Source organism: Psammomys obesus, unplaced genomic scaffold (assembly GCF_907164565.1).
Source record: "Psammomys obesus unplaced genomic scaffold, mPsaObe1.curated_primary_1811, whole genome shotgun sequence".
Taxonomy (NCBI): Eukaryota; Metazoa; Chordata; class Mammalia; order Rodentia; family Muridae; genus Psammomys; species Psammomys obesus.
Genome location: NW_026591598.1, coordinates 3734962 through 3804299, shown reverse-complemented (window position 1 = coordinate 3804299; position 69338 = coordinate 3734962). Strand labels below are relative to the sequence as shown.

At 46.8% G+C, this 69338-nt stretch overlaps 3 protein-coding genes and 1 non-coding gene across 6 annotated transcripts; 2 read left to right on the top strand and 2 right to left on the bottom strand.

Moving 5' to 3' along the window:
• Positions 1 to 4345: 4345 nt before the first annotated feature.
• On the bottom strand, positions 4346 to 24530 carry Sf3a3 (splicing factor 3a subunit 3). The gene is made up of 17 exons (XM_055611485.1): positions 24360 to 24530; positions 24045 to 24092; positions 23665 to 23717; positions 23454 to 23559; positions 22446 to 22518; positions 20781 to 20872; positions 18460 to 18542; positions 17239 to 17377; positions 15573 to 15641; positions 14713 to 14780; positions 14343 to 14450; positions 13172 to 13241; positions 11330 to 11494; positions 11132 to 11242; positions 9975 to 10065; positions 5384 to 5439; positions 4346 to 4613 (listed from the first exon to the last, which is right to left on the bottom strand). Exons 1-17 carry the CDS (start codon positions 24453 to 24455, stop codon positions 4536 to 4538), a joined length of 1506 nt encoding a protein of 501 aa, XP_055467460.1. The 5' UTR covers positions 24456 to 24530; the 3' UTR covers positions 4346 to 4535.
• A 5508-nt stretch (positions 24531 to 30038) lies between these two features.
• On the bottom strand, positions 30039 to 42169 carry Fhl3 (four and a half LIM domains 3). Of its 2 annotated transcripts, none has more exons than XM_055610741.1 (6): positions 42111 to 42169; positions 32559 to 32735; positions 32284 to 32458; positions 31198 to 31367; positions 30902 to 31112; positions 30039 to 30825 (listed from the first exon to the last, which is right to left on the bottom strand). In XM_055610741.1, the coding sequence occupies exons 2-6, from the start codon at positions 32712 to 32714 to the stop codon at positions 30671 to 30673; spliced, it is 867 nt and encodes a 288-aa protein (XP_055466716.1). In that variant the 5' UTR covers positions 32715 to 32735; positions 42111 to 42169; the 3' UTR covers positions 30039 to 30670. The 2 variants fall into 2 exon arrangements, with proteins under 2 accessions (XP_055466716.1, XP_055466715.1); XM_055610740.1 differs by lacking the exon at positions 42111 to 42169 and adding an exon at positions 37023 to 37157.
• On the top strand, positions 40752 to 40855 carry LOC129680011 (U6 spliceosomal RNA). Its single transcript, XR_008720610.1, has one exon. It is a non-coding gene; the product is annotated as a U6 spliceosomal RNA (small nuclear RNA).
• A 2397-nt stretch (positions 42170 to 44566) lies between the features above and the next one.
• Positions 44567 to 59607, top strand: Utp11 (UTP11 small subunit processome component). Of its 2 annotated transcripts, none has more exons than XM_055611522.1 (8): positions 44567 to 44720; positions 51658 to 51719; positions 54212 to 54314; positions 54816 to 54929; positions 55731 to 55824; positions 55924 to 56054; positions 58166 to 58276; positions 58985 to 59607. In XM_055611522.1, exons 1-8 carry the CDS (start codon positions 44658 to 44660, stop codon positions 59066 to 59068), a joined length of 762 nt encoding a protein of 253 aa, XP_055467497.1. In that variant the 5' UTR covers positions 44567 to 44657; the 3' UTR covers positions 59069 to 59607. The 2 variants fall into 2 exon arrangements, with proteins under 2 accessions (XP_055467497.1, XP_055467498.1); XM_055611523.1 differs by lacking the exon at positions 44567 to 44720 and adding an exon at positions 50223 to 50278.
• The last annotated feature ends 9731 nt before the right edge of the window (positions 59608 to 69338 follow it).

Genomic DNA, 69338 nt, shown 5'->3' with positions numbered 1-69338 from the left:
GAATTCCAAATGTCACACAATCGCAGAAATTATCTGCAGCTGGAAAAATCACCAGACAAATTACGGTCAGCTGCTGCAAGCAGTTCGCAGCAGCTCCACATCCCTGCACCTGGCAGTAAAAGGAAAGCACATTCTTATAATATTTCTGTGTTTTTGTTTTAAATTTATATTTTATTTTTATTTTTTAATTTATTATGTATACAATGTTCTATCTGCATGTACACCTGCACACCAGAAGAGGGCACCATGGTTGTGAGCCACCATGTGGTTGCTGGGAATTGAACTCAGGACCTCTGGAAGAGGAACTGTGCTCTTAACCTCTGAGCCATCTCTCCAGATCGTGTGTGTGTGTGTGTGTGTGTGTGTGTGTGTGTGTGTGTGTGTGTCTGTGTGTGCGTGTTTTAAAAACACAATTCCAGAATTATCACTACAGTCTGATGCTTCTGATCTGGTCTCATTTGCCTCCAACATCCAAAGTTGTGGGGAGGATGGTAAAGTGGAGGAATGGTGCCCAGGCCAGGGAAAGTCTAGCTCACAGAGGGACTCAGAAGACCCCGAGATTCAAGGGTTTTCAGGATGGAGACTCTTCCCATCACTAAGGTAGATCTGACTGAGCCAAGGACAGAGCTATCTCTGCTCCTGTGTTCAGGGGCCCAGCCTCTGTGGGACCTGACCTGGAAGGATCTGTGAAACCTGGGCTTGGGATTTTCCGTGCTGGGTAGAAAACTGCAGAAGATGGGCATAAGAAATTATTTCCATTATTATATGTTTGTGAAATGGAGCGTAGCCTAGTCCCCACCACTCCCAGGACCATCAAGGTTTTTGTTCCTCTGTTAAATACTCAGATCTGGCTGTTGGGGACATCTTCCAGGGTGATGGGTTACAGCAGGCACTAGGATCCTCTGTTTCCTGCATGGATGAAGCCATGCTCCGGATTTAAGAAGTGCTAAGATGCAGCCTGGCTAATGGAGCTCCTCTCTTGACCTTCGCCCCTCATGACCAGACCCTCAGCCTCACCACTGTTCTATTTCCTCAATTTAACAAATAGTTCTTAATTGAGTGCAGTAGCACACATTTGTAATTTCATCACTTTGGAAGTAGAGGACTCCTGGCTGCTTCTGCCTGGCCTTGGCTAACCTGTGTGTCCCTTAGGGCCGGATGAATGGAATCAGCCATATGGTTTTCCCACCTCCCTGTGGAGATTGCATCTGAGCTTCCTTGCCTGGGGCTTCTGCTTCAACCATTTCACTGCCATGTAATTCAAGCTCTGCAAACCTGGTAGTGCCTGGTGCACAGATGGTACTCATTTTCAAAAGGATCTTTTTGGTGGTGGTGGCACACACCTTCAGTCCCAGCACCTGGGGAGGCAGAAACAGGTGGATCTCTGTGACTTCAAGTCCAGCCTGGTCTACAGAGTGAGTTCCAGGACAGCCAAGGCTACACAGAGAAGCCCTGTCTCGAAAAACCAAAAAATTAAAAAAAAAAAAAATTCATTGTGATCTTTTCATACATATACACTTCATACTTCATTTTTTTTTCAAGACAGGGTTTCTCTGTGTAGCCTTGACTGTCCTGGAACTCTGTAGACCAGGTGGGTTTCGAATTCAGATCCACCTGTTTCTGTCTCCTGAGTTCTGGGATTAAAGGCATGTGACACTATGCCTGGATCACTTTATTCTTAAAATCAATCAATAAATAAATAAAGACTTATTTTATGAATGTTTAGCCTACATGCATGTATGTGCAGGGCTCAGAAAGCTTTGGATGTGCTAGAACTGGAGTTATGGATGGTTGTGAGCAACCATGTAGGTGCTGGGAATTGAATCCAGGTCCGCTGCAAGAGCAGCAAGCACTCTAATGCAGGGCTCATACTTCCTTTATCCTTCTCCACTAGCCTTCTCTACTCCCTCCCTTCTTCCCCTTCAAAAATCCCTATATATCATATATATCCTGTGAAAAGACGAGCCCAGAAGATAGTCCCAGAAAGACCCAGGGCAGGTGGTGGTGGTACATGCTTTTAATCCCAGCACTCGAGAGGCAGAGGCAGGTGGCTCTCCGTGAGTTTGAGACCAGCCTGGTCTATGGAGTGAGTTCCAGCACAGCCAGGGCTACACAGAGAAACCTTGTCTCAACAAAAACAACCCCCCCTCATTCATTCACTCCCCCTACTTTTGTTATATATGTATATACATATAACATATATGTGCATATAGATATTTAAATCTACATTCTGTCCGGGAACTCATTATGTGGCCTAAACTGCCCTCAAACTCAGATTTATCTGCCTCTGCCTCCTGGAAAGTGTTGGTTTTAAAGACTTGCACCACCATGCTGAGCTCATGTTTGTTTGTTTTTTTTTAAAAATAATTTATTTAACTTTATTTTATGTGCATTAGTGTGAAGGTGTCAGATCTCTTGGAATGGGCATTACAGACAGATGTGAGCTGCCATGTGGGTGCTGAGAATTGAACCCCGGTCCTTTAGGAAGAGCAGACAGCGCTCTTAACCACTGAGCCATCTCTCCAGCCCCCTCATGTTTGTTTTTACGTACTGAGCCATCCCTTTGGCCCTTGAATGTCACTTTGTTCTTTTACAACTGAGTAAAACTTCACTGTGCATTTGGAATACTTTGTCTCTTACCACACATCCAGACTGATTCCCTATCTTGGCAATTTTGATTCTCTGTCTTAGCAATAAATACAGATGTGCAAATAATGTTTGTATTTTGCTGACTTTAGTTCTCTGGGTGTGTACCCAGGAGTGTACATCCAGGTCATATGATAGTTAACAGTTTAGTCCAAAAAAATTGAACTTGTGAACTATAAGGCAAAAGCAGCCTCTGCTGCAACAGGTGAGCTCAGATTCACTGCAAGGCATTTTGGCATATTTCATAGGACTCAGGCTCTGATCTCACCTCCCCTCCATGCTGTAATAGGGCACCTCATTAACCCTGGAGTTCAGGCACCTGCTCCTAGGGCTGTGACAGCAACAAAGCAGTGGGGCATTCCTTGATGGCCCAGTATGGCTACTGTTGCAGCCAGAGGGCTTCCTCCATTTTCCATTTCAAAGCTTTGCTTAAGCTCTCTCCTGACATGGCAAATGTCTCCTTTCACCTTGGCCTAGTTTTCAGTAACCAGTTTCTTTTTTTTTTTTTTTTTTTAAGATTTTAAAATTATTTATAGAGCATTCTGCCTGCACACCAGAAGAGGGCACCAGATTTTACTATCGATGGTTGTGAGCCACCATGTGTATTTTCTGGCAATTGAACTCAAGACCTTTAGAAGAACTGTCAGTACTCTCAATCTCTGAGCCATCTCTCTAGCCCCCAGTAATCAGTTTCTAACTGACTCAATTAGACCCAATTATGGGCTCCTTGCTGCACAAGCCCAGGGGAGGCTGCTCATCTGGCCCTTGGACTGGCACAGCCAATGTACAAGGTGCCATCCAAGGAACCTGTTGGCCAGAGTAATGTAATGCAGTAGGGTTGATGAGACTTTTGCTGTCATGTAGGAAGATTGCCAGCCAGAGTTGGGGTTTTTCAAGGCAACGCCTGAAAAACAAAACAGCTTAGGGTTGCCAGGCTGAGGGCTCTGGGGAATTCTATTCAGCCTCAGTGACTGTCCTCATAGGTAGGACAGGACTTCTTAGTTCTGACATCTGGAATACCAGATTCAGAAACCAGAGCAGCACCTTCTTGCAACCACCCTCTTGCCTGAGCTGCCTAGAAGCTTTGAACACAGGTCTGACTGTGCTACTATGTCTGGCTCCAGCTAATTTTTATTTATTTTGTAAGGCAGTGTCTCACATGTCACCCTGGCTGGCTTTGGACTCAGATGCCTGCCTCTGTCTTCAGGTGCTGGGATTATAGGCTAGTGCCACTAAGCCCAACTACAGCTAATTTCTTTATGCAAACAAAACAGGAAAACCTTGAGGCCACTTTTAGCCCTCAGAATTGGCTCGCGGTCCTGTTTTCTCCAGCATGTAACTCAACCGAGGGCTGAGTTCAACCTGCCATGATGCTCATTTGGGAAGTGGCAGTGAAGGGACAGATGACAAGGAGAACAGTTAGGTCTCAATTACTGGACACATGCCTGGTGTGGCAGCACAGACCTGTAATCTCAGCACGAGGCTGAAGCAGGATTGGTGAGAATTCAAGGCTAGTCTGGGCTACGGAGTGAGACATGTACTCAGAATCAACTGACATGACTTAGGCAGTAGTAACTATTTCCTAAATCTGAGCTGCTATGAAGTTGGTGAGAACAAGGCAGAGAGGGATTAAGAACAAAAGGTTATGTTACTTTATAAACCTGAGCTTCAGAAACAACACACCCAGAACAGGGGCTGGTTTAATTTTCCCACAGATCTTTTTAATATAAAACAAAGATAAAACACATCTCAATTCTGCAACCTGCCAGCATGTCTTGTTTCTGCAAGGTGCACGCTGGGCTGAAGACTACATAGCAAAAGTCTTTATTTAAGAGCACAGGGAAAACTAGAAAACGCAGAGCTCAGGGAAGCCTAGGCACAGCCGACCACTAGAGCAGTCCTTGTCTTTTCAGATCCTCGTATGTCTTCTTGTTCACGACATTTCCACTGGAGTCTTCATATTCTTCCTGAAAAGGAAGGGCTCTCTGTTAGCTACAAGAGGAGCTCCATAGCAAACCCTGGTACCTGGAAATCAGCATTCTTCACCTAACACAGCTTTCTCAGCCAGAGCTGCAAAAGGGAACCCATGCTCTTTCTAGAGCTCTAGAGTGGCACCAGTTGTGGCCCACCCTTATCCTGACACATCCTTTAAAGTGCTGCCTGCGTTTGAAATGGGGAAGCCTGTGGGAAAGCCTGACAAAAACTGCAGTGTGACATGATTCCCAAGAAACCTGGGTTCCCGCCCTCGGGCCACTGCAGGGGTTGGCAGGGAGGCCAAACAGGCTTAGTGCTTCAGGTCTACATTACAGCTGGAAAGGCTCTTGATGGTACAAAGCCAAAACTGAAAAACTGACACAGGAGACTGCTACCAGTCTCTACAGGAGCCTGTTACCACCACCCCTTCAATGCATGGCACTCATCTAAGACCTGTCAAAACCAATGAGGACACATCCCCATTCCAAAGAGAGGACTCCCTCTGACTCAATGCTTTCTTCAGAGACCTACGAGGTGACACACTTCTTCAGAAATCCCCAGGTAGCACAAGAGACTGGGTGCCCTTGTTCACATCGGCCTCAGTGGGAGAACGCAACTGCGTGATGACAACGACTTAAAAGCAGGACAACAGGCTCATCTGCAGTCACCTGTAGCCTGTCCCATTCTACTTGCTGGTAGAGTAGACTGTGCGTGTGAGAGCTGTCACCCGACACCACTCCTAACCCTGTGCGTTAGCACCCACCTCAGTGTCAGGCTGCCATCGTTCTGAAGCCTTCTGCAGTTTCAGCTTGGCCCACACTGCAGGATGAGAGATACACAGCTATTAGGATCCAGTCTATTGGGAGCAGGGTTACATCATTCCTGCTGTGCTGCTCCCAACACACTCCCCCAAATGACTCTGCCTGCCCCAAATGGAATTTTGATTTAGAACCACCTGTAGATAAAACTTCCTTTATTGCAAAATTTACCAAGATTTCACTTTGCTGTATGTAAAAGAAAACTTTTACAGGATTTCTTAGAACAAAGACCTAAACACCAGGATGAAGGCACATACCTGTAACCCCAGCATTTGGGAGGCAGAAGGAGGATCAGGCAGTTTAAGGCTAGCCTTGACTACACAGTGAGACTGAGGCCAGTGTGCTCAATGAGCAACCCTGCCTCAAAAACAAAACAAAGAATTGTAACAGTAAAAAGAAAATACTTTCTTTGTAGACCAGGCTGGCCTCAAACTCACAGAGATCTGCCTGCCTCTGCTTCCGAGTGCTGGGATTAAAGGCCTGTGTCACACCCAGGTGAAAATACTTTCTTTTTTCTTTTTTAAAGATTTATTTATTAAGTATACAATGTTCTGCCTACATGTGAGCCTGCATGACAGACGAGGACACCAGATCTCGTTACAGACGGTTGTGAGCTACCATGTTGGTGCTGGGAACTGAACTCAGGACCTCTGCAAGAACAGATAGTGCTCTTAACCGTGGAGACTCTTTATCTCATGAAAATACTTTATAAAAAAGAATTGGGAACAGTCGATGGGAATTATGGGATAAAATAACAACAGCTCATAGCTGAGAAGGCTTAATACTTGTCCTGGTTACCCCCATATAGTTCCGGCTGTCCTTGAGCTCACTATGTAGACCAGGCTGGCTTGGAACTCAGAACCTGCCTCTGGCACCTGAGAGCTGGGATTAAAGGAGTTCGTCTCCATGCTTGGCCTTTGTCCTGGTTAGTTTTTGTCAACTTGATACAGTTAGAGTTACCTGGGAAGAAGGAACTTCAAGCAGGAAAATGACCCCATCATGGTGATGGCATGTGACCCCTTTAATTTTTTTTTTTATTTATTAAATTAAAAAAAAAAGTGTTCTGCCTGCACATAATTCTACACACCAGAAGAGGGCACCAGATCTCATTATAGATGGTTGGGAACCATCGAGTGGTTCCTGGGAATTGAACTCAGGACCTTTGGAAGAACAGCCAGTGAGTGCTCTTAGCCTCTGAGCCATCTCTCCAGCACATGTAGTACACTCTCTTATTAGTGACAGACATGGGATGGCTCAGCTCACTTTGGGTCCTGTCAACCCTGGGCAGGGGTCCTGTAAGTGTTAAGAAAGCAGGCTGAGCAAACCATGGAGAGCAAGCCTGTAACCCATATTTCTGAGGCCTCTGTTCCAGTTCTTTGAATTCCTACCCTAACTTCCCTCATGATGAACTGTGATCTGAAAGTGCAAGCCAAATAAACCCTTTCCTTCCCAAGTTGTTTTTATTTTTTAAAGATTTATTTAATTATATATACAATGCTCTGCCTACATGTACACCTAAATGCCAGAAGAGGGCACCAAATCTCATTATAGATGGTTGTGAGCCACCATGTGGTTGCTGGGAATTGAACTCAGGACCTCTGGAAGAGCAGTCAGTGCTCTTAACCTCTGAGCCATCTCTCCAGGGCCCCCAAGTTGTTTTTTAGTCACGTTTATCATAGCAATAGAAAGCAAATTAAACTCCAATGCTGTAATGAAAGTTTGGTTTCTTTAAAAACTCAGTTATGTTACGTAAATATGTTTCTTTGTTCTAAGCCCAAATGTGGGATTTTATTTGGGCTATAGTTTGTCCACAGCTGTTAATTGTGGGGTATGGATTTTGCTAACTGGTAATATGTGGCACAGAGAGGGGTGTGGTCTAAGACTCTGGGGATATAAATGACAGCCCAGAGAGAGCAGAGTGGGGCATGTGGGTTAGTTAGTGTATAGTGAGTAACAGTTTGGAGAGATCACAGACGGACAGTGTGGCAGTTAGACAGCCAGACAGAGAGAAGAGCTTCTCTGGGGTGCAACTGCATTTGCTGTTGATGGAGATTGGTATAGCCCTAAAAGAACCTACTGAAGAAGTAAAGGGGTTCTCTCTCTCTCCACTAACCAACTCTCTTCTTTGTAGAGTTGGAAGATTAAAAGGGAAGCAGAGGCCCGAACACCCCAAAGTAGAGTTTTAAAAAATGAGTGCTACATAACTCACACCACTATCCACAATAATAGCCTTAAACAGTCAACATCTGCTGCCACCTTGATTCTGTCTGTGTATACGCTGTGCATCTTGGAATATGCCCACTTGTGATGACCTGAGTTTGATCCCTAGAACACATGGTAGAAGGAGATCCACACATGCAGTGCCATGCATACATGTGAGCACATACAAACAGCCACACATGGTAAATATATCTTAGAAAAAAATGTTTTTTTGCTTTGTTTTTTGAGACAGGGTTTCTCTGGGTAACCCTGGCTATCCTGTAACTTGCTCTGTAGACCAGGCTGGCCTTGAACTCAGAGATCCACCTGCTTCTGCCTTTCAAGTGCTTGGGATTAAAGGTGTGCACCACTACTGCCTGGGTCAGAATTTTTTTTTCAGCATTTGAAATATAGAATTATAATTCATTCTATTAACTATGCCTTAATTTCCTATGAGCAAAGCAAAAGAGCAAAAATTAAACAGAAAGTCGGTGGCTCATGCCTTCAATCCCAGCACCTAGGAGGTTGAGGCAGGAGGATCCCTACCAGTTCAAAGTGAGTTTCAGAGCAGTCTGGAGTAGAGTCAGACCACCCCACCCCCAAAACAAAAACAAAGGCCAGGGAAATGGCTGAGAAGGGAGAGCCTACCTTGTAAGCATGAAGACCTGAGCTTAGATCTCTAGCACCCCTGAAAGGGCCAGGTGTGAGGCACACTGTCCATCACCCTAATGCTGTACGGAAGGGCAGATCTTTTGAGCTTACTGGCTAGCCAGCCTAGCTCCATTGATGAGCTCCAAGTTTGAGAATAGGGCTTATCTCAAAAAATTAAATGGCTAGAAAGCCAGAGAGACAGTTCAGTCAGTGGTTAAGAGCATTAGCTACTCTTCCTGAGGTCCTGGGTTCAATTCCCAGCACCCACATGGCAGCTCACAATTGTCTGTTAACTCCAGTTCCAGGGATGTGATGCCCTCTTTTGCTCCACAGACTTCTGCACATGCATGAGACACATACACTCACATAAGCACACACCACACACACATTCTTTTATTTTTTAAACTTAAAAAATAAAAAATAAGCCGGGGTGGTGATGCACACCTTTGATCCCAGTACTTGGGAAGCAGAGGCAAGTGGATTTCTGAGTTGGAGGCCAGCCTGGTCTACAAAGCAAGTTCAGGACAGCCAGGGCTTGATAGAGAAACCCTGTCTCAAAAAAGGACAAAATAAATAAGTAAGTAAGTAAGTAAGTAAGTAAGTAAGTAAGTAAAAATAAAATAAAATGTTGGGCGTGGTAGTGCACATCTTTAATCCCAACACTCAGAAGGCAAGCTGATTTCTGTGAGTTCAAGGCCAGTCTGGTCTATAAAGTGAGTTCCAGGCCAGGGCTATCACACAGAGAAACCCTGTCTGGAAAAAAAAAAAAAGAGGAGAGCCAGGTGGTACACACTTTAAATCCTGACACTGGAGAGGCAGAGATGGGCAGATTTCTGTGAGTTTAAAGCCAGCCTGATCTACAGAGCTAGTTCCAGGACAGCCAGGTCTACACACCCTGTCTCAAACAACAACAAAAGGCTGAGAATGATCAAGGAATCTATGACCTTCACATACAAATGCATGTACCCACATACACAAAATATAACCTCATGAAGCTGGGCACGTGATGCATGCCATTACTCAGAGCACTCAGGAAGCCGAGGCAGACAGATATCTGAGTTTCAGGCCATCCTAGTCTACAGAGTGAATTCCAGAATAATCAGGGTACATTGCGAGAGCCTGTCTAAAACGAAACAAAAACCCAACAATAAGTAAAACCAACTGTCTAGCCAACATAAAGCGAAACACAGCAGGGAAAGATGAATGAGGAAGAACAGGGAACAGCCTGTAAGGTGTCAGCAGCAGAGACTGCCAGGCAAGGCGAAGCACCTGCCACTTGACTCTGCCTCCAATAAGACTTTGCTGCCACCGTTCTGTTATTTGCAGCTGCCTCAGAAATAAGCTTACTGAGGCCTTTCTGTTTTCTTCTTCTGGATCAGTGCTCAACAGTTAAAATCAGTTCAGAAGAGTAAACATATAACCTACACTCAGAACCTTCCACGGAGGAAAGTTCATAGACTCGGGCTAAAAGCCCTGCTCTAACCTCAGCATAGGATTCTTTTCAGGGGAGATATAATCAGTAGTGTTGACTAGCTCACTCCCTTAAAAAAATGCAGTAATTATATGTGTGCCTTAGCTTTCTATAGCCACAACCTCTGCCATTGGGCCTGGAGATAGCAGGATAGTGGGGCAGCTGCAGGAGTGGCCACTTGGTCTGGCTAGGGAACACTCAGCAAGCTTACTTACAGGAGACAGCATCTTCAATCTGCGTCACATTTGCAAAATGGGCAGTGTTTGGGATGCCCAAGCACCTCATGCCATGAGCATGACGCCATTCCTGGAGGAGAAGGAAAGGGACAGTGTGAAACAGGGATAGCTGTGACAGCACTCACTTCATTCTACCACAGTCCCTACCCCAGCAAAAGGCAGCCTTCCTTCTGAAGTGTGTGTCTACACATACTGGCTGGGACTGACAGCACCAAGTAGCACTGCACTGCCTCAGGCTTACAGTCTCCAGGTTCTTGAGTCAGTGGTGTCAGAGAAGTACAACTCAGACTTGTTACTCCTTGCTTTGGAGAAGCTGGTGTGACCCAGAAGCCCCTCCCCCATCTGCATGGCTGTGAAGGCAAGCTGGTATTTCTGGAGGTTCATAAGCAAATGCTGAGCAGGTATCAGAAGGGATGAGAGAACACAAGAGAGCATGAGGATATCACAAGTCTGGCTCTCAGACAGAAAGCCACCACAGGCTCCATCCGGGACACCAACCCCAATCATGTGAGGTGGTACTAAGAAAACCTTAGCGCCCACTCAAGGACACAGTGGAAAGGACCTAGAAGCAGCTAGTAACGTGTCTGCGAGGGAGTTCACATAACCCACCATGCTTATCTAGTATAGTAAAAGTCCTTTCCATTATATAAAATGCCCTCCAGAGTCGAAGGGCAGAACGCAGTAGGGGTGGGCCCACGCAATGAGGGAGAACTCAGACACCGCTTGTGTTAAGAACAGCTTGGTAAATATTAGCACCTTAGTTTTGTTTTTTTTTTTTTTTTTTTTTCTGCAAAGAGGCAAAGGCCCATTTAAAACCTAATAAACCCAAAACCTGCCCAGCCCGTTTTAATAGCAATGTAGAGAAATGACCAAGAAGCCAGAAGTGATCCAAAATGCCGCAGAAAAACAAGAGAGAAAAGTACAGGAACTAGCATGGGAAAGCCAAATCGACGAAACTTCACAGCAGATAGGAGTAGGACTCTAGACCAGCCCAGGTTTCAGGCCTACCACGACCCACGACCCCAGACATGAGCCTCTCTCATTGCTTTCAGCTCTGGTCCCCAAAGGCTATCATCTACTTCTCTAGAGTGCTGTTTCTACTCAATTTCCATGAGAAATGGCTCTGAACGTCTTACAGCAAAGTGCCGTTGGAAGGCTTTCGGCCCTCGGTAGGTGTAGTTTCCACAGATCTCACAGTTGTAGTTGATATTCAGGCCATGAAGCTTATACAGCCAATAGGGGATGGGCTAAAAGAAATAAAGCAAGAGCATTAGTTTACCAAGCTCTGTGTGCTGCCACAATGGGAGGGGACAAGGGGGTCCCACGAGGCTTACTTTGCCATCCCAGCCCAGAGGCAGATTTTTGGGGTTGTAAATGATCTCGTTCTCTTCATCTTCACTTTCACTCTCACTAATCTGCTCTTCTTCCTCCTCCTCTCGCTCTTCTCCTGTCCTGGCTTGTTTGCGCTGTACATTTTCATGAGTGAGTTGTCGCTGTTCCTAAGGTGGGTTATAAAGAAAAGCACAGTCAGAGCACATGAGTACAGGACATGCTGGCCCCTCACTTACAAGGTGGTTTTGGTTGTAGAATAAGGCTAAGTTGGGCTGGCAAGATGATGTTTCAGCTGGCTAAAATGGACTTGCCAGGCATCCGGATGAGCTGAGGTCAAGTCTCAGAGCCCATGTGAAAAGGCACACATGCACCCTCAGCACTCCGACAGTGATGTGGGAGCCAGACCTCACCTAGAAGCATATGGGTATGCAAGCCTAGAGCATGAAGCGCAGCAGCAATGGGGAGATGGTGTCGCAAACCAAGGTGGAAGGGTAAACAGAGTCCTGGAGCTTGTCTTTCGACCTCCACATATGAGACAGACAGACAGACAGACACACACACACACACACACACACACACACACACACACACTAAGTTTAAACGATTAATAGAAAAAGGAGAGATTAATGGGACTAATTGTTCCCTTCTTATGGGAACAATGCTCACAGGCCATGCTGGGTTCTGAAGGGAAAACTAAAGGTTTGGTCCACTTGCCTAGACCCTCACCTTAGGCGGCAGACCATCATGGGCAAGGTCTCAGCACCGCTGGTGGAAAACTCCCAAGCCAGTCTATCTACTGTAGAGACTGCCCTGCCCAAGATGACCACTTTCTACCCTGAGTTTCCTTATTTGGTTCAGATTCCATGCAGCTGCTTGCTCCTCCTGACCACAATGTAAGTTATTTAAGGACCATGACATACTCATTTCATATGAAAAAATTCAGTTTCATGCTTAAAAACCAACAGGCATAAATAAGTACCAGAGTATAACAAACATTCATTCTATTAGTGCTTAGTGAGAGCAACTCCAGGAAACCCCAGGTAGAACTGGTTAGAATTCAACATAGGTGCCATGTCCTGGCTGAGAAGCAAAACACTTCCAGAAAAAGGGGGAAAGCAGTAGGCATATGTCTCACCAAGGGCACAAAGGTAATGGCTTTCAGCAACGTTCAGGGCACTGGCCACCCATATTGCTACCCACATGATCATAGCCCAAGTTCACTGTCTCTGATGTCTAACATCTGGCTAGTCTTTAGACTCCTTACAGAGCCAATAGGGGACTACTTCCATCTGTGTGCTGGTGCTAAAACTAAAGCAGAATAATGTCTACCACAAACAGCAGATATGTGCAAACTTATCCTGCGTGAGGCAAACCTTTCCCACCTTCTACCCACCCACTCTTGGCATTCCCTGAGACTTTGCAAGAAGAATGTTCACAATCATCTTGGTACCTTGCTGGGTTTCACAATTTCAACCTGGGCAAAAAGCTGTGTCACAATAAACCACACCTGAGCACTGCTGTGAGTCGCCTTTGTCTTGCCTTTTGAGTGCCTGCTTCTCAAACGGCAATGCTGAACCTCAGCAAAATGCTGCATTATTCTTGAACTGGCTAAAAGAGGGGGTCTGTTGTCTATGTCTGGCCTCGTGGGAATTGAGCAGCCTTGGGAATATCACCTAACAACAGAACAGGAACCCACTGAAGGACCAAGGACTCCAGAGAACCCACCAAATTTTGAGGTGAACTAATTTACTGCCCACCCCCCTTCCTTATTAGAACCTGAAAATAAATCCAATCTAATCCCCCCACTGAGCAGCAGTATAGCCCTCAGCAGAGAATGCACTCACCCCAAGAATCTCCACATATTCATAGATCTGAGCTTCCAAGAAAGCAATATCTTTGTTTCTCTCTGTGTCTCTGAGAACAAGAAACAAGCCGTATCAGTTAAGGCTTCTTTTTGTATCTAAGGCCTTATTTCCAAGAACACTGACTCTGTGAATGCATTAGAAAATCTCAAGCACGTGAGCCATCTGTCCGGCTCCGAGTTTAGGGCTTTCTAAGAAAGCATGCAGCGGAAAGATAGCTCAGAGGTTAAGAGCACTGGCTGCTCTTCTAGAGGTCCTGAGTTCAATTCCCAGCAACCACATGGTGGCTCACAACCATCTATAATGAGATCCAGTGCTTTCTTTTGGCATGAAGGTATATATGTAGACAGAACATTGTATAGATAAAAGATAAATCTTAAAAAGAAAAAAGAAAAAAAAGCATGCAGAAGAAAGGACTTTTTCTTTCTGGTACATCAGCTGAGCAGGAAGGTCAGCTGGGTGTCTCTTCTGCCTCTCTGAGCTAGTAGGCTTTCACCCCAGCTTAAGGCTCCCCAGTCTTTATTGGTAAAATCGATGTTTGGCTTTGTTTTTTTTTTTAAAGAACACAGTGTCCAACGTTGATATGTTTTTGCTTTCTCTTATTTTATTTTCTCATGTTTGGCTGTTATCTCTTAGAAGCCTGTTCTTTTCTACTGAGAAACAGAAAGGGGAGTAGAACCAGAGGGAAGGGGAGGTAGGGACAGTGGCAGGAGTAGAGGGAGCGCAAACTATAATCAGGATATATTATATGAAAAAAGAATTTATCCTCAATAAAAGAAAAAAAATTCTATTTTCAAATTTTTTTTTAAAAAAGTGTGTTCCTTAGCTGGGCTTAGGAATCTCAGCACTCAAGACACAGAGGCAGGTAGATCTCTGTGAGTTTGAGGCCAGTCTGGTCTACAGAATGAGTTCTTGTACAGCCATGCTACATAATAAAAACAACAAAATGCAAAAAAAAAGCCAGGCATGGTGGCACATGCCTGCAATCACAACCCTCTGGACAGAGGCAATGCATCACAGCCAAGGAAGAAGTTTAAGGTCAGGCCCTATACAGCAAGTTTCAGGCCAACCTGAGTTACACAAGACCCTGTCATAAAGGTAAAAACAAAGCAAGAGGTGGAAGCCAGAGTAGAGGTGTGCCCCAGCTACTCACCTTTTTGTACCCTTTGATTTGGGATTCTTGGCAAATAGAGAGGTGTCCAGTGACTCCAGGGATTTTCCTTTGGTGCTGAAGAGCCTCTGAGCTCGCTCTTCTAGGGTCCTAAGGAGGTAAGAGGCACATGAGATTTTAGGGTGAATTTACTATACAGATGATAAGGAAACTCACTCAGACTCACAGAGACTTGCCTGCCTCTGCCTCTCAAGTGCTGGGGTTAAAGCATTCATCATCATGCCCTGCACAAGATCATTTTGCAATGTAGGGTAATAGAACAACAACAACAACAAAAAAATCAGAGCCACTCAAAGAGAATCATCCAAACATACATTAATTAGAAGTTTTGATAGAAAAATCAGGTTCTTACCCGCCACATTTCAGGCCTAAAGCCAACAGTGCAGATTTCAACCTGTCCAGACCCAGGGATGCCAACTCCTACAAAAGAGAAATCAATATAACACAATCTGCTTTTTCCCCAGGCAAGATCACACTCTCTAGCCAACCTCCTAGCTTTCAGTTCCCAAAGACTGACCATCATATCTCAGACTCAGCCACACTGGAAGGGCAGTGTTCTGTGACTCTCTATAGGGAGATCCATTCATAGCAATATTTTTGCAGAGATGGGAACTGAATTCGGGACCTCACACATGCTAGGCAAGTACTCCACCACGTGAACTCTCGTCTTCAGCTCTTTTCCTTGTCGTTTCTTGTTTGTTTTGAATTACTGTTTTGGTGTTTAGAACAGGGTCTTACTCTAAAGTTAGCCTCAAACACTCAGCAATTCTTCAGCTTCCCTCTAATTCCCTAAATACTATAACATCATATCTCATTTCTCTGAAATTGTTTTCAAAGAAGTTAAAAAGTTTTGTTCCTTCTGATCTTTCCTTATCCTTTATACATGCATGTCCCCAGGAAATGGTTGTTACAAGTCTTAAGACACTGAAAAACAGGAGAGCAAGTGGCCTCTCTGAAGCATGGCCAGGGCAGGTGAGATGTCTCAGAAAGAAAAAAGTGCTTGCTGTCAAGTGATAACCTGGGCTTGCTCCTCCAGCTTCACATGGTAGAAAGAGAGAACCAACTCCCACAACTTCTCATCTCTACATGCATGCTGGGACACATGCACATGTGTGGGACATACATCTACTCCTACACAATAAATTTACCACCACCAACAAAAAAGAAAGATAGCTACGCAAGAGCAGTATCATCTAGTGTCATGAAACATACCTCCCAGGAAGAGAATGCAGAGAGGTCAAGATGGGCTCCAGCATGGGTCAGCGCACTGCTTGTCTCTTTCTGGCAGGAACAGGGAGTTTATTAAGATCCAGGTTAATGAGAGGAATGAGCGTCAGGGAGCCATCTAACTTCCCAGGACTGGCTGGCACCCCTTCTTTAATCACATTAACAAATAATGATCAATTCATACAGAAACGGAGCAAAAAAATTCAGATGACTAGTTTTCTTCCTGAAACTTCCAAGTTTGTCAACAGGAGTAAAAATATATAGATTCTGATCACACAGACTGATCAGATTTTGGTCAGGCGGAGCCACAGAGCAGTCAGGATATGGCTGTTAAAAATCCTGGGCCCAGTTCTCTCGGGTATTGGCTCCAAGATGACCAAAAAAAGAAACGAGGTTGAGTTAAAAAGGGCTGTGGCCAAGTGCAGCCAATTTGCTGCACAAACCGCACCTGGTGAGTGCCCAAGGCCAAGGCCATTAAGAAGCTTGTCATTTGGAACATCATAGCGGCCACTGCTGTGAGGGACATATCCGAAGCAAGTGTCTTCGATGCTTATATGCTTCTCAAACTCTATGTCAAGCTGCATTACTGTGTGAGCTGCGCCATTCACAGTGAGGTGATCAAAAATTGATCTCATGAAGCCGGGAAGGACCAAACAGCCCCACCACGATTTAGACCTGCTGGTGCTGCACCATAATCTTTATCAAAGCCCATGTAAAGACAGAAGTTGGTGACAGAAGGGCAAAGAAAAAATACTCTGGACAAATAAAATGGAAGTTATACTTAAAAAATAATAATAAAAATAAAAAAATAAAAAATTCCTGGTCCCAAAGGAATGGCCAACCAATGGCTGAGACCCACCCCATAGGAGTCAACCCCTGAATAATGATATTCTGCCTTGCTCTCAGACAAGACCCTGGCATAACTGTTGTCTGAGAGGTTCCACCAGCAGCAGATTGAAACAGATGCTGAGACTCACAGCCAAACATTAGGCAGAGCTTGGGAAAGTTTTGGGGGGGTTGAGGGGGTGATAGAAGGACCAGGAAGGAATAAGAACTTCACAAGAAGACCAACAGTGTCAACTAACCTAGGCTCATGGGGGCTTACAGAGACTGAACCACTAACCAAAGAGGAGGCATGAGCTGAACATAGATCCCGACACATGGAACTGATGAGCAGCTTGGTCTTCATGTGGGTCCCCTAGCAAGTGGAGTGGTGGCTGTCTGAGATAAACTCTGTTGTCTGTTTTAGGATCCTTTTCCCCAGCTGGGCTACCCTGTCTGGTCTCAGTGCAAGAGGATGCGCTTAGCCCTGGTGTGACTTGAGGTTCTGGGGTTAGTTAGGATAAAGGGGACCTTTCTGAAGAGAAGAGGAAGGGGATAGGGGGAAGAGGGGAAGAGGGTGAGATGGGAGGAGAGGAGGCAGGGGGCTGTGATCAAGATGTAAAGTGAATAAATAACAAAATTAAGAAAAAAAATACTGGGACTAGACAATGTCTAGTGGGTCCTGTCAAGTCTTGTTCAGAGTGTACAAAGAATGCCTGGCCTCAGGGTAGAGCTGATACCAAGGGACTGACATCCAATGTCCAGAAGCAGAAACTCAAGATGAAAATAACCAGTTTGTTTCCCTGACATGAAGCACACTGAAGCTCACCGGCCATCCAGGAAAGGTGCCATTGTCCCACTTCTTCTCAAAGTCGGTCTGAATCTTCCCAAAGAGCTCATTCTGATCCTGAAGGGGCTTCACTCTATCTGTGTAATCCTGGAGGTACTCCAGCAGCATCTCCAGGTATCTGCAGAGGAGCATGTGACATAGAAAGCAATCGCAGCTTCTACCTGTGAAATACTGCTATGCCCTGTGAACTACACTTCTAATAATAGCTGGTATAGTAACACCCTTAGTGTGTGTGTGTGTGTGTGTGTGTGTGTGTGTGTGTGTGTGTGTGCGCGCGCGCGTGTGCGCGCGCACATGCACTTGGGGATAGGACTGAAGGCCCTGTAGGTGCTAGGAAAGTGTTCTGACCAGAGCTGTATTCCCAGCCTACTACTAGTTTTTAAATGAGTTTATTTTCTTCACATCACCATTTAAATCCTGACCTTTCTTACCTCCTTTTATCCTGAAGCTATAATTCCAAATACTAGGTCTTAATTAACTCACAGATGAAGGAAGCCAGGTAAGCAGGTATGTTTGAGAAAGAGCAAGCTTAGGGACACTAACGAGAAACGTGACTAATTCAGCATTACTTTCTACTTAATACCAGATCGAACCACATCATCTAGCCAGTCCTGGAAACTCCATCAAACTCCCAAACCTCAGAGATCTAATCCCAGCACTTAGGGAGGCAGAAGCATACAGATCTCTATGAAGGCAGCCTGGTATAAAAAGCCAGTCCAGGACAACTAAGGATACACAGGAAAACCCTTACTTATCTCAAAAGATGAAAAACAAACAAACAAACAAACAAACAAAAACCAACCAACCAAACAAACAAATACCCAAAACACCCCAGAGATCCCCAGACTTCTAAATTATACAAAATTATATATGGGATAAGAGCACAGATGTTCCCACAAATACCTTTGTCTACCCAATGTTTATTTTCTGAGACAAAGTTGCATTATACGTCTCTGGTTGGCTTGGAACTCACTATGTAGACCAGGCTGAATTGAGTGACCCACCTGCTTCTTCCTTTCAGAGAGCTGGGATTAAAAGCATGCACCACCCATGCCATCATTATCAATATTTTAAAACATAACACTCACCATCCTTATCTTCTGATAAACCCAGAATCATGCAAGAATAGCATTCAGGCAACAAAAGCCAGAACTTTGGCCTGAAACCGTTCCATTATTTGTGGAAACTCTGAATGCCTACCTTTTATACTCTGCGTTCTTCCTTTCTTTAGGAATGTCAAATAACTGGTCAAAGATGGACAGGTATGTGATGTAATCCAGCTTCTAAAAAGAGAAAGGAAATGACAAGTGTCAGGATGATAACTCAGCTAATCTTCAAAACATAAAGGTAAGGGCTGGAATGAGGGCTCAGTGGATGAAGAGGCTTGCTGCAAGTGTAAAGACCTGAGTTCTATTTCAGGAACCCACACTGGAGAGGACTAACTCCCACAAGTTATCCTGTGATCTCCACACTTGAAGGCCACTGAACACAAGAAATAATTTTGTTTTTAAATCAAGGTCAAAATTGAGTGTTGTCTAATCAAGTATCAAGGTGTGGCTCATGCTAGTATCTTCTTTCCCGTCTTTCGTCCCCTAAGGCCGCTGATTCCACTGAAGTGAGCTGAAGATTGTTAAACATGAAACTAACTCAGCAAGTCAAGTCAACAAACATCAATCCAAACAAGACACTTGCTGAGTATTTAGGGTAGGCCGCCATTCTACAAGGAGGGCCTGAAGGTGCCTGTGTTAACCCACACAGGCACCTGCTGAGCCTCTCTGAAGCACAGACAGAGGTGCAGAAGAGAAAAGCTGTCTGCCCAAGAACTTAAAGGTTAGTAGCTAACTTTGGATACACTTCCCCATCAGGATCTTTTTCTTTTCTTTTTGGGACAAGGTCTTAAAGAGATCCTACTGCTTCTGACTCCTGAGTGTTTTGGTTAAAGGTGTGCTATCATGATCCACCCATGAACTTCTTGTGACTCGAGACTGTCATTTTAAACCTCATCACGGAACAAACAGCAAATAAGTAAAACCTCTCTGACCAAAATACATGAACTGGTCCTTCTCTGACAGAGATTGGCCTCCTCACACCTCCCATACCTCATACTATGTGGCTACCACAAGATCACTGGAAGTATTTACAGGCTTTAAAACTTGCCAGGCACTGTGGTATACACATTTAGTCCCAGCACTCAGAAGGCAGAGGCAGGCAGATCTCTGTTGATTTCAAAGCCAGTCTGGTCTACAGAGTGAGTTACAGGACATGTAGAGAGACCCTGTCTCAAAAAACACACAAACAAAAAAGTTACTTATCTCTGGGCAGGGAGATGGTCCGGTAGTCCAGTACTTAAAGAGTTTAAGTATGAGAACCTAGTACAGATCCTCAGGCTCTGTGTAAAAGCAGGGCATCCGATATGTTGGGAGGCAGAGATATAAGATACTGGGGACTCAGTAGCCAGCCAGTATAGCTTAAAGGGTAAGCTCCAGGTCTAGTGAGAGAGCATGTCAAAAAAAAAAAAAAAAAAAAAAAAAAAAAAAAACACAAAGGTGGCAGGATTGGAGAGATGGCCCAGCGGTTAAGAGTACTTGATGCTCTTACAAAGGACCCAGGTTCAGTTCCCAGCATTCACATGGTAGTTTCACAACCATGTGCAATGAAACTACAGTTTCCGGTGATCTAGGTGCCTCTTCTGGCTTCTAAGGGCACCAGGCACACACATGGTGCAGACATACATAAAGGCAAAATACTCATAAGATAAAAATACATAAAAAGATATCTATTATTTAAAAAAAAAAGGTAGATGCCAGGATATTGGAGGCAGAAGCAGGTGGATCTCTGTGAGTTTGAGGCCAGCCTGGTCTACAGAGTGAGTTCAAGGACGGCTAAGGCTATACAGAGAAACCCTGTCTCAAAAACCAACCAACCAACCAAAACAAACAAGCAAAAAAGGGGAGCAAACAGGTGCAATGACGAATGCCTGTAATCCCAACACTCAGAGAGGCAGAGGCAGGCAGATCTCTGTGAGTTCGAGGCTAGCCTGGTCTCCAAAGTCCAGGACAGGCAGAGCTATACAAAGAATCCCTGTCTCAAAAAACCAAAAGTGGGGAGCAACAGAGGAAGGCACCTGATGTATACATATACTCCCAGAAGGATACTCTTATTTAGATAGTTTATTTGTTTATTTTCAGGATAGGGTTTATTATATAGCTTTGACTGTCCTGGACTCACTTTGTAGACCAGGCTGGCCTTGAATTCACAAGAGATCTACCTGCCTCTGCCTCCCTGAGTGCTGGGATTGCAAGGATGCACCACCATTACCAGCTAATAGAAATTATTAATAAAGAAAATGGGCTGTATTAACTGTAGGATCCCAACTTCATTATAGATATTGTTTATTCTAAGAAATGAAATCACCTACTTAATATTTACCCAAGTAAGTTGGGGGACACTCTACCTGCTTTAACTAGGTGTTTTGACTTAGTCCCTAGAATGAGATTTTCTCTCCACATTTCAGGCCTTACCTCAGATGCCTTCAGGTTAATGTACTTGAGGTAGCAGTCATGGAGATCAAGGTAGCGGCCATATCCCTCTTCATCTGTGAACTCCACCAGGTCTGAAGGAATTACACGTCAATGGTATTGTAGACTGTTCTTAAACTTGCTCTATCAGATTCACTGTCTGTTCAAAGCTCTGTGAGACAGCCTTTAACTCAAACGCCTTCTCTATTCTCATCAAGTAAATAGATATAAGGTCTTACTTTGAGCTTAGATAGCACAAAATATGCATGTTGTTCGAGATGATCAGGATGTCAATTTAACCCAGAAACCAATCTGAAAACCTGGTTACCAATTCCTGAGGTCCTATGGGTGAGGGTTAAAGATAGGGTTTCATGTTGCCTAAACTGACCTCAGACTCCTGATCTGCCTCCTGCCATCTACATACTGGGATTATAGGCATGTGTCAGCATGGTGTTTTACACAGCCAGGAAATGCATTCAGGGTCGCATGTATACTCACTAATATTCTAGCAAATGAATTAAATCTCTGAATATAAATCTAAGCTCCATACTATCCTGTCCTTTGCTTTAAAATTAGCACTCAGAAGGCTGAGGCAGGCAGATTATGAGTTCAAGGTCAACTAGACATGGTAGCAAGACAAGCCTGGTCTAAATAGTAAGCTCCAGAACAGTTAAAAAAGGAAAAAGAAAAAAAAAAAAAAAAAAAAAAAAGCCAGCAAGGTGATTCTCATACCTGAGATCAAACTCCAGAACCTAGGTAAAAGTAGGACAGAACTGACTTCACAAAGTTGACCTCTTACCTCTACACACATACCTTTGTATGCATGCCCACACACATACAAAAGGAGGCAGAGGTAGGTGGTTCTCTGTGATTTTGAGGCCAGCCTGGTCCACAGAGTTCCAGGATAGCCACCTTTACACGTAGAGATTCTGTCTTTTTTTTAAAAAAAGAGGAAGAAGAAAAAGGAAGGAAGCCAGGCAGTGGTAGCGCATGCCTTTAATACTTTTAATCCCAGAACTCAGAGGGGGTGATCGTAGAGTTTGAGGCTAGCCTGGTCTATACAGTGAGCTGTTCTAGGATAGCTAGGGAGATACAGAGAAATCTTGTCTCAGAAAACAAAAAGCAAACAAAACAGAACAAAGGCAGGAAAGATAGTGCAACGGCTGATATAACAATGCCCCTGTAATGACGCCTGTCTTCATCCTCGTTGATTTAACTCATATCAGCTACATGGGACTTTCCTTCACTAGGGTTTCATTATGTAGCCTTGACTGGCCTTGAACTCAGAGAAGTGCCTGCTTTCTGAGAGCAGGGATTAAATACATACTCCACCAAAATCAGCCTTTATTTATTTGTTTTTAGAGCCAGGTTCTAGGGCCTGGAAGGTGGCTCAGCAGTTAAGAGTACTGGCTGCTCCTGTTGAGGACCTAGGTTTGAGTCACAGCCCCCACATAGTAGCTCAAAACCATTTGTAGCTAGTCGCAGTAGATCCAATGCCCTCTCCTGGCCTCCTCAGGTATGACACACACATGCTATGTAGACATACATACACACACTCATACAGACAAAATAAAAATAAAGCTTTATTTAAAAAAAAAAAAAAGATTCTAACTATATAGCTCAGAATGCATTTGAAATTTCCAGAAAGAAGCATTAAGCCATACTTACTTTGTGCCTCTTCGCTTGGATTCTCTCGAGCCTTCAGGAGCTCCTCAAATTCCACTGACATTGGCACACAGATCTGAGGGAAGGAGAAAAGCTCAGGGGGGCCTGGCAGTGTCTCAGGCATGTACAGAGCTGCACTTCTAATGCCTGATTTGCCCTTGAGCGTTCGGAGGAGCTTGCTTACCGCTCTTCACTTGCTTTGCTAAGTATAGCAGGGCAGACATTCATTGCCACAAAATATGGCATCCTAAGGAAGGATTGCTTCGGAGGAGGTAATCTAGACAAGATTATTTATGAAGGAGTTGGTATTGGCCATGAAACCTGAAGGTGTAATGAACTCTGGAAGTGAGCAGAGTACCACTGTGTCGTTAGAAGATTTCAAGGCAGAGCTAGGAGCAGAGTGTATTGGGTGGGAGAAATTCTCATGAAAGATGAAAAGAAGAAAGTAAGTTTGGGTAGGGAGGGAGAGTCTAGACTATGATGAACACAAAATCTGGACCCAATTAAAGAACTCTGGAGCAAAAATCTCTCACTCATCTCTCACTGGGTAGAAATAAGCAGGCCTTGGGGACTGGAGAGATGGCTCAGCAGTTAAGAGTGCTGTTTGTTCGTCCAGAGGTCCTGAGTTCAATTCCCAGCAACCATATGATGGCTCACAACCATCTATAATGAACTCTGTTGCCCTCTTCTGGCATGCAGGTGTACATGCAGGCAGAATACTGTATAAACAATAAATAAAAAACAAAAAAAAAACAATAAATAAATAAATATATAAATAAATAAATAAATCTTAAAAAAAAAAAAAAAAGAAAGAAAGAAGCAAAGAAGCAGGCCTTACTGCCTTCTGTTTCCTTACTAGCTGAGGGATGCCAGGAAGGCTGTCAGCTAAGTATGCTCACTGCAGTTAAGAGGCAAACTCTTTCTTGATAAGACGGCCAAACGTCCCCATTTTCCTTGCATTTTTCTTTTATTTTTGGATAGATTTGGGGGAAATACTTTGGGAGACCATACCTCATTTGGGTGCTTCCGATGAAATTCCTTTATCTGCTTGAGTCTGTTATAGAATTCAGCAAACTCATTGGGTCCTGAAATAGCATTGAGTTCCTCCTTCCGTAGTCTGTAAAATAACAACACATCCAAAGAGCATAAAGCACAAAGCCAATCCTCTCACCAGGGCTCCTCAGAAGCGCTAACCGTGGGTGGGCATGTGACTGTCACTTACCCATCTTTATCATCATACAAATCCCTCAGGTTCCCACTGACCTCCATGTACCTCTGAAAGGCAAACACAAATCCATCAGAAAAAAGCAATTTGTACAACAGAGCTGGGTAAACAACAAGGCTGTTTTGGCAAAGGAAACCTCCTGAGATACAAGGTCTTGAAAGTTCCCCTACTCTTAAGAGACAGCCCGATCCCGGAATGGTGGCACACACCTTTAGTCCCAACATTTGGGTGGCAGAGACAGGACATCCAGGAACCGGACAAAGACTAATTTAAGCACTCAGGGGCAGGACTCAGGCTGAGCCCCTACACCTTCCCTGACAGCCCGCACTTTTCCCGCCCAGCCCGACCCAGAGGAAAGCGGACAGCGGAGCACTCACATCTTGCATTGCTCGAGTGCGGTGATCGGAATTGATCTGGTCCCGGAGCTGCAGAGAGGCAAACGGTAATAATCCGCTGTTAGTTTTAGTTCGAGTTGGAAAGGCCACTCGAAGGACGAGCTAATTGGTTTAGGTCTCAGGGGCTGAAGCAGAAGGGCTGCTGGGTCCTCGGAGAACGTTACCTAGCGCCGGGATAAACTAACAGGAAGATGAAAACGGGGCGCAGGGTGGGTTTAAGGCCAAAGAAAGCATTCAGGGGCTCGGCACCAGACCGAGGCCCTTCTTTTGATGTGGCCCCGACCACGACCGACTCACCGTGGACTTCTTAGTAAGCATCTCTTTGGCCATGACGTCCATGAGCCGTTCCTTTTCTTCATGATAGCGCCGTTGCTGCTCCAAGATCGTCTCCATTTTCCCTTGGCCACAGCACTTCAATTCACTCCAACACGCCCGGAAGCAGCGCCTGCCGCCTTGCGCGCCTGCGTTTCAGCGCGCTACCGCTGGCTGCACCAAAGTTCCGTGTGTCCCGGAAGTGGCTTGGAGGGGTTCAAGAAAAGATGAACACTACACGGAGAGCAAGTCGATGCTGCCAGCAACCGTAGCCACACTGCCCCCTGCTGTCCGGGGGTGTGAGAGGGCCATGCCTCAGAGACTGAACTATTCCTCTAGGAGGCCTGCAAAAATCCTGGAGGCTGAGGGTGCTGCCTCGGGCACAGCCAGCTGGACCGTCCTTTACACAGAGGCGTGAACCGAGAAATTGAAGGATACGGGAGGGAAAGTGGAAATGGAATCTCTAGTTTTCGTTGTGTGATTTCTGGTGATCTTTCCTCCTTGTCTGGATTTTAGTGTGTCTGTGTAAATTGGGGATGGTTTTGGTTTGGTTTTTTGAGTCGGGTTTCTCTGTGTAGCCCAAGCTGTCCTGGAACTCGGAAATCTACCTGCCTCTGCCTCCCGAGTACTGGGGTTAAAGGCGTGCGCCACTACCGCCTGGCCCGGAGTTTTTTGTTAATAAAACTCCTAAGTACTCAAAGGTAACAACAACTTTTGTTTATTAGCAGAGGACTCCTTAAGTAAAATGGGGTCTACTCAAGCAACGAAAGGCTTGCTATTCGGCACAGGCTGGCTTCTGATTCGCTGTAATCCTTCATTCTTCTGCTTCTGCCTACTACGTGCTGGGATTACAGGTATGAGCCACCACACCTGACCAATGCATGACTTAGAAAATGAAATCTAGGCTGCTTTTCTTAAAAGGAGGAGGAAGAGGAAGAAGAAGAAGAAGAAGAAAAGATCAGCAGTAATAGGGAGGCAGAAGCAGGCAGATCTCTGTGAGTTCTAGACCAGCCTAGTCTTCATAGTGAGTTCCAGAACAGCCAGAGCTACACAGAGACCGGGCCTCAGGAAACAAAACAAACACAAAGACAAGGGCTAGAGATGTGAGTCAATATAAAGAACTTGTCTAGCATGCACTAGGAACAGGCTTGGAGACACACATGGTGGTTCCCACTTGAAATCCTAGCTCTTAGGAGACTGAGGCAAGAGAACAAGCTCAGGTTCAGCCTCAACTATGTGATAAGACCTTCTCTCAAAACAGTAAACAAACAAAACACACACGCACACAAACCCAAGGCGCTGAGTTTCAGCAGCAACACAAGAAAAAGTGTACGTGCCTACTAGGAAGAGAAATGAAAAAACATAGTCCATGTGCTCCTGTTAGTGTTATTCAGAATTGACAAAAGCTGTCTGTAACCCAAGAGTCCATTAATTGGGACTGGAGAGATGGCTCAACAGTTAGGAGCACCTGTTGATCTTCCAGAGGATCTGAGTTCAGTTTCCAGGACCCAAGTCAGGTGGCTCACAACTCTGTGTATCTCTGTCTCCAAGGGATGAATGGGCATCCCCATACACATGGTACCCACTCATATCTATACACACAAATAAATAAAAATAATAAGTATTTTTAAAAATTTTTATTTACTTATTTTATATATTCTATCTGTGTTTATGCCTGCATGACAGAAGAGGGACTTACATTCAAGTGGGGATGGTTGGGAGCCACTATGTGGTTGCTGGGAATTGAACTCAGAACCTCTGGAAGAGCAGACAGTGCTTTTATCCACTGAGCCATCTCACCAGCCCATTAATAAGTATTTTTAAAAGGTCAATTCACTGGTAAATAAATAAACATGTTATCAGAGAATATTGTTCAACAGTGAGGAAATGCTATAAGAAACTATGAAATCAGTCAGATGTGGTGGCTCATGCCTGTAATCCCAGCACTCTGGGAGGTGGCAGAAGCAGGTGATCTCTGTGAGTTCGAGGCCAGCCTGGCCTACAAAGTGAGTCCAGGACAGCCAAGACTACACAGAGAAACCCTGTCTCAAAACAAACAAACAAAAAAGAAACCATGAAACCAACATATTACGTAAAGAAGGTAGGGGACAGAATAATGGTTTCGTGGCTAAGAATATCTTCCAGAAGACCCAGGTTTAGTTCTCAGCACCCACATGTCATGTTGCCTCACAATGGCCCATAATGCCAGTCCCAGGGGATCCGATGCCCTCTTCTGGCCTCCATGGGCAGCAAGCACCTCATGGTGCACATACATGCTCACATGTACAACACTCATACACGCAAAAATAAATCTTAAAAAAATGGAGATTACTCAAAACTTAACATTTAAGATGAAAGAAAGAAAGCAAGCAGGGATAGGGGTGACAGTCCACTTGAGTGACTGAGGCAAGAGGATTAGGGGAAGTTTGAGACCAGCCAGGTCAACATATAGACTCCACCTCAAAGAATCAAAAACAACAACAGAAAACCCAGAACTGTCTGTTTAGATGAGATGTTGGGAAAGTCAAATCCATGGAGACAAAGGGAAAACGAGAGAGTGGTTGCTTTCGGTAAGAGGGGACTCAGAATGAGCAGAAGGAATCCTTTTGGAGATGGCCCAATAGTTGCACAATTCTACCAACGTTGTAAAATGAAATGAGTCGTAGCACTTAAAATAAATGAGTTAACGGTGTGTAAATTAATAAGTCTCCTGTTTTAAAAGAAGAATCTGGGTGGCTGCAGACTGATCAGCTCTTAAAGAGTACTGGCTGCTCTTACAGGGGATCTAAGTTCTACTCCCAGCAACACATGGCAGCTAACAGTCTGTGAGGTTCCGGTCCTGATGCCCTCTTCTGGCCTCCATGAGCACTGCATGCGTGCTACGAACCCGTATTTATTTATGCGGGCAAAACACCTATATATGTAAAATGAAAATAAATAAGCCAGCCAGCAGATGCCAAGACTAAGTGGGATCCTTAAAATAAATAAATAAAAAATAAAAAGACTGGCGTTTCCACTGCTCACTTAATAGGCTGGCCATGCCAGCACAGTGTTGTAACCCCAGCTCCCGACCTGGCAGAAACGTGACAATGCTGGGCTGGCTGCTTTCTAGTCTACCTGAAAGAACACAAACTGAGGTTCAGGGAGAGACACTACCTCAAAGGAATAGATAGAGAGGGCACCTGACACCCTACTCTGACTTCTGTGAGCACACACAGAGGCACGTACACATTCACACAGACACTCACACATAAATAAATCTTAAACAAGCAAACAAAAAGAAACGAGAAGCCTTGGCCATTTTGGCTTAGGAAGAAAATTTTTTTACTACTTTATTTTGTTGTTTTATAAAACCGGTACTCTATCTTTAAAACAATCTTCCAACCACTTAAAATTTTTATTTACACTCAAAATACAGCATCCGTCCTCCTTTCTATGATACATGTGCTTTCTTTTCTTTTCTTTTCTTTTTTTTTTTTTTTTTTTTGAGATAGGGTCTCATGTAGCCTTGGCTGGGCCCAAAAGCACTATGTAGCCAAAGATGGTTCTGCAGCCACACCAAGTGCTAGGATTATAGGCATGTGTTAAGCGGCTGTTATTATGTTAGTTTCAAAATAAATTAAGTTCCAGTTGTTGAATCTGAAAGGTGTTTATATTGAGCCAAATGAATGAAACTTTATGGCTCAACCTTTGAGATGAGCAGGAGACCTAAGCCAGGCCATTCTCTCTCACTCTGCCTCTGAAGCCTCCCTTCCAGCAAAACACGGCTGGGTCCACACTCCTGCCCGATGCTTTCAAATCAGTCAGCAAGCCCCACCTTTTCCCTTCTGGTTGCTACTTGTCTCATGATCTCTCCTGGCCCGCTGTGCTAGTGTTCTGAGCAGCCTGCTCATTCTACCCTGCTAATCCATTATTCAGACACAGCCAGCATGATCTTTCTCACACTGACCCTCGAATGCCCCCGCTTCCACATTTCCAAAAGCTGCTCACCAGCAGGGTGAGGTCTGTTTAAGTTGGCATCCGACTTTTGACCACCCTGGCTATGCCTGTCATTTTAGCAGCTTGGCACTTCCTCCATGAGGAATTACTTGTGCTTCCCCAAACCAGCCTGTTTTTCGGCCTCTGGGCCTTTCCCCGTTATTTTCTATGCTTAGACAGCTACGCCTCAGCAAGTGTTTGTTGAACTTGTAGCAGAAGTTGGGCGTGCAGGAAGCTGAGAAGATAAGCGCATGAGGCAGCTCTCTGGTTGGTGGGAGACACAGAAGATGTTGGGCAGGCTGCTGAGATGATTCTGCTGACTGGTGTTGGCAGGCATGCCACCTGAGTCTTCCATTCCTTCCCCTGGACCCCACATGATGGAGAGAACTGACTTCCGTAAGTTGTCCTCTTACAAATTATGAAATACAGGCCAGGCAGTGGTGGCTCACACCTTTAATCGAGCTCTTCGGGAGGCACAGGCTGGCAGATCTTCTGCTCTCTTAGTTCGAGGCCAGCCTGGTCTACAGAGTCAGTCCCAGGCCAGCTAAGGTTCCACAGAGAAACCCTGTCTTGGAAAACCAAAAACCAAACCAAACCAAACCAGAAACAAACAAACAGGAACTACCCCCCCCCCCAAAAAAAAAAAAAAACCAAAAAAATAACAAAAAACTCAAAACCTTTCTTTTTTTCTTTTTCTTTTTTTTTTTTAGTGTGGTGGCTGGCTCACATCTGTCATCCTACCTTTCTGGAGGCTGAGGCAGGAGGATGAGCCTGGACTATGCAGTCAGAGCCTGCTCCTCCTTACCCAGTAAAAGCCAACCGCTGCCACTATAAAGCATCAGTCTTGATCTTCAGGTGAGTGTCTTTGCGACCTTGGGCAGATGACTCCCGGAGTCTATACCCCTGAGAAACCGCAGTAAGGCCGGCCCAGGGTTAGGGAGGATTTCTTGAGGTACTACCCTGTTTCCACTTGGCAGGCCCCACTCCCTCTCACCCCCGCCCCCACCTGAGTCTCCGCCTCCAGAGACTGCCGCAGCCACGGGGGGGCGCGTACCTGCCACCACTGTCCAACCATGGAGCCAGCGGCCAGGCCTGGGCGTCCAGCAGGGGAGTGCTCCGCCCCATCGCCCCACTTCAGGGGACAGCCCCTCTGGCTCCCTCCCGCCCCCGCCAGTGAATCACGAGGGGCGGGGCCATGACCCATTCATGCTGAGAATCGGATCCAGATGTTCCCCCGGCGCACGCAGCTGCATCCTTGCCTTTTTTGGCAAAAAAAACGTGCGGCCCTGAGCTGATCTTGAGCCGCCCCAATTAATCCTTGGGTAGAGGGGGAAGGAGGTTGAGGGTCTGGGCCCAACTAGGGATCAGAACTTGTGCTTGTATGTCGGGCTGAGGCAGGGCTGTTGGGGGTGGGGGAAGATGTGGACCAGACGGAGAAACCCACTGCCATTCGGTTTGGCACCTCTCCCAATCCCTCCCTCCCAGAGGAAAAAGCCCTCCGCCAGCCAGTGGGGAGGCTGGCCAAGCTCTGAGAGGGACTAGTGTGGCTGCCAGAAGGGATCCTCTTCCTGGGGAAGAGAATCCCCACCCTAAGGCCCGCCCACTAGGAGTTTTACAAAAGCCTGACTCAGCCGAGGAACCTTCCTTCACCCTCCAGACAAACACACACACGGGGCCTGTGCTCCCTCACACTTGTTTTATTGCAGATTCTGGAAGCCCAGTGGGCCACCCCGTGCTGCCCATCTCTGGGCAACGTGGAGCTGAAATAACGTGGTACTCATAGGCTGGACAGCACCCTGTACCTTACTCTAACCAGGGAACCCCTCTAATCTGCTATCCAGACGACTTCAGCCCAGAGATGGGGGTGAGGTCAAACTGCGGTACAATGTGTTTTTTAAGACTTCTCAGGCACCCACAGGAAATCTAAAAAAATCTACCCAGGAAGTCTAGGTTTAAGGAGACCTAGGTTCCAGAGTCCAGATTTGGAGGGCTGGGTGTCTGGGGCCTTCATCGGGGAGGGAGCTAGATCTGGGAACCCCCCAAAAAAAGTAGAGAAGGGAGGACTCATTTCTGGAGTCCAAACTTGGAGAGAGTTTAAGTCATGGGTGTTCCACAAGCCCAGGTTTCGGGACCTGGGTTAGAGAGTACCAGTGGGCTATACTGGAATTGGGAGGCTGAATCCTTAAGACCCCATGTATAGGGGCTCAAGGGTGGGGTGGGGGCTCTAGGGGAGGGACTGGGTCTCCAAGGTGGTTCAGAGAAGGAGCCATAGTCTTAAATCCTTAGTTTGGGAAAGGGAAAAGTCAGGAGCCTTGGGTTCAGGGCCCTGCTTGGCTGCAGCCCTGGCACAGAACTTGGTCTCCGTCTGGTACGAAGCCTTGGCCCACCAGGGAGGTGGAGCAGCGGGCACAGGAGAAGCAGCTGTGGTGCCAATGTCGGTCTTCGAAGGACACATACTTGCCTCCACCGAGTCCTGGAGGAAGGCTGGAGGTTAGCCTTGCAGACCTGCTGCCCCTCAGCCTCGCCCAGCGTCACGCCCCTGTTCTTACCTGCCCCCTCGCCACTGCCCCCGCCTGTGATGGGGCGCTTGCAGCTGCTGCACTTGGGCGCAAAGAGCTCTCCAAAACAGGCCACGCAGTAGGGATCCTCATCCCGAGATGTGAACTGCTGCCCTGCGAGGGGCGTCTGGCACCCGGTGCAGACCAGGCACTCCCGATGCCAGGGCTGATCTCGGTACGTCACCCCACCCTGGGTCAGCGTCTGTGGGGGCATCACCCATCAGCAGGGGAGTGAGGATTCCCACCCGAAACAGGTCTTACCCTGAGTTCACAGGCCCAGCCCCCACCTTGCTGCAGCGGGCACACCGAGGAGCAAACTTGTTCTCATAGCAAGGCACACAGTAGTGAGAGCCCTTGTCGGGCACGAAGGAGCGGGAGCCCAGCGGCTGCTCACAGCCGCTGCACAGAAAGCAGTGCTCGTGCCATGTCTGGCCTCCGTACTCCAGCTTCCGGGACCCTGTGGGAAACAGGAATCCCACATCGAGTCTGTCCCAAGCTCGTGAGGGCCACTCTGCCCATTCTACTCCCCAAGCCACTTCGTCTATCACCTGGGAGGGCAGTATCCAAGACTCCCGCCATGTGTGTTACATATGCCCGCCTCTCCCCTCAAGCTGGAAGAGACGGTTCAGCACATGCTAAACACATGCGTTAAACCACCATGCCCCTGACGGGACTATCTTGACATACACACCAAATCTCTGTGTAAAATATATATTGTCAGTACATGATAAATAAGCCATTGGATACCAAAAAACAAAACAAAACAAAAACAGTTTGCCAGATCCCATTAACTAGGCAACTCTGCGTACACAAAGCCTGGGAATCGACAGGTTCAGTACATGCTAAGCCTTTTCGTATATTAGGTGTCTCAATCCCCACACATGCTAAGTCTCTACATACCCATTAAGTAATGCACGTCACCATACATTCTTAAGCCTACGATTTTATCACTGCACACAAAACTTGAGTGTGGCAAGACTGAGAATCTCAGTATTCCCCTAGCTCCCACGTGCACCAAACATGCAGGTCTTCACAGGTGCTAAGGCCTGTGTGTATCAAGTATGTTTTATCTGCTATGCACACGGTGAGTGTTTAGGGGTTCGCCGGGCCTACTCATCCAATACGCACCAAGCCTCCAGCCCATCTTTCTCGGCATCTGCCAAGTTTTCATGTGTAGAGCCGGCTGTGCCAATCCCCATGTGCATTAAGCTCCCAAGAGCATACATGCACAACAGATCCACGGGTGCTCCAGGAACATGCAGTGTGTGTAGATCTCTACCCAGGCCAAGCCCCGTGCATGCATAAGTCAGGTAGATGCAAAGAGCCTACTCGGATGGCAGTTCCCAGACCCAGGAAGAGGCCCTCGGACGTACCAGGCATGACCGTCTCCCCACAGGCGGAACACTGTGAAGAGAAGGCTGTGCAGTAGCAGTCGTTACAGAGAAGCTCGCTGTCCTGGCAGGTGAAGGGCTCGTCAGCGAGGGAGCGCTGGCAGCGGCAGCAGCGGAAGCAGCCCTCATGGAAATGGCGATCCTCGTAGAAGAGCTCCTTCCAGGAGACAGAGCAGGGTTGCTAACATCTGGGCTTGGTGGCTATCCGTGGCCCTCTCCCACCAGTCTGCACTTACTCTCCCCCGTTTGGTCCTTACCCTTGAATCATGCCCGATGAGCTGCTGGCACTCGGCGCAGGTGTTGGCGAAGGTGTTGTCGTAGCAGGGAACGCAGTAGGGGCCACTGTCTGTCTGGATGTATTTGCGGCCATACAGGGACTCGTTGCACTTTGCACAGTCAAATGCCTCGCTCATGGTGGTGATGATGAGTAAGCTCTGTTAAGAAGATCGGACAGAGTTCACCTAGATAGGCTCTAGCATAGTCCTACACAGAGCTCTTTGCATTCAAAAAAGAAAGGAGGCACAGAAGATGCCAGATCAGAACAGGTGGGGATGGAGGAGGTCTGCTCCGGGAAACCCCAGTGTCTCGGCTCAGCGCATGCTGGAATCTTCCATGTTTGTTTCTATATTTGACTGTGAGGATAGGAAGGGGTCAGGAAAAAAAATCAGGAAGCAGAGTTGTTTTCTTATCTAGGTCCTGGCTGATCTGGGGGGAGGGGGCTTTTCCTGGGTCAGTGACTCATTTCCTGCCTGGCCTGAGGTTTGCTTCCACTCCCTGTACCGTCCCTAGGGTGCGAAGGCCAGGTCGGGGGGACCACCAACCCTACTGCATACAGCGTCCTCACCTCCTGACTCCCAGGATAGTAAACATAGGACTTTAGATAAGGGGCCATTTACCTCTGATCTGGAAAGTTTCAGGTGGAATGGGCTGTTCTTTGTGCTACCCCCACCCCCAACTCCCTACCGACGACACAGGAAATAGTAGAATGCTAGAGAGATGCTTGACTGATGAATGGTGCAGAGTGGGGTGAGAAGTTGGGCCTCCCCTCCCAGGAGAATCAGCCAAGCAACAAGAGCCTGATGGGCTCAGCCTAGGTTCAGGCAGGAAGGAAACCCTGCCCAGCTGGACCCTCGGCCTCATCCTTCCCACCTCTGCTGTGTCTCTGGTCACACCAGTCTGGGCAGTCTTGGCTGTCACATCTGTTGCAGCTGTGGCAGCACAGAGGGCCAGATGTCAGCTTTTTGCCAACCAGAGGGAGATAAAAGGGAAAAACCCAAGATGTCCGGGAGGCAGAGGGGAAATGAAGGCACAGAGAGAGGGCAGTGTGCCCCCTGCCACCTCTTGCCAGGTGCCTCTGCTGGTAGCTCTGCAAAGCCCCAGGGTCATATGTCACCCCCCTACATCTGGATAGGCAGCCCTTGCCTTATCTTCCCTGATTTCCCAGGGGTTAAGGTCGGAGAAGTGAAAGATGAGAAAGCAAGAGCCCCTGGAGCCCCAGTGGGGTCCCTTCTTGATGGGGAGTAAGACAAGGGGAGCCCCGAGAGCTGTTGTTGCAGACACCCAGCCCCCCACCAAACCCCAGACACTTTCCATTTTCTCAGGAACAAAGCATGTTTGTGGGATGAGGTCACCCACACAGCTGCCTCTGGAACAGGAGCATGAAGAGTGGGGGGGGCAGGGAAATGGGGTTCCCGGTCTCTTCTGCCGGCCAATTCCAGCAAAGTCAGAGTACCCAGGCTCCACCCTCCTCTACTATGAAGCAAGCTCTCCTAGGGCTGGGTAGTGAAGAAGAGCCCCCAGGACCCACAGGAAGGGGACCGAGTCATTGTTGTATAGGAGACTGGAGGAAGTTAAGGGGGCACAAAGGAACCTACCAATCCCCTTCTCCATAGCTTCCCAGACCTAAGATGAAGGAAAAGCACACTCTTCCCTGCCCCCTTCTCAGCCAGGACAGCAGGAAATTCTCACCGAAACCTTGGGTTGCCTTAGAATTCAGACTTCAGGTAGCAAAAGAAATCTCAAACCTGAAAGGCCCACCTCTTTGGGGCTTTTGAGTTTGAACTTTCCCTTCCTCAAAGTGGGAGAACACCTGGTTCACACCCAAAGCAGCAGGACACAAGGTCACCAAAGCTGGAGTCTTCCGAGTGCTGAGTCCTAAGGGAGGGGTTACACTGAAGGATGGAGAGAGCCCCTCTTACTCAGCCCCTCCCTGTCATTCAGGTCCTGGTTTCCCCTGGCCCAGCATCTGAGGCTTGCCTGGGCTGCTAGCCACTAGACAACAGACAGATAGCCTGTGGCCATGTGGCCATTTGTGAGTCTTTCCTTCCGGGCTTGGCCAGCAGCAGCAGCAGCAGCAGCAGCTACCTTCCCAGGCCCGGGCTAGCCCTGGATCCACCCCCTCAGAGCTAGTCACCACACTGAGATGAGGCACCCCAAATAGGGTATGAGCGTGCCTTCTGTTTCCTTCCCAGAATGCCCCAATCCTTTAGTCTATGTCCCTATTTAAGGACAGAGTGAAGGGCACCACCAAGGCCCACCTGTCTCTTCCCATCCTGGTCTCTCCTTCCTCCCCAATCCCTCCCCATTCTCTGGCAAGGCTGAAGGACTAAAGGGGTGAGCAGGGAGTCAGTTTTGTATTTCTTCCTGGCTGGTAGCAGGTGGGGTTTAGAGGAGACAGTGGATCTTCCAGATTTCCAGATGACCCTCATCTGCTATCCTGCCTAACACACATATCGCCATACCTGGCTTACACAACACAACACACACACACACACACACACACACACACACACACACACAGTGAACTAGAGCTGAGTGGCAGGATACCTTTCTGTATGGTGTTCCCTGTATAGCAGCTTGCTTGAGTCCTAAGATATAAGCCTGACTTGGAATCCTGTGACCTTGGGTACGCAGTTTTCTCGACCTGGGACTGTTAGTCCATCTAGTTCAATGAGATAATATTACCTCCCTCTCCTAGGCCTTTTGTCAGGCTTGAATGTGATAATCCCCATAGGGCATCAGGCGGGGAATAGGCCCAAAGAAATGATAGCCACTTGTGAAGTTCCTACAAGGCCCTCACTCCTACTGGAGCCAGGGGGCCTCAGGCAGACCTGAGATGTGACGTAGGGAGTCTCAATCAAGTCTACGGTGTAGCTGAGGGAACCACGGGGCCCGCAGAACCTGGGCACCGGGGAGAGAAACGGTAAAGAGCTTGCAGATGTGTGTTCACAGGTGTACACACTTGTACGAAGCCTTGTGTCTATAAAATGTGTATCCCACCGCCACCACATCCCATCTCACACTCCTCTTTTAGAGTTCATCCAGGACACCAACAGGCTAGGGGCATGACCAAGGCTGCTCGGGAACTGGAGCAGAAGTTTCCTATCCCTCAGCGGGGAGCTCTGCCTAGAAGGGCTTTGATGGTGGTGGAAGGGGCAGTCAGCCTTTAGGGGTGGTGTTGGTGTTTGTACTGGCGGGGGTGGGGGAAGTGGGACGGCGGGACAGGAGATACACTAGAGCTGGCTCTCCTCCCCAGCTGCCAGCCTGCCATTGGAAGACACCCAGAAGTCTTTCCAATCACCCATGCCAACTGCTCAACCCTTTTGTACGCCCCCACCCCCCACCCCAAGTCCACGAGGACCCTGGCTAGGCCCCACAGCTGTGAGTCAGAATCAGAGCAGACCCCTCCCCCTCGACAGGAGACATAAGGGGAGAAATTAGAGGTGCCCCCCACCCCAAACTCTCTCCCACCCCTCTTCCTCACAGCGCCTGGAAGTCAAAGCAGTCTAGGGAAAAGGGGGTAGGGAGCAGATCCAGCAGCTGCTCTGAGGACAGGAGAGGAACATTTCATTCACCCCCGAGTCCCCTAGGGCTGATGCAGAGCGTCCAAGATTTGAGTTTAAAAATAAGTTGGCGCTGTCTTAGTGGTTGTGTGTACACGGGGCTCTTTCTTGAGCTCAGCTTTACAGCCTCAGGTCCTCTCCCTCCTGGGGGATGGGCTGGCTAAGAGTCAATTTCCCCCTAGCTTTGCCTCCACCCTTTCAGGCCTGGGGCAGCTGTCAGTGAGAGCACACAGGTGTCTCTCCTCCGTGAACTCTGGCCTCCCCTCCGCATCTCTCACCTCCCTTAGGCTGCTGTCTTTGTGTTTGGGTGGGGGTGTTCCAGTGGGGCCTCCACTCTGGGGATCTTTATCCCTGTGCACCCAAGTCTTGGTCTCTCAGCGTCTCAGACTCTGAAAATCTCTTCAGGCCTCAGGGAGGCAGATTTTGCAGTAGTCTAACAAGCTTCTGCCTTAGGGCCCTCCAAGGCCCTGGGAAGGGCGCTAGCAATGAGTTCCCTAGGGTCAACCATTTGCGTCTTAAAATGCTCCACAGAACCCGGGTCCCCGCCGCGCCCGGAGAACTTTGTAGGGCCATTCTCTGCCCCCGTTTGAATGGTCCCTGGAGCCTCCTGGGGCGTGCGTCCTTGCCGGTTCTACCCGGTTCTCTAACAGCCTCAGTTTCTCCAACCCTGCTGATCTCTATAGATTTTCTAGTTAAAACTTGGTCCCCACCCCCTGTAACTCTGGCCCGGAGGCGCGGAGCGGTGAGGTTCGGTGCTGGCACGCGTGGTCCCGAGTTCGGGGTGCCCCAGCAGGGGACAGGGGCGGGGTCCCGGGCAGCGACCCTGGCCCGAGCGCAGCGCGGGAACCGGGGGCTGGAAGCTGGGAGGGGGACGCTCACCTCAAAGCGGGCGCGGGAGCTGGGCGCGCGCGGCGTGGGTGGGGCCGGGAGCCGATCGCCCGGCGGCTCCTACCTGCGGGCCGGGCGGAGGGGCCGAGAGAGCCGCGGCGAAGTAGCCAGCCGCGACGGACTGTGTGGGCGAGTGGGCGCGCGGCCCTAAGCCTCCGAGGAAGTGCGAGGGCCCGCCCCGCCCGGACCCCGCCCCCGGGCCCCCAACCCGCTCGCGGGGGCCAGACCCCGCCCCCCTCCTGCCTGCCGAGAGCCCGACGCTGCCGAACCTGGCGCTCGGACCTTCTCGGCCCCGCCTTGCCCGCCCCCTGCAGCCTGACCCGTCCGTTTCTCCCCCCTCCCTCCGGGCCCCTCGGACCCGTGAGGACTGCTGGAAGAGCTCCCAGGCCATGGGTGTCGGACATCTAGGACCGGGGTCCATCTGGGGACCAGACCCCTTCCTCTTCTCCCCCACCTCATCCCCAGACCTTACTCTAAACCTTAAGCTTATGAAGGAGGCCTCAATCCAGCCTGTGGGCGGGGGTGGCTTGATTCTGCTTTACCGCTGGAGATCAAGGTATTTTCTAGAAACTGGGGCTCAAACGAGCGAGAGAGCCTTTATCCTCCTCAGTTTCAAAGGACTTTTATTCTATAAGTGAGTGGCGAAAGCCCAGGCAACAACCTTCCCATCCTCAGCTGTGACCTGGCACTGACGCTTCTAAAGTGCCCAGGAATAGTTTTGACCTTTGAGGCTCAGGGAGACCCTAATCCTCAGCCCCGTGAGCTTTGGTTTCTCGGGCGGGAGGGGTGTGGAGATTCTGAGTGGTTGGGTTGCTGCAGGCAGGAGATGTGAAGAAGGGAGGGGACCTCTGCCGTTTCTGACCCTTCAGCTTCTACCCTATGCCGGGAAGCGAGGACTGGCGCCTGCCAGGGACAGGAGGCCCATCCAGGCCCTTGAGGCCACCCCCCCTGGGATCCTCAGGCTTGTCACTAGGAATAAATAGCCTCGCCTCGATCTGGAGGGCATGCGGGAGGGGGGGTTGGAGGGGGGGGGAAGGCTCTGTTGTGCAGTTTGCAAAACAAGAGACAACAAACTAACCCTGGAAATAACCTTTGCATCTCTGCAGTGATTCAGATGGCCAGAGAGGCTCCCCTGATCCACGTCTGCATCCAGCCGAGCCTGCGCTACAGGGATTAAGACCCTCCGAGGCTGGTGAGGACCCTTCCCTTCTGTAGGATGGGTCTGGTTCGCAGGTTCTAAGACAGTCGCCAGGCCAGGGTTTCTTCCAGAATTAAACGATTGCTTAAACGTTGTTGATTCTTAAATTGCAAGTGCCATGAGGGCAAAGGTTGGGTCATTTGGTTCTTGCATTCCTGGTATCTACTACAGTGTTTGGCATGCAATACATGACGAATGAATGACACATGCTGCTTTAATCTGGAGCCCCCCACCACTCTCTGCCGTGCTCCTATCCGGAGTCCAGCGGGTGAAAAAGGACAGTTAGTGGGTCCTTCCTCTGGGACTTGTCACCCAGGTCTAGGGAATTCTCTTATCTGGAGGGATGCAGGGCACAAGTCTTCCTGGTTGGAGTGGACAGCAAGAGGGGTTGGTCAGTTCTGGGATAAGGTGAAGACTATGATTGGGAGTTGGCTGGTTTTATGTCAACTTGACACAAGCTAGAGTTATTTGACAGGGGGAACCTCAAGTGAGAAAATGAATTCATAAGACCAGGCTATAGGGGGCTGGAGAGATGGCTCAGAGGTTAAGAGCACTGGCTGTTCTTCCAGCGGTCCCGAGTTCAATTCCCAGCAACCACATGGTGACTCACAACCATCTATAATGAGTTCTCGTGTGCAGGTGTACATGCAGGCAGAACACTGTATACATAGTAAATAAATAAATCTTAAAAGAAGAAGAAGAAGAAGAAGAAGAAGAAGAAAAAGAAAGCCTGTAGGACATTTTCTTAATTAGTGATTGATGGGGGAGGACTCAGCCCATTGCCAGTGGAGCCATCCCTGGGCTGGTGGTCCTGGATTCCATAAGAAAGCAGGCTGAGCAAGCCATGATGAGTAAGCCAGTGAGCAGCACCCCTCCATGGCCTCTGCCTCAGCTCCTGCCTCCAGGTTCCTGCCCTGCCTGAGTTCCTGTCCTGGCTTCCTTCAATGATGGATCATGATGGGGCAGTGTAAGTCAAATAAACTGTTTCCTTCCCAACTTACTTTTGGGTATGGTGTTTCCTCACAGCAATAGAAACCATAAGGAGCCAAACAGGAGCCTTCAGAAAAGGAAGAGTCGTGAGCTGAGCGAGGAGTAAAGGTGCTTCATTTGGGGATCTTTGTTCTTTCCTTATGGCTTGAAGTGCTACTGAAGGTCTTTACCACGAGTCAGGACTGTGTGAGCCCAGACTTTGCACCGTTCCCTAAATACTTTACATATATGAATTCATGTAATTATCCAATAAACATATATATACATATATATATATGTATATATATATATATATGTGTGTGTGTGTGTGTGTGTGGTGTGTGGTGTGTGTACCTGTTCACCTGTGGGGCTCACATCTATGTGCCAGTGCTAGTGTACCTGTATGTTTGGGTGGAGTCAGTTCTCTTTTAAAAATGTCTTAGTGGGGCTAGAGAAATGGCTTAGTGGGTAAGACTGCTTGCTGTTAGCTTTCTAGCACCATGACCAAAAGCAAGTTGGAGAGGCAAGGGTTTAGTTCAGCTTACAAGTCCATATTACAGTTCAGGAACTCAGCCAGGGCAGTTACCTCGAGGGAGGACCTGAAGCAGAAACCATAGAAGAACTTGGTTCTTACTGTCTTCTTTATCACGACTTTCTCAGCCTGTGTTTTTGTTTGTCTGGTTTTTGGTTTTTGTTTTTTATACCACCCAAGACCACCAGCTCAGGGATGACACCATGCACAGTGAGCAGGGCCCTTCTACCACATCACTCATCAATTAAGAAGTGCACCACAGGCCAGGCTACTGGGCACATTTTAAAAAATGAGGTTCCTGGCGGGTATGTTGGTACACACCTGTAATCCCAGCACTTTGGGAGGCAGAGGGAGGTGGATCTCTGTGAGTTCCAGGCCAGCCTGGTCTGCAAAGCAAGTCCAGGACAGTTAGGGCCATACAGAGAAACTCTGTCTCGAAAAACCAAAATAAATAAACAAACAAATAAATAAGTTGAGGTTCCCTTTTCCAGAATTACTCTAGTTTGTGTCAGAATGACATAAAAACTAGCCGGTATCCTGCTCCAGAGGACCAGCATCTATGTCTGGCACCTCAGGGCAGCCTGTAAGTCCAGCTTCAAAGAAGCTGATGCCCTCTTCTGGCTTCCTCAGTTACCAGCACACAGGACATTCATTTACACAAACACAAACACAAACACATAAATAAAAATAATAAATAAGTTTTAAAATTTGTACACACGAACACACACAAATGCATGTGTATACATACACGGAGGAAGTCAGGGACTACTTGTGGGAATGAGTTCTTTTTCCTTACCATGTGGCTTCCTGGGGATAGTCAGGCTTGGGGGGGGGGGGGCGGCGAGTGCTCTTACCCACTGAGCCATCTTGCTGGCCCTGGAGTCAGTTAGAGTCTGCCAGCATGGGTTTAGGTCATGACTAAGGTCACCAGGCTCTCCCAGCCAGTGTTTTTACCCTCACTGAGCTGTCTCACCAGCCCTAAATATACATTTTTAATCCTCTTCTCAAAGGTGAGAAAATAGTACTTGCTTCAGCAGCACAGATACTAAAATTGGAATGATACAGAGATTAGCATGTCCCCTGTGCAGTGATGACATGAAAACCCATAAAATATTCCATATTTTAAATTTTTTTATGACTTATTTATTTTATTTTATGCACATCGGTGCTCTACATGCATGCATGTCTGAATGGTTGTGCCAGAGCCCCTGGAACTGGAATTACAGACAGTTATGAGCTGCAAAGTGGGTTCTGGGAATTGAACCCCGATTCTTTGGAAGAACAACCAGTGCTCTTAACTGCTGAGCCATCTCTCCAGCCCCTTTAAATAAAATTTTATTGTATAACTATTTGTCCTGTTAAAAATCAGTTAACCTGCCACAATGACAACAACAAAATAAAACAAAGATGGGAAAATCGAGGCTGGGCCTGTGGTGGTGTACACCTTTAATCTTAGCATTTAAGAAGCATAGGCAGGCAGATCTCCATGGGATCAAGGCCAATCTGCTCCACATAGCCAGCCAGGACTGCATAGTGAGACCTTGTACAGAAAGAGGAGTTAGGAGAGGGATAGAGAAAGGGAGCACAAATACATTAACTGCCAAGAATGGCAAAGTCAGGGTTGAAACCCAAACTGCCAAATGTCAAAGCTTGTCATGGTAAAAGTGATCCTAATCATTACTTGGGCAGTCATTGAACCTCAAGGTAAGGCAGTCTCTTCCTCAAGGATACCATTGTGGAGGACTGGATAAGACCACACAATAAGTCTCCGTAGGTGGGAAGCCCTCCCCTCCTTCCTTTTCATGGTCAAGAGTTAAAATTCTGCTGTTAGAGCCTGGCAGCATTAACTCAGCACTCTGGGAGGCAGAGTCAGATAGATCTATGTGAGTTCGAGGCCAGCTTGGCCTACAAAATGAGTACAGGACAGCCAAAGCTACACAGAGAAAACCTGTCTCAAAAAACAAAGACAAACAAACAAAAAACAAAACCAAAAAGATTCTGCTGTTAGGGCTTAGAGTCTAAAGGTCAGAGGAAGTTAAGAAATCTTTGGCTCTGTCCAACCTTGGGGAAGGGGGGACAGGGGGGCTGTGCCCTTTCTCCTCTCTATTTCCAGTGGGCTCACATTTCCCTGCTCACTTTTTTTCCATTGGCCCAGAAAGACGTGCCCCAGGGAGTTCAGGGATCAGCCTCCCTCGTGGACTCTCTGTTCCTGTTCCCCATCTGTCTTCTCCCCCTTCTTGAGAAACAGGTGTGTCTGAGCCAGAGCTGAGTGCTTGACGACAGGCTTTGGTTAAATGAGATGTTTGTTCCTTCCCCTCTGGGAGATCCGTACACATGCTTCCTTGCTTCAAACTCAGGGAGCCCCATCTTGTCTTCTTACCTTGCAAGAGTTTTCAAAAGAATGTTCCGGGTCTCTTCCACCAAACTGCTCATGGCTTCCCTGGGTGCTGAATCACTCTCCAGTGCCTGCAACCACAAGCCCTCCTTCCTCCTAGGGAGAAATACCCTTCCTTCCCTGGGTATATTGCTCACTCTTAACTCTTCAATTCCCAGAGCCCTTGCAGACCTCAAGCTTAGTAAACACCCTCTTTCAACTTCCTTAGAAACTTTGTTGGTGCTCTCAAGCCCAAAAGGGTGTAACAGAGGGTGAAATGAATGACTGGCAGAGTGACGGGAAGGAAGCAGAGAGAGCTGAGTGTAGGTCCCATGTGTATGGTAGTTATCACCTCTTTTAGTCTAAAACACATGCACAAGCACACACACACAAACCCATGTGAACTGGTTACCTGCTATCACTTTTCAAAGATTTGATGATATGGCTCTAAATGCCAAGCTAATGGATGGTAGTTGTACAGTGACAATCTAGGGCTACCTCTAGAGTCTCCCACCTTCAGGGAGACTCTGATGGCTTCCCCAGATGCTGCTGGTCACTAATACTTCTTCAGGGGACAAGGCAGGAGTGGATACAGCCGCCATCTGGTCATTCTATCAGAGAGCTAAACTTTTTAAGATGAGGCTGGAAAGGTGGTCCCAGACTAGATCATTAAGTAACTTTCTTTCCAAGGATGACAAACAAAATGGAATTTTCCTAATGCATGTGGACCTAACTGGGCAAAGATTAAATGTGTTAGAGGCAGGAAAAAAAAAAAAAAAAAAAGCCTTTTCATACTGTGATCTTTTTCATACCCACTTGTCCCCTGGACTCTCTGAAGAGGGTTTCCATGGCATTTTTCAGCTAGAGAGATGATCAGTGTCATGTAAAATGGATGTTAAGTACAGAGTCTGTTGAAGCCTTCGTAGTGGTGCACACCTTTAACCCCAGCACTTGGTAGGTTGGTCTCTGTGAGCTGGAGGACATAGCCTGGTCTACATAGTGAGCTCTAGGGCAGCCAGAGCTACACAGAGAGATCCTGTCCCAAATACAACAAAACAAAAACAAAAACAAAAACAAAAACAAAAAAGAACCCTCAGAATATTAGCCTCATGTAGTGGAAACGAATCCAAATACCAACAGAGGAAATAAGAGTGAGAGAGAGGGGAGGAGAGAAGGAGAGAGACAGAGCAAACAGCCCCAAATGCTGCTGTGATGCTTTGCTGGGGCCAAGTCTCTCTTGTGCTACTCAGAGGCAGCTTTAGTGATGATAAAAATAACACGGATCGCTGGGTATGCTAGTGCTCACTTGTAACCCCAGCACTGTGCAGACTCAGATCACTGTGAGGCTCAGGCCAGTGAGTCTAGTGAGTTTCAGTGCAGCCAGGCCTGCACAGGTAGTTAGATCCTACCTCAAAACACCAAACCAAATTAGACTAGGCCAAACCCAACCAACTCGAAAAATAGGAACTAAACAATTTATTGTAAACCGGCTAACAAATAAATACAGATCTAAGCACTTTAAACATGTCACTGAAGCCTCACAATCTTGTGGGTATAGTATTGTTTTATTATTTTACAACTAGATGAGGATACCAAAAGTCAGCAAAATTAACTTTCCTTGGTTAGGAGCAGAGCTGGGATCAGAACACTCCCTCTCCACAGCCCACGGCTCTATCCGTCACATTCCTTACTACCTTGCGCTAAGCCTGCCAGTCAGCCATTTCTTCAGTAGTTGTGAGGGACCCAGAACTTTCCTGCTATTAGATGATTCTCTTCTGCGTTGGTTATAGGTACAATTCTGCAACCCAATGCCTTTGACAGTCCGATGAGCAAGACCAGTGTCTATTATTATCTTCGTTTTATGGGTTAGAAAAAATGATGCTCGTTAAAGTCAAGAAATCTGCTCAAAGTCACACAGCCAGTAGTCAGCAGCAGAGCCAAATGTGGTTTTAAAGCACTCTTTCTAATATACTGTAAAGCAGCCGGTATTTCTAGCATTTTTCTTTCTTTCTTTTTTTTTTTTTTTTTTCCTTTGGCGGGATTTCACTATATAGCTCTGGCTGGCCTGGCAATCACTACGTAAGACTAGGCTATCCTTGAACTCACATTAACTAGTAAGCTTCTGCCTTCAGAGTCCTGGGATTAAAGGTGTGAGCCACTAGTCTATGCTCTACTTATAATTTTAACCCAGACCAAGTCGCAGGTGATAGCACATGCGCACACGGAAGCTGAGCTCAGCCAGAGGGCAGTGCCAGCCACGTGTTCCCAGATGCCAATGTGCGGCAGAGTGAAGGCTAGGACTTGAAACCAGCGGATGCTCTCCAAGGAGGGAGCGCGGAAGGAATCACGAGACTCTAGCTTTGAAAACTACATTTCCCAGAAGTCTCCTGTTCGGGCCGCTTGAGCGGGGATGTATTTCTGGTAAGGCAGGCTTCTGATAGGCTGCATAGCTTGCGGCTGGGCCTGTTTCCGGTAGCCTCGGCAGAACCGGCGCCTCAGGTAGTGCTGCTTCGGCGGTGGAGTTTGCTGAGTGTTTTCTGGACTTCAGGAGGCATGTCGGCGGCTTTTCGCAAGGCAGCCAAGTCCCGGCAGCGGGAACACCGAGAACGAAGCCAGGTAGGTCCTCGCAGGCCCCACGGGCGCCGACCGGTGGCCTCCGCCCCCTCCCTTTCCCAGCGTCCGGATGCCGGCTAGCGCATCTGCCTTATGTAAATACCCGACACGTGGGGCCCGACCCGGCGTCCCTTGGTGGGGAGACCCGGGAGGGACTGTCGTCGGGTTAGGGAGATTGTCATTCTCTACGGTAAGAGGCTCAGTGGTTAACTGAGTGAGGCGAGGTGTGCCAGATGCCATCTTCTGGAAAATTGAGGCCAAAAGTTAAAGGAATGTAACCGGGTGACCAGCGGTGGTAGGCGCCCCGCATCCGACTCGTGCAGGAGTCGTGACCGAAGATAGGTTCCTAAAGTGGGCCCGACTCCTGGCGTGAGATTTGTGGTTCGTTCCCATGCTTCACCCTGAAATCGTGGTGCTTTCTCTCTTCTGGAGAGTGACTTGACCGTTTATAAACCCGGTAGCACCTGAGAGCCCAGGTCTGTATTGACAGCTACTCTAGAGGCCAAGGCAGAAGGATCACAAATTCAAGGCCTCCCCGGGCAACTTAGACCTGTCTCAAAATGGAAATCTAAAAAAAGCAAAAATTCTAGACATACAACTCAGTGGTGAACTTTTTGCTTAGCAAGTGCCAGGCAGTAGATTTAATCCCCGGTAGGAAGAGAGAAAAGAGGAAGGCCGTCTCCTATTGAATAGAGTTAGAATAAATAATTGTGGGGTTTCTGAGGAGAATGTGTCAGTGTGGGTTATGTGAACGAAAGAAAGATGTGTGCGGAGCCACTTTCCACTTTACTATTCTCAGAAACCACGTAACTGGTTCAAACAAAGCTTTAGCGGCTGGAGAGATGGCTTAGCCATTGAGAGTACTTGGTTGCTCTTTGAGAGTTCAAATTCCAGCACCCACATCGTGAGCTCACTAATATCTGTAACTCAACTTTAGGAAGTCCAACAATCCTTTCTAGCCTCCATGGGCTCTGTACTCACATGCACACACATACATATTAAATCTTTCAATTTTTTAATTAAAAAATAATTAGTGCATCCGAGTGCGTATGTCTGTGGGAGCTCATCCTGGAGCTGGGGTTTCAGGAACTTTTGACGGGCCTGATATGTGATGTATCCTGAGTGGGTGCTGGGAAATGAACTTGGATTTTCTGGAGGAGAAGAATGCTTGTAAGGAACTGTTAAGCCATCTGTTCAACCCCTAAAATAATTTTTTTTTTTTTTTTTTTTTTTTTTATGAAGGTCAAGAGTTTAGGGTGGGGCTGGAGAGATGGCTCAGAGGTTAAGAACGCTGGCTGTTCTTCCAAAGGTCCTGAGTTCAATTCCCAGCAACCACATGGTGGCTTGTAACCATCTATAGTGAGATCTGGTGCACAGGCAGAACACTGTGTACATAACAAATAAATAAATCTAAAAAAAAAAAAAGAGTTTAGGGTGATCTGTAGCTCAGCAAAACAAAATGGGTTGGTAAGATGGCTCAGCCAGCAAGTAAGTGTGCTTGCTGCCTCAGCCTGGTGACCTGAGTTAGATCCTCAGAAATCATAGAAAAGTGGAATGAAAGAATGGATTCTTTTTTTTTTTTATTTGAATTTTTGAGATTATAACTTAATTACAACATTTCTCCCTTCCCTTCCTCACTTCCAAACAGTCCCATATCCCCTCTGCTTGGTCTTTCAATTTCATGGCTTCTTTCCTGAGAATGGACTCCTGAGAAATTGTCCTCTGTCCCCCGTATATGCTGTGGCGTGTGTATCCACATATGTATATACACAAAATTAAACCACAGTACCAACAAACAGAACCCCACATCAGCAACCAAAGAGGCCTTTAGAGATCCCTGCTTTACAGATGCTGAAGAAAAGGAAGGACATCGTCTCTGAAACCGTGCAATTGGCTGATGCTGTAGAATTGAGACATACATATATCTTTTAAAAATTCTTTTTTAAGCACACACCTTTAATCCCAGCACTCGGGGGAGGCAGAGGCAGGCAAGTAGCTGTGAGTTCAAGGCCAGCCTGGTCTACAGAAGGAGTCCAGGACAGCCAAAGCTACACAGAGAAACCCTGTCTTGAAAGAAAAAAAAAAGAAAAAAATTATTTTACTGTTGATATTAGTCAGAAGGCTGCGAAGTGGTAGCACAGTCTTTATCACAGTTCACTTTTCCTGTTTAATAGCATTTATTAGAGTGTATGCTTAGTGGAAGCAATATTATACATGTAGTAAAATTTTTTTATTTTACATGTATTTTACTTAACCGTGTGTGTATTGGTGCCATAGCTTTGTGGAGGTCAGAGGACACCTTGCAGGAGTCATTCTCCAGGTTGACACTCAAGTCATTAGACTTGGTGGCGAGTGTCTTCACTTTGAGTCACCTCAGCAACCTCACAGCAGCGTTTTTTAGCATCTTGTTTGTGAGACTGTATGTGGACCTATCTAAAACCAGTAGTAACCAGACCTTGAAGTGTAAATGTCTGACTCTCACTGCTACTTAACTCAGAGCAGCTGTATAGAAGCCGGTTATTATTTCCTTGAGGAAATGAAAGATGGGTTGAGTACTTTGCCCAAAGGGGTCCAGCTAGAGCTGGCATACTGCAAAACTGGAAATTGTATCAGGTGTTTCAAGAATATAGAGGCAGTTTTATAAGAGGTGGCACATTAAAAATGCCAGACATGAGGGCTGGAGCGATGGCTGGGTGGTTAAGAGCACTTGCTGCCCTTCCAGAGTACCCAGATTTAGTTCCTAGCACCCATATGGCAGCTCACAACTATCTGGTCTAGGGTGTCTGAGGTTCTCTTCCGGCCTCCTTGGGCACTAGACACATTTTATGTACACAGGCATAAAAGCAAAACAGTCATACACATAAAATAAAATAAAAAAAAATTAAAGTACTAGATGTGGAACATGTGGAAAGGGTAGAATAATGATCATTGTGGTGAAACAGTTGGACTTGTGAATCAGTTTCCTCTTGACGACAAAGTTTTTTTTTTTTTTTCCCCTGAGACAAGGTCTCCCTATTTAGCCTAGACTTACCTCAGATTCCATTTGTGATCCTTCTGCCTCAGCCTTGTGGATGCTGATATTACAGTACATTCTGCTTGAAATGGTCACCTTTTGAGCATCCTAGGAATAGCCTTGCATGCTGAACAAAGATTGTCTACTAATTCCACAGTGTCCTTAGGAGGTAGATATTATTACATTTTACAAATTAAAAAATTAAAAACCTGGTGCTTGAAGAGTTTTTTGCTGTTGTTGTTGTTGTGTTTTGTTTTTTTCTTTTTTAATTTATTTTATGTGCATTAGTGTGAAGGTGTCAGATCCTTTGGAATTGGTGGTATAGACAGTTTTGAGCTGCCATATGGGTGCTGAGAATTGAACCCAGGTCCTTTGGAAGAGCAGACAGTGCTCTTAACTACTGAGCCATCTCTCCAGCCCCCTTGTTTTTTTTCTTGAGACAAGGTTTTTCGGTGTAGCCTTGGCTGTCCTGGACTCACTTTGTAGACTAGGCTGGCCTTGAACTCACATTGATCTGCCTGCCTCTGCCTCCGCAAGTACTGGGATTACAGACATGTGCCACCACACCTGGCTAAAGAGATTAAATTTCACATCTAAAGTCACTGTTAGAGATAGTTGACTTAGGTTAATATAGAAGAAAGGGATTTTAAGACAATGCCTGAGTTGCTTCTGAATTTGAGTTCCCAGTGTTTTTCTGTGTCCTTGTGAGGCAGTGGCCACATTTGATGCTTTGTGTAGAGGAAGGTGAATGTGTAAACCGATTCACATGTAGGTTCTCTGTAATGCACGTGGACATTCATTCACACATAAATGATTTTAAGACTGCTACCTCAGTGTTGTTCCCTGACCTTTGAAATTTATTTCTCTGTTGGTCTCCCTTTGCTGTATTAAAAATAGAAGCTAGTGGTCTGGAGAGATAGCTTAACAGTTGGGAGCACTAGCTGCTCTTCCAGAAGACCCAGGTTCAGTTCCTGGCACCCACATGGTAGCTCACACCTGCCTGTAGCTCCAGTACCAGAAGATCCGACACCCTCACTCAGACACATGCAGGTAGAACACCAAGGCACATAAAATAAAAATAAATCATTAAAAAAGTTTTGGGAATAAAAAAAGCTATCATGGGTGCTAGAGAGGTGGCTGAGCACTTACTGCTCTTGCAGAGGACCCAGGTTTGGTTCCCAGCACCCACATGGTAGCTCACCACCACCCACAACTTTAGTTTCAGGGGATTTGGTACTTTTGTCTATTGAGGGCTCCAGGCACTCATGAGGTAGATACATGTATGTGCAGGCAAAATGTTCATCCTCTCTGTCCCCCTCCCTTTTTCCTGTAGCCCTGGCTATTCTGGAACTTGCTATGTAGACCAGGATGGCCTGGGACTCAGAGATCCACCTGCCTTTGCCTCCTGAGTGCTAGAATTAAGGGCATGTGCCATACAAATAATTTTGAAAAAAATCAGGGAAGTCTTTTTTGAGACAGTATTTCACTAGGTAACCCTGGTTGGCCTAGCACTCTGTGTAGACCAGACTGGCCTTGAACTCAAGGAAATCCCCCTGCTTCTTATCTCCTGAGTACTCTGAGTGCTTGGGCCACCACACAGTTGAAAAAAAAATTTAAATTACATTTACTTATTGGCCTGTTGTGTCTGTGTGTCTGTGTGTGTGTGTGTGTGTGTGTGTGTGTGTGTGTGTGTGTGTTGGGCAACCATGCCAGGGAGTGGTTATAGAGGTCAGGGACAACTTGTGGGGGGTCAGTTCTTCCATCATGTAGGTTCCAGGGGATCAGACTTAGGCACGGTGGCAGGCATGTCCCTTCTGAAGCATCTTGCCATCCCTAAGTTGTCATTTTATACCTTGGTTATGTTATCCCTTGAAAGATAAAGAGATGACGAAGGTGACTGTAAGAATCCCATTCAAGTTATTATCCCAAGCTCAGTAGAGAATAAATGTGCAGCCTCAGGAATCAAGGTTGTTCAGAGGAGTGGGTGCAGTCATACAAATCTATTATCCTGGCACTTGGCAGGGCAAGGCAGGAGGATTGCAAGCCCTACCTTGAGTAACAGTGAGTTCCAGGCCAGCCTGGGCTCTAGAATGAGACCCTGTCTCCAAAGAAAAAGAAAAAAGACCATTCATCATCATAGCTTGTGGGAGGCTGAGGCAGGAGGTCCTGAGTTTGCAGTCAAGGAGGGCTGTATGAAAACTTGTTTCCAAAACCAAAGCCAAAGAAACATTGCACAGAGCAGAAAGATAGAGTATAGCGGGCTTTGAAATAGCCTAGCTGCAGACAGAAGGGCTCTAGTTTTAGCTTTGGGGCTTACTGGTACATGTAGCTAAGGAAGACCTTGAACCTTTTGTTTTGTTTGAGACAGGGTTTCTCTGTGTAGCCCTGGCTGTCCTGGAATTTACTATGTAGACCAGAGAGGCATCCAACTCACAGAGATCTGCTTGCCTCTGCCTCCAGAGTGCTGGGATCAAAGGGTCTGTGACCACCGCCAGGCATCCTTGAACTTCTGATCAGCCTGCTTCCTTTCTTCCTGCAAGGATTACAGGTATATGCCACCATGCCTGTTTTTTTTTTTTTTTTAATCTTTTTATTTATTTTTATTTTTATTTTTACCATGCCTGGTTTATGTGGTGCTGTGGATTGAACCTGGGGACTTTTGCATGCTAGGCAAGTGCCCTAGCAGCTGAGATACATCCCAGCCTTGGTTCTGCATTCTTGACTATATTCTCTAAATGTCACCCCCCTTCGGGAGAATATGTTTTACTTTTTCGTAATGTCATAAAGATGAAATAGGAATATGCAACAAGCATAGCACATTGCTTTGGAACTGAGTAGGTACGTAATCGTGAGCTGTTAAGATGATACAGGTAGAGGGCATGTAGCTCAGTTGGTAGAGTACTTGCCTAGCATGCTAGAGGTTCCACATTGATCTTCAGCATTGAATAAAAGCCAGCTATGGTGGCATACACTCTGCAGGTGGAGGCAGGAGGATCAGGAATTCAGGAAGGCAGAAGGATTATGAATTGACTGTCTCAAAAGCCTTCTGCCACAGCAAAAAGTTGGGAAAGTGTCTCATATAGATACACATATTTTATACATAAGTCTCATTTAGCTTAGGCTGGCCTTGGACTCCTGACCCTCCTCTTCCATTTCTCAAATTCTGGGATTATAGGCATGTACCAATTTAACCTGATTATGAAGCACTCAAAGTAATGGTAGCTTATACAAGGATATATCAGGATATAGTCATTGAACCCTGCATGCTATAGAGGATTAGGTCAGAAATAATACTTTTCCGTGGTACTTGGTTTTGTCTGTATTTCTTTAAAATTGTTTCTGGTCTTAGTATATAGCCTTGAGCTTGCAATCCTCCTGCCTTAGCTCCCAAGTGTCAGGATTGTAGGCAAGCCCCATTTTACTCAGCTGCACTGTTCTTATTTTATAGTTAGGAAATGACAGCCCAGAGGCATTAAATGATTTATTTGCCCAAGGTCATAGGTTGTTACGAGGTGAAGCATGGCTTGAACCCAGGTCTGGAAACTAAATTTAGCTCCCTTACCACAGTTGCCTCCTGTTACTATGTTTTCCCATCGTAGTATTTTGTAAGCCCTTGGATTAAGTTGGTAGTAATTTTAGTACAGCTGGCAACTGCTTGCTTAATGCCGAGTCATTGTTGCCTCTCTCTGTCCTTAATAGGCCAAGAAACCTACTAAGGTGGTGCTTGTGACCTGTCTGGCTTTAGGATATGCCCTCTCATCCTTGGGCAGGGCCCATAAATAGGAGGAGGGAGGAACAGGGTAGTGGGTTGGCTCCAAGGACACAGATTTACTGAACACTACAGTCTGGTTTCTGTCAGGTGTCATGTTGCTTTGAGCATGTGTTTGCTAAGAGAACTAAGTGCTTCTTTTTCCTTTTGTCTTCCAGCCTGGCTTTCGAAAACGTCTGGGTTTGCTGGAGAAAAAGAAAGATTACAAACTTCGTGCGAAGTGAGTCTGGTATTTCTCGTATAGGTTCTGCCAAGAAACTTACAACATCCTCGTACTACAGCTAAAGTGCCTAAGTGTCTAACCGGGGAATGATTTCCTGCCATTGATAAAATGCCCAAAGCTCTGGCAGCCTGTTAGGTATTTTCCTGTGACCCCAAGCTTCCCTTTGGACAGAACATTACTTATTTAGGTACTTGCACTGTAATTGCTTTTATTATGCCCTTCCAGATGGTTTTCCCAGTGGCATTGATTTGCTTCCACTTTGGTGTTTGAACCAAATGCTGAATCTTTTTGCTCCCTTTTCTGGAAGTGAAATATATAATCTAAAATTCTGATTGTTGAGTCTCTTACATCATTATATGTGGTGTGGAATGAAGAGATATGAAAGATGGATTCATGAGTCTGAGAGTGGGTGATGATGAACTCTGAAAACATTTCATAAAACAATCATGTCCATTCTTTTCTTTAGCACTTCATTTGCAAAGTGCTTATAATTGCTTATTAGTGTACAAGTCAGCTGACGTTCTTTTGCTCCAGATGTGGTGGGTGGCAATGATTAAATGGATTTCTCTAGGTTCCAGATTTTAATTTTTTAAAAATTTATATAGCCCCAGCTGGCCTGACACTCACTGTGTGAATCAGTGTGACCTCAAATTTACAGTGATTCAACGCTCTCTGTTTCCCCTGGTGTATGCCTATGGAGGCCGGAAGAGTTAGTTCTTAGTTGCCATGTCTGTTCTGGGAATTGAACCTGGGACCTTTGAAAGGACAGTCAGTGTTCTTAACCACTGACCTATCTCTCCAGCCCCACAGCATTTTTCTTTTAATGTAATTTAATTTTTTTTTTAAAGACAGTCTTTTTGTGTAGTCTAGTCAAGATCTCCTATCTCGGCCTCTCTAGTCCTGGGATTACAATTTTACATGTCATGCCTGGCTGGTAGCAGAGCTTTTTGTTGTTGTTGTTTTGAGTCAGGTCTTTCTATGTAGCTTTGACTACCCTGGAACTCACTCTGTAGACCAGACAGGGCTCGAATTCAGAAATCCACGTGCCTCTGTCTCCCGAGTGCTGGGATTAAAGGGATGTGCATCCTGGCTGTCATACCAGAGCTTTTAAAGCAAATTGTAGGACCTGAGTACTGTCATTGTTGTCCTTTTTGTGGTGGGTGGGAAATGAGACTTGATTGTAGGGCTTTCGCATTCGAGAGACGCTCTCCACCAGTGAGCCCAGGCCCGAGTACTATGGTTGGGTCCTTGGAGGTAGAGTTCGTATGTTTGTTTATTCTTTCCAACAGCCTTCTGGGGTAGGTTACTATTATACTCATTTTATGTATGAAATTAGGATTAGAATAGTTATTCAGCTTACCCAGGCTTACTTAGCCAGAAGTAGTGGAGCCTGGTACAAAACCACCCGCTATGGCTATGGAGGTCACCGCTCTACTTGTTCTGCTGCACTGAGTGGTGTCTGAATCATGGCAGTAGCTGAGTGCTGAAGCTTGTACTACAGTCCTTTAGAAGGAGTTTTTTTATTATTATTATTTTAAATGTTTTTTTTTTTTAAAGATTTATGTGTTATGTATACAGTGTTCTGCCTACATGTATACCTTCATGCCAGAAGAAGGCACCAGATCTCATTATAGATGGTTGTGAGCCACCGTGTGGTTGCTGGGAATTGAACTCAGGACCTCTGGAAGAGCAGCCGGTGCTCTTAACCTCTAAGCTATCTCTCCAGCCCCATAAGAAGTTTTAAAGTTGTGCTTTACTTGGTGTCCTTTTGTAATGGTTTAAGTGACACTAACATGGAATGGAGATAGTTAATTTTAGGTCCAATTGGGACAGAGGGCTCCTAAGATTGTGGATCTTATGGAAAGCCTGACTCAGTCACAGTGGATCATGGAGCAGATCTGGTCACTGCTTTGGTTGTTCAAAATTTTTTGTTTTGGGCCTGGAGAGATGGCTCAGAGGTTAAGAGCACTGGCTACCCTCCCAAAGGTTCTGAGTTCAATTCCTGCCAACCACATGGTGGGTCACAACCGTCTATAATGAGAACACAAAACAAAATTTATTGACTGATTAATTGGTTTTTTTAAGACACAGCCCAGCCCTGGCTGTCCTGGAGCTCACTCTGTAGACCAAATTGGCCTTGAACTCACAGAAATCTGCTTCTCTACCTCCTGAGCACCAGGATTAAAGGCATGTGCAAAACAAAACAAAAAAATTTTATGTATTTATTAGGTATACAGTGTTCTGCCTGCATGTACACCTGCAGGCCAGAAGAGGGCACCAGATCCCATTATAAATGGTTGTGAGCCACCATGTGGTTGCTGGGAATTGAACTCAGGACCTCTAGAAGAGCAGCCAGTGCTCTTAACCTCTGAGCCACCTCTCCAACCCCCTATTATGAGCTTTTAAGTGCATGTAATTAGTTCATTTGTGTGGGTAGTTTTTCTCTTTTTCTTCTTTTGCAACACATTTCTTCTGACTTGCTTTTTTAGTGACTATCATAAAAAGCAAGATTTCCTCAAAGCTCTCCGGAAGAAGGCTCTTGAAAAAAATCCAGATGAATTCTACTATAAAATGACTCGTGTTAAGCTCCAGGTATGTGTGAAACAGATAGTCGTTTTTGGAGCCCTAAGTGTTGGGAAATAAAGATGGGGAATGAGTCAGAGTGAGGAAGCATCCTTGGTTTAACTTGACCCTTCTCCAGTTGGAGCAGGTTCTCCTGGTGAGAGGTCCAAGGCAGACTGTCCTTTTCCTGGTCAGCATGCTCCCACCTTTGCACCATCTTCTGTTTGTTTTTTGTTTTTCCATTTGTCTTTGTTGTGATATTTTGCAAATGGAACCCAGTACCTCTACATGCCAGACAAAGTGCTGGACCCCTTAGGACCACCCTAGCCTGCTCACATTCCAGCCTCTAGTTCAAAGAGTGACTGGAAGTGTGCTCTGTTCAAGGTGGAGGCCAGTGGCCTGAGGCCTTGGGCTCCTCTCAGTGTGCACGTAGCACTTGCTTGTCTTTGTTTTAAATATGGATCGTGTTAACAGTTAGTTACTGATGGTAGTAGTCTACTAAGGTATGTATCTGTTAAACCTTGATTTTAGGATGGAGTTCATATTGTCAAAGAGAACAAGGAAGAAGTAACCCCAGAGCAGCTAAAGCTGATGAGAACTCAGGATATCAAATACATAGAGATGAAAAGGGTTGCGGAAGCGAAGGTAACAGTTAACTCTATGTTTTGATGTCTTTGTTGGTTAAAGAAGGATATAGCAGATTGTGGTTGTGTATAACGATAATCACAGGAGGTGGAGGCAATAAGTATCCAGGCCCTGGTTTAAATAACAACAGTAAAGGAAACAATTCTGTAATTGGAAGTTATTAGCATATTCCACAGTCTACATTGTCTTTGGGTATGATGATATCTTATAAGTATTATCAGCAAGGAGTTCAGGTTTGAGCATGAGACTACTCTGGGAGGCAGAGTCAAGCAGATCTCTGTGAGTTCAAGGCCACTCTGGACTACAAAGCAAGTCCAGGGAAGCCAAAGTTGCACAGAGAAGGCCTGTCTTGAAAAAAACAAAACAAAACAAAACAAAAAAAAAAATAAAAAAGAGAGAGAGAGCAAGAATGAGACAAAGTAGGTTAAATTCTGCTTCTGTCAGTTTTTAGCCCCATGGTTCTGGACCAGTTAACTTCTTTGAGAGTGCTTATTTCTGTCATATATTTTAAATATTGAGTCTTGTAGAACGCCTAGTCTAGTTCTTGATAAATGGTTGGTGCTTAGTAAGTTTAAGGGCTTTCATTTATAAGAATCAAACTATTGAGAACAAAGTATTATGACAGACATATGTGATGATGCCACAATGAGAGTCAGTACCTAAAAATACCAAAAAGGAAAAAAGAATGAAATGATTTCTTTGCCGGCTGACAGTGAAGCCGTGAAGTGTCTTAAGTCCTTGCAAGTTTATTTCTGAGACTCTGGAAGAGCCCATTGTAAAGAGACCATATTCTTGTTGTAGAAAATTGAAAGACTGAAATCAGAGCTCCATCTGCTGGATTTCCAGGGGAAGCAACAGAATAAGCACGTGTTCTTTTTTGACACCAAAAAGGAAGGTATGAAATGTTGAAGGTGTCTGGGATGGTCTGCCATGTCACTGTGTGTTGTGTGGTGTTAGGGACAACCTGTGCCTTAAAGATTGTCTTGAATTTCAGTTGAACGGTTTGATATTGCGACCCACTTGCAAACGGCCCCAGAGCTAGTTGACAGGGTCTTTAATAGACCCAGGATCGAGACCTTGCAGAAGGAGAAGGTGAAAGGAGTTACACCCGAGACTCGACTCAAGGTATGCATCCTGTTTGCACTCAGAAGGGTACTTGGGGGAGTCTCAGTTTTTCTTTGTCTGTGGTTCTCTTTGGCCACTACATTTCATATATTATTTGTAGAAAACTTCTACAATTTCCCTGACGAAGTGAAAAAGAGGATTTGATGATGGAGATGGAAGTCTGTTTGTTTTGGAGGACATGTGACTTAGTGGTGAGGAGCTTAGGTTTTAGGTTTGAATCCTAGCTCTGATCTGGTCCTTTGTGCTTTTAATGGGTGTATCCTTTGCCAACATTTAGAAAATTTAGAGCAGGGAAGGGACATTAAAGTTTAGGGATATGTGTGTAGTACTTTGATCTAGAACCTTTAGCAGTGAATACACGTATTAAAATGTTTTCGTATTATTAGGTTATACCCAATATTTTGTATTGACTTTTCCTTATGGTGCTTTCTATCACTGGATTGAGATGACAGGCTTTTTCTCAAAACCTTCTGGAGTTGAACTCTCACTTCTGACTGATTCATTTAAAAAAAATGCTGTCAATGTGTTTCAAGCAGACAGCTGTTCTGTTTTGATTTGAATCATTTACACCGCATCAGTTTTGCTTCCAATGTTTAATTTCACAGCAGTTTCCTCTAGCTCAGAGGCAGCTAAACTTGCTTTAGTAATATAAATACCCCTAATTAGTTTGACTATATTGGGTAATCCCATAAATTTGACAGTCTGTGCAATAAAGTGAAAACAAAAGCTGTCTGCAACCACTGCTGTGAGACTGTAGTAGAGCTGGTGAGTTGTTGAAGTCTGAGGCCCAGTGCTAGTCCCCTCTCTGTTCGTAACACTTCAGCTGAGGAGCTGCCTGGGGGTCTAGTGATAACCGTGTTTGTCAGTTAGCGGAGTCACTGATGCTTGTCAGGTTGTATAGTGGTCCTCACAGACAATACAGGGTGGTCTGCCATCAAAGTGGTCACAAAGGAAAGAGGGTTTGGACCTGCTATGCTTGCCCAGTACCATTTAATGCCATTGCTTTGTTTAAAGCATAATTACTTTTATCAAGGGACTGTGCGGCTGGTGAATAGATTGTCAGTCTGCAACATGGAAGTGATAAAAAAAAATAAGTAAGCAAGTAAATAAATCTGTCTCTGGCTTGAGGAGGTCTGTGAATACCCACCCCACACTGAAATATTGTGCATATATGTATGTGCAGGCTTCTGCATGTGCGTCCATAGAGGTTGGACATTCTCAGTCCAAAAGAGCAAAGTCTGAAACCCTTCAAAATGTGTAATGTTTTGAGTGCTGATAGGAAACTACTAATGAGAAATTGCATACCTGACTTCATGTGATGGGCCACAGTTAAAATGCGGGCGGGCATGCTAAAAATACAGTGTAAAATTATCTTCAGGCTGTATATATAAGGAATACATGAAAAATAATGAATCTCTTATTTAGACTTGGGTTTTATCCCTAAATTATTTCATGTACATGCAGATATTCCGAGCACCCCCAAACTGAAAATCCAAACATTGGTTCCAAGTAGTACGGATGAGTGATAATCTGTATGCTATCTCAAAGAAGAAGCCAAGGTTTCTATTAGTTTCTCAGATACTTACAAGTCTCCAAAATGTAAGGGCTCCCATAGTTTCTGAGGGGTCCTTAGCAGTTGAGTCTTCTCAGGTCACCCGTGCTGAAAATCCTCCTGTGCTCTGTGAGATTTAGATTTAGACTCTGAGGCACAGCACACCGCTCATCAGTGGTCCTTTGGGTGGGTGCCGCCCTCAGCCACAATAACTAAGGCACTCAGAGGTTGAGTCCACTTAGTGTACCTCCGGGAACACTCTTGGAAGTTGGGGCTCAGGGCAGTCTGACTATGATTTAGCCAAACCGTCTACCCTTGGGCCAGTTGGTTTTCTCTCTGGGTTTCTGCATTTGTGAAATGATATTGATAGGGTACTTGGTTGCTTTCACTTATAAGATGTGCTATTTTTAAAGTGGGTATCTTTATTGTAATCATGTTGACTCGATTCTGGAATAAGGAGGGACTGGTGACACCATGATGTAGTTGGACTAAAGAACCAGGTTCTTACTCATTTTTGTCTTGGTAATTGCTTTATTGAAAATGAATGTTTCTTCCGTAGGGGATAGCTAAAGAAAGACAAAAGCAGTATGATTGCTTGACACAGCGGATTGAACGGGAGAAGAAGCTGTTCGTTGTTGCACAGAAAATTCAAACACGCAAAGATCTTATGGTAAGGAGAGGGGGCCTTGAGCCTTCTCTTTTTCTTTCTTTTTTTTTTTTTCCTTATAAAGGTCTTAACTGAGACTGGCTCTTGGCTGTGTGTAAATCAACACCAGTGAAAATGTCTGTTCCTTGGGGGCAGTGGTTTGAGCCCGTGTCTACTGCTCTGCCCCTGTTGAAATGTTCCTTGATTAAGAAGGTAATAAGGGGTTATTAGTCAGTGCCTTGGAGCAGCAAAGGGTAGGATCAGGTAGCATATGGACTTTATAGCCTAGGAGCAGCTCCCGTAACATTTAAACAGGTTAACAAAACAGTGCATGCCACTCACTGGGGTTTAAAAATAGACAACATTGTGCAGTTAAATAGCAGAGCGAAGGAATTTAAGAAGCTCTTTCGCATTATCATTCCTTAAATGTCAAATTCTTCAGCCTTGCAGATCATTTAGGTTGCCCTTTCTCAACTTGGGTTCCGCAAGAGAATTAAATTTATAATTTAAACAAAATAATTACTTGAGCTGCCCTCTCCTCAGTTTTCCCAAAGACTGCCCACAGCTGGTAGCATTCTGTGTGTTCCTGGGGAGATTAGGTGGCTTCGTGCAGTGGGCGCCCAAGGCTCCTTTGAACTTGGAGAAGAACTGTGTTGGGGCTTCCCTTAGCCGGCTCACTGACTTTGTGTCATGAACCCTGTGTGTGTTTACTGGACTTGTTCACTCTTACAGGATAAAACTAAGAAGGTGAAGGTGAAGAAAGAAACAGTGAACTCCCCAGCTATTTACAGATTCCAGACTCGCCGAAAACGTTGACGTGTTAAAAATAAGCCTCATCATTCTGCATTGAAAAGAACTCTTTTTTTTTTTTTTTCTTTTGTAATAACCTTAGACTTTATTAGTTCAAATGGCTTGGTTTTTAATTCTGACTTATTGTCAACCTGATATTTGATATCTTTCTATGAGAATAGTAAAGCACCTTCCCCAGTATCATTGTTTCTGTATTATGAATTCAGTCTCTTACATATAATACTTATTTTTCCCTATAAAAGTTATATAATCTTATAGAGCAAAGGAGAAAGTAGATGAATCCATTTCCATTCTCAGTATTTAAAAACAAGATATTTTTCTATATAGTAGGAGCTTGGGCTACAGAGCAGTTACTGTGGGTATTCTGGTTTTTGCCCCCATATGGGAGAGCGATATATCAGCTTTTGTTTATAGTCTTGTTTTCTCATTCTCCTTATAGTAAAAATTTATGTTCCAATTTTTAAATAAACCATTAGCTATATGCCATTTTTGTTACATTACTGAATTTTTTAAAAAGTAATATAAAACTATAGTAAAGAGTAAAATCTTTTTTGTGTGTGTGTTTGTGTTTGTGTGGGTACACACACATGGTGGTGCATGTGGAGGTCCTTGTCCAAGGACTGCGGGTCATCCCGTAGCATCAGTCCTTGTTTTGAGACACTGTCTCATTGGCCTGGAGCTCACTGATTCGACTAGGCCAGCTGGCCAGTGAGCCCTAGGCATCCGCCTCTCCTTTGTTGGGATTGCAAGTGTGGAATGCCACACCTGTTGGGGATGGTAAGTCAGGTGACAACTTGCTGGATTTGGTGCTCTCCTTCCACTATGTGGTTCTAGAAATCAAACTCTGGTTATCAGGCTTGGCGGCCAGTCGCCTTTACCTGATGAGCCATCTTATCAGCTCTCATACTTGGCTTTTAAAATGTGGGTTCTGGAGTTAGGTGGTGGTGGTGTATACCTTTAATCTGAGCACTTGGGAGGCAGAGACAAGCAGATCTCTGAGTTCAAGGCCAGCCTGATCTATATAGCCATAGACAGCCAGGGCTATACAGAGAAAGGCTGTCTCCAAAAGCAGCAGAACTGGCTTCTGGGAATCCAACTTAAATTCTCATGTTTACATAGCAACTGAACTGGACTTTTTTGTTTGTTTGTTTTTTGAGATGGGATCTCGTGGAGCCCAGGCTGATCTAAAATTAGCTGTAGCCAAGGGTGACCTTGAACTGGACCTTCCTGTCTTTATCCCAAGGGCTGGGATTACAGACATACCAAAACACCTGGCTAAAGAATCTGCTTTAAGGATTAGATGTTTTGTACAGTGGGGAGAGGGATCTTCATTATTTATTTGGGTTGCTTCATAAGTTGTCCGAGAGTCCATTTCTTCTCCTTACATGTGAAGATAGACACCCTTGGAAGGGTTCCTATTTGTTGAGGAAGCTCACACCAGAACACTAGGCCTGGCTCTGTTCCTGCCCACTGCTCCTGGCCAATTGCTGACTCCAAGGCTGTAAATGACTTCACCAAGAATACAGACCCCAGGCTATATGGAGCTGTTTTCTTCTCTTCCCTAGGTCCTACCCTTCCCTTCCCTGCCCATATATAGGGATGGTAGGCCGTGGCCAGTCAGAACAGGACTGAGCATGCTTACAGAAGATGTGGGAGAACTGAGAACAGGGTTCTGGGAGTCTTGTTCACACCCTACTTTCTGGAGGGGAATAGCCACATTGGTCTGATAGATTTTCTTTTTGCAATGTGTGTATGAGTGCTTTGCCTTAATGTTTACACTGCACGCATGCCTGGTGCCCTCAGAGGCCAGAAGAGAGTATAGGATCCCCTGAAACATAGCTGATTGTGAATACCGTGTGGGTTCTGGGAATTGAATCTAGGTCCTCTGGAAGACTAGATAGAGCTGTTAACCTCTGAGCATCTCTCCAGGCCCTGATTATTATTATTGTTGTTATTATTTTAAGTATTAAGTGACATGGCTCCTGGGTTCTTGCCTAAAGCCTACACTGAAAGCCTGTTTTCTTAGAATGCATACTATGGGAATCAGATCTGGGGACCCTGAAAACAAGAAAACAAGGGTCCAGAAGCTAACTTCTGCCTTTAAGAAGGAAGCCTTCCCAGGTAGAACTCAATTTGTGAAGGAGGTGCTAGGCTCAGTTAATGCCAGTCAGTGGTCAGAGTCTCAGACCATCAGTTCCATCAACAGAGATGTAGATATCACTGTTGGGAAACACTGGAGCAAGGTGAGGCAGGGTTTTCAGATGGTACCTGAAAAGAATCTGGCATGCTAAGGAGTTAACAGGCTGAGCAGGGGTCAGCAGCCACTGCTGCTCTTATTCTTAGCATTCCTGGATAGGAATGTGTGTGTGTGGGGGGAATTGGGATTATGCCCGGCCACCATCTCTTGTATTTACAGTTGTGAGCCTATCCTTTAACGGCTGAGCCATCTCTCCAGTCCCCCAGCCACCATCTCATAAAGTGTACACCCACACAAAAATACACAACACATCATGGGCTCTCATGTTAACAGATGCATGAGGTAGGAAGAAGTCAGGCCTCATAAACAGGTACGGACATATCCGTGCACCCACCCTCTGGGCACATACATACCAATGGAAATGCTTGAAGGGGCTTGGGCTCAGTCCAAAGGGGCCACAAAGTCCACTGTGTTTGGGGTACTCTTGCTTCCAGGCTGGAGGTAATCACAATTCAAGGAACGAGACTAGGTATTCTTGTTGCCTGTCTCTGGGACCCAAAGATTCTCTGCAAGAGCAGCAAGTGCTCTTAGTTGTTGGGCCACCTCTCAATCTCCTGTTTTTCTTGTTTGGCATAGTCTCATGTTAGCCTGGGCTGCTCTCAAACTTATTCTTCTGCCTCATCACAAGTGTTGGAGTTAACAGTTATAAGCCACTGTGAGGGCCGAAGAATTCTTTGTCTTTTTTTTTTTTTTTTTTTTTCTGGAGCTGAGGACAAAACCCAGGACCTTGCTTTTACTAGGCAGGCACTCTACCACTGAGCTAAATCCCCAGCCCTGGGCTCAAGAATTCCTAAGGGGAGAGATTGGTGGTTCCTTGTAACCCATCACTGGCTCCAGTCTTACGCATTCTGAGACTAGGCTGTAGCTTAAAGGCAGGACACTCACTGGAATGATCAGACTTGATAGGACAGGGAGGGGTTTGTGTTCTTTCCACCCTCCTTCTTAGGCCGGGGATGGTTTGGCCTGTTGTGTGCCACAGGGCTGCCGGCAGCCCGTGGAAGTGGAGAACTTTCCTGTGACTCAGTATTCTTGTTTGGTTCATGTCTTGCATAAGCCACATCTTCAAACAGCAGCCGCCTGAATTCTGCAGAACCTGTGGTTCTGTCCACGGGAGAGTCCCTGAGGCCAGCCCAGTCATCTTGTAGCCACATCTTAGGGCCCTTTCAACTAAAACAGGAGTGTGTCAAGGCCTTGTTTTAGTTTTCAATATAGGAATCTAATGCTGGCTGGGAAAGGGCCCAGCAGGTGGGGCTGCTGCCTCTTTGCTGGGCTGGTTATCAGCAAGCCTTTGTAGACTGCAGTAGCTTCTGCCAGAACCTCCTTGACCCCCAGAGATGCTGAGTACGGATTTGTTTATTGAACTTAATGCCACGGAAGAGAGCGCCGTGAAAAAAAAAAAAAAAATCTTTCCTTTTAGTCTGAATGTATCGTGGCTTTCTCACTTTTAACGAGGCTCCTGTAGGGACTATTAGGGTCTTTCCCAAAGCCTCAGGTTTCCCAGAGGTCTGTCCATCGGGATGTTGTAGGAGTTGTGTCTTTTTGTGAAGTTCTGAGGGTTGTCTTGTGGCTTGCTATCGCCCCGTGCTGCTGGCTGCAGGTCACTGAACAATCAAAGCTGCACGTCCTTCAGCAGGGGAAAGCAGCCAACATTCAGACTGCTTGTTCTGCCTGCCTGTGGAGGCCGGTGAGGCCAGGGCCTGTTGGGACTTGAAATCATGAGGCAGGAAGGTGTGTGGTTCTGGGCTCTCTTACTCCCAAAGTCATCTTAGCTTGCCAGTTCCCAAAGCCTCATGCGAAGGACACTGGGAAGGGCACAATGAGCCTTGGGTGGGAGTCCTGGCCCAAAGCCACAGAGGAATGGAGGTAAGCTGTCTAAGGCTGAGCTGGCAGGTTTCTTGGGCTTTGCAGCTGCCTTGTAGGGTCAGAGGGTGCACTCTCTAGCCAGCCAGGTCATGGGGTCTCCTTGCTGGAAGGGCTCCCACTGGCTTCTGGCTCTGTAGCAGAACAGATACTAGAGCACCAGTGCAACCAGGAAAGACTGCTCTTCCTAGTTCCAAGGCCCAGGGTGTCACTAAATGGTAGAGCTTTGGCCTAGAACATGCAAAGCCTGATCCTTAGTGTTGCCTTCCCAAGCCCAGGCCCGCTGCTGAGACTGCTGAGACTCAGGAGAGCAGAAGAGGCTGTTCTGGTCATGCTTCTACTTGCCTCCCCTAGATGGTCTGGCTAGAGGAAACAGCTCTCTGGCTGCTTCCGACTCCAAGTAAGGAATCTCCTTGTCTCCTTTTCCTGGGCTCAGTGACATGGCATTTTGGGAGGTCCTGTCTCAGTTATATGCCTTTCCTTGTTCATCTGCTCTGCCTAAGTCGATGGTCCTAGGAAAGGTGCTGGCCGTATCCTGTCATGTGAAGGAACACGCTGGGGCAGGGAGGTTGTGGCGTCCATCGGTCCCTGCCAGGTAGTAGTAGAGACTGCTCTAGAATAGAGCCAAGGATTGAAGCAGGGGCATGCTGAGTTTGGGGGTTTAAGGAAGGTGGGAAGGAAGCCTTTTCCTGTCTTCATTGTCACCTGATGGCCAGCTCAGATCATCAGTGTTAATGAAACCCTGGTGCCCGGAGGCAGGTGGGCACTCCCCTCCCTTGCCCTGAGCAGTCTGACTAATTTACAGCTTTTTTTTCCTTTCTTTTTTTTTTTTTTGTTACCCCAAAGGCTTCTCTCTGAGGTGACAAATGTGGGGGGTTGGTTTTCAGTTTCATGTTTTCACATTACTGGGTGGAAAAGGGGGGGAAAAAAAAACCAAAACAACTTTTGTATACCAAAAAAAGCAGTTCCTATAGAACAGACACCTCCTCCTCCTCGGAAGCACTGAAAAAGTCCCCCTTTGCTCAGGGACACAACCAGAGACTGAAGGGTTAAGAAGAAATGGCTGGAGCCTGGCTGAGCAGTGTCAGGGACAGCCCCTCAGGAGGCAGGTAGCACCTGCCATTCTGCTACAAGTTAGGGGAAGACCTTCCCAGGCTCCTCCAGCTCCTGGTGTTGTATCCCTTCCCGCAGGCAGTGCTAGATTACAGGTCAATCAGCTCAGGGTAAGGAGGGTCCAGAGTAGGAGGGAATTGTCTCTCTTCCTTCCTCAGCTGATTTGATTTTGAAGGTCTGGACTAGTGTCTCTCCCTGAGAGAGGGCTCTTTAGGTAGAGTGGTAGGTGGGAAAATACAGGGTCCATCTGGCACATAGAGACTTGGTGTGGGGGGGAGTGCCACCCCCTCCTGTCTCTGGCTGGTAGCATTATAAACTACCCCCTGCCAGGGGCAGATGGCCCCCATGGCAGATGGAGACTGGGCCAGCAGTGGGATGGGCTTCCTAGCCTCAGCCTGGCCCCCTCTCAGGCTAATAAGACAACCAAGGAGGCAGTGACAGCTCTCCCTCTCTTCTCTCCGCGTGCGTGTGTATGTGTGCACGTGCCCGCGCACGCGCGCGTGTGTGTGCGCAAGCACGATGCCCGCCTTGTTAAAATGGTCCGTGGAAGAAGTAAAGGAGCTCCCAAATAGAGCCAGTGGATCTCAAGGCACACTGTTTACTGTGTGTGTGTGTGTGTGGGGGGGGGGGTTGCATGTGCTCAGGCCTAACACTGCCCACCTGTCCCGGCTCCTGGTGCTACCCTACCCTGGTTGGTTCTCCGGCGAAGCTGACCGTCCCTGGGGTTGAGAGACTGCTGCAGCTGGAGCTCAACCGGCTAGATGACGACCCTTTCCCAGGTCCCCCGAGCTTGGGCCTGGGCAGCGGGCTCCTCCCAGAGGATGGCACCCCTTTATTATGCGTTCCTGCCCCCTCACTGCTCAGGCAGGCAGCGGCCTTCATTAGCCAAGGAGCTGGGGTCTGTTTTGGCTGCCTCATCAGCATCAGTGAACTGCGTCCCTGCGAGATTTGATACAATTTAATTAACCTAATTAAAAGCTCTGATTGCAGAGATGATTGGGGTAGCGCCAGCAGCGACTGCATATTTATAATGAGCTGCAAGGTGTGGGACCGCAGCCAAACGCCACGCATCCTAATGAGCGGGAGCCGGGAGCCAGGGAGCGGGAGAAGGAACGTTTATTTTTGGCAACAATGCCCAGTTCCTCCCTGCCAGGGAGTCAGAGACCCAGGGAGCAGAGAGCGACCTGCCCACCACTCTCTTCAGCACAAGGTGGAAGCAGAAATGTGTGCTCGCCCTGCAGGCAGTCTTGGTCCTCTGAATACTCGGAGTGCCCCGGAACTCAGTGCTAGTGTCTCTGCAGAGTTGGGGGGTGGGATGTCAGGGGCCCTTCGACTGCCTCTCTCCATCTCTGGGAGCCAGGGACCACCTTCAGAGCCGGTCCGAGGACACAAGGCCCAGGAGAATCACTTCATTTCCAGACTTGAGGACTTCTGGGCTCTCCTCTTAAACTTGTGAAGGGGAATCTGAGGCTAACCAACACAGGCTCCAAAGTCACGTGAGGAGTCAGAAAAGGGCTCCGAGTGTCTAAGAGTCCCAAGTGGGATCCTGGTGCCAGAGCAGGCAGGAGAAGCAGCAGCAAAAACTCCCTGCTCATTCTAGAAGTTGGAGTCCTTCAGACCTGGTTCCCGGCTCCCTCCTGAGGACCCTGCCCACCTCCCCTGGACTCTTCGCTACCACTGCCTCTGTCTAGGGGAAAATCTCAGTTTGTCTGACTCAGCGCTTCCGCTGTAAATCACATCTAATAATAACGAGAGTGAGAGCTTAGGCGGAGATGCTGCGGGTGAGGGGACCACTGCTGGATGACGGGACAGGACGCACTGCCCAGGTGTTAAGGGGGCGGGGGTCTCCGGGGTGAGGGCTGGGAGCCATCATCAGAGGCCAGGAGGGAGAAGCAGGGAGAAGCCTTCGAGCCTCCTCACCCCTGTTCTGGAGCTTCTCCCCCAGTGCTTTGAGCACCGCCAGGACAAGATGAGATTTGTCCCCAGCCCACCTTGCAGAGATGCAGCTGGTTAGCACCTTATCAATCTTCTCTGTGGGTTTAATCATCTCTCTGTCATCCTGCGGGGCCAGCCCTCCCCTTACTGGATGGAGCTCCTGAGCCCCAGCTTCCCTCCATTCCTCCCCCCCCCCCCCGCCCCACCCCCCCCCCCCCCCCCCCCCCCCCGCCTGACTCCCCTGGTAAGAGACAGATTCCACCAGGGTGGCCTTGCCTTACATCTCAATGGTAAGGGCTGAGTCAGGGGCTATCTTTAAGTATACATAGGACTATGGGTAGGAGAGATGGCATTGGCAGAGAACGTGCCCTAGCTGGCTCTCCATTTGACTGCATTCCAGACTGGGCAGGACAGGGCCTAGAGGTGAGCCATGACCTTCAGCCTTGACCTGGGGATCTTCATGCAGGTGCAGTATCTGTGTTGGCCAAGCCTGGCCTTCTTCTTTGGTGGGTCCTGTGGCTCAGGAGCCTGTGGGTAGGAACCATGAGCCCATTGCTTTGTGGGCATCTTGGGAAAGAGGGTACACAGGAGTCAATGGAGCCTGTGTTGTGGTCCAGGCCGGGAGCCAGGACACAAGGGGTTCCAGGGTCCCTCCCAGTGCTGACGTGCAAGATGACCTTCAGGGCCATATTTTAGCCCTCTCTGCTGTGCTTTCTTTCCCCCAGAACATCTGCAAAATGGGCGAGTCGGGGGGTGGGGGGTGAGGTCACATGGTGACATATCTGCCCCTAGGAGAACAGGGCAAAGAGGGCCCTTTCTTCCCTTTGCTCCCTCTCTCAATGCCAAGGAAGGCTACTCCTCCCCACTTCTTGAGGACGGTATGAAGTCCCAAAGGGGGATGGGGTCCTGCTGGGCATTGCTATCATCATCATTATGATGAAGGCTGAAGGACCCCTGATCAGAGGCATCCCTTTGGGAGCTGATCAAGGCTCTGGAGACTCACCAGCTAGCCTGGGCTGGAGAGGGTTTTCCCCCTTCCACTCAGGCCGGCCTCTGGGAGACAATGGCGTGTTGACAAAGCTTCAGTCCTGGTCTCACATGACCTGACCAGGACTGTGGGTGGACTGCACGTGGCTGAGCCGCCTGAGCTGACCTTTGGTCGCTGGCTAGAGAAGAGAGGAAGCCATGAGGTCTCCTGCCCACTCAGTACCCCGGGCACCCTGCCACCCGACCCCAGGAACTGCCCTCTGGGCACACACTCTGTCCTCCTCCTACCTTCTCTTTTTGGTCTTTCTTCTGTTCTACCACGTGTGAGAGTGTGTGCATTGTGAATGTATTTGTGTATGTCTGGCTGTCTGTGAGAAGGGAGACTCACCCAGGCTGAAAAATAAGGAGAGAGAGAAATCCTGTGTGAGTTCTTCTTAGTCATGGGTGAAGCTCTTGCTTCTTTGGGGGGTAGCATCAGGGACGAGGCTATGCAAAGGGCCTTCTACTCTGCCTCGTACCTTGGTCTGGGTCTTCCTTATTTTTGCAGGAAATGGCAGTGATGGAGGCTGACTCTTGTGGACACATCTTGTTCCACCCAGAGCCCAGGCTGTGACAGAAACTCAGTGCCATTTTTCAAACATAAGAAAGGATAAAGTCAGCGTGGATAAAGGTTCATACCTTTATCCCAGCCCTGTGAGGCTGACACAGGAGAAGCTTGGATTTAAGGCCTGTCTGGGCCATGTAGCAAGAACCTGTCTCAAAACAAAACAAAACAAAAACCAAAACCGAACAGAATGGGGTTGTATAATTATTGTACTCAATGAATAAACTAAAAAGGTATTTAATGAGGAAACGGCATGCACATGCACACACATGTACAGATACATCCTGCACACACACACTTCAACACACATGTGCATACACAATACACAGATGGAATGTACACGGAAGGTCAAGAGAGAAAAGTCTAGTTCTGAAACAGCTTTTCCTTTCTTCTTCCTCTCACCACAGTTCTAAGGTAGGTGTAGCAATAGAGAAGTAGGTATATCTAAGGTAGGTGTATCTCTAGAGAATCTTCTCTGATGTCCCTAAGGAGTTGAGGTCCAGGGTCTCTGAGGTGAACAAGCCAGCACAAATGACTTGATAGTGTGCTTGGAAGGCAGCCTGCCATCTTTTTTTAAAAAATTATTTCTTTGTTGGCAGCCTCATCTTTTTCTTTTCATTCTCTTTCTTTTCCTTTCTTTCTTTCTTTCTTTCTTTCTTTCTTTCTTTCTTTCTTTCTCTCTCTCTCTCTCTCTCTCTCTCTCTCTCTCTCTATATTTATATATATATATATTTATATATATATATATATATATCTTCCCAATAGGACCACCTGTACAGCCTCTCTGTAGCCCTGAGATATGCAGGGAAGCTAGACAGACTTAGATTAGATTAGATGGAATGGGATGACAGGTGTCAGCACAAGGAGGCCACTGGGTGAGGAGGGATAGTGCCTGAGGAGCTTGTGGATTATCTTATCTCTTTCCCCTCTGTCCTGGCCTTCCTTTCTTCCTTCCTTTCTTCCTTCTTTCCTTCCCTCCTCCCTTCCTTTCAATAATTTATTTATTTTTATTTTATGTGCATTGGTGATTAGCCTGCCTGTATGTCTGTGTGAGTGTGTGAGGATGTCAGATCTTGGAACTGCCATGTGGGTGCTGGGAATTGAACCCAGATCCTTTGGAAGAGCAATCAGTGCTTTTAACCACTAAGTCATCTCTCCAGCACTGGCCCTCCTGCCTTATTTTTTTAGACAGGGTTTCTCTGTGTAGCCTTGGCTGTCTTGGAACTTGCTCTGTAGATCAGGCTGACCTCGAACTCACAGAGATCTGTCTGCCTCTGCTTCCCAAGTGCTGGGATTAAAGACACAAGTCACCACGACCTGGATCTGTTCCCTTCTTTTACCCTTGACCCCCATATAGTCCTATGAATCCCATCAGATATTCAGGGAGACAGTATACGATGAGTCCTTAGCAACGAAACAAATGTTAGAGCCTGGAGGGGCTATGCTGGAGGCTTAGTTCAACTTCCTGGGCTGGGGTTAGGGCTGGAACACAGGCCAAGGCTGAGGCTGGAGCTGAGATT

What these genes read in the sequence shown, in the direction of transcription:
- Sf3a3 (XM_055611485.1), bottom strand. Translation starts at nt 24,455, where the DNA reads ATGGAGACGATCTTGGAGCAGCAACGGCGCTATCATGAAGAAAAGGAA. An exon ending in ATCGGAAGCACCCAAATGAG is followed by an intron (nt 22,519 to 23,453) that starts GTATGGTCTCCC and finishes TCCTTCCCTCAG; the next exon opens with ATCTGTGTGCCAATGTCAGT. An exon ending in CTCTGGGCTGGGATGGCAAA is followed by an intron (nt 11,243 to 11,329) that starts GTAAGCCTCGTG and finishes TATTTCTTTTAG; the next exon opens with CCCATCCCCTATTGGCTGTA.
- Fhl3 (XM_055610741.1), bottom strand. Translation starts at nt 32,714, where the DNA reads ATGAGCGAGGCATTTGACTGTGCAAAGTGCAACGAGTCCCTGTATGGC. An exon ending in GGTGTGCCCGCTGCAGCAAG is followed by an intron (nt 31,113 to 31,197) that starts GTGGGGGCTGGG and finishes ATGCCCCCACAG; the next exon opens with ACGCTGACCCAGGGTGGGGT. An exon ending in GGGCAGTGGCGAGGGGGCAG is followed by an intron (nt 30,826 to 30,901) that starts GTAAGAACAGGG and finishes GCCTTCCTCCAG; the next exon opens with GACTCGGTGGAGGCAAGTAT.
- Utp11 (XM_055611522.1), top strand. Translation starts at nt 44,658, where the DNA reads ATGTCGGCGGCTTTTCGCAAGGCAGCCAAGTCCCGGCAGCGGGAACAC. An exon ending in GATTACAAACTTCGTGCGAA is followed by an intron (nt 51,720 to 54,211) that starts GTGAGTCTGGTA and finishes TTGCTTTTTTAG; the next exon opens with TGACTATCATAAAAAGCAAG. An exon ending in AAAGGGTTGCGGAAGCGAAG is followed by an intron (nt 54,930 to 55,730) that starts GTAACAGTTAAC and finishes TTCTTGTTGTAG; the next exon opens with AAAATTGAAAGACTGAAATC.